The following is a 72,089-nucleotide window of genomic DNA, read 5'->3' as shown; positions in this document are numbered from 1 at the left end:
CACAACTCCAAAACTCAATGAAAATAAAGTTATACAGAGTATTAAAAAAGTGTCGCATACGCTCAGTGCCATTCGATAGAGAATGAGAATCTAAGAAAAAATGTCTAATACTATTTTTCGATTCGATGAATAATTTCGCCGCAATTAATTATTGCAACATATGTAGGATAGACAAAGAGACACTTAGGATCGGTTTTTCAATAATATTAAACTAAAGTTTAATAAAACGATCCTGGATCCTTAAACATAATTTTACTAAAGTTTAATGAAACGATTCTTGATCCTTAAACTTAGTTTTATATATACTATTCGTTTTTCCATTGTACAATGAGGATAGATTAATTAAATCTTAGTTAAATTTCTGTTAGCAACTGATCACATGCGCGAACTCGATGTGCAGTCAATATAACCTCAAAATAAGTCTATACTATGCGTATCAGTGCTTCAACCTCTACATTTATTAATTAATTTTTTCATTTCTCTTGCAAACTGTTGATTTGTTTGTCACAACTGATTTATAATTAACAAATATGGCAACGATAGTAGTGCTTCATCAAAACGTGCTTCCAATTTTACAAAAACCGAAGAAGAAATTTTGGTAAGCAACCTGATTTGATAAATAATTACCACTGAATTGTCTATAATACAAAATTATTGTTATATTAGAATTATTTCTATTGTGTAAATACATTTTTATGTTTTATACTATAACGGTCCTCCGTTAGTTGAACGGTATCTGGATAGTTCGCCAGGATCAGGGTTCGTGCAAAAAGGGAGAGAGACAGTAGTCGGTTATGCTGAAATGTAGTGTCGTTTATTTTAAATTGGATGAAAGTATTTACAGAATGTATTGTATGCGTGTGTGGTGAATGAAAGCGTGTGTACAATGTGTGTATGTGTGTGTGTTGTGCAAGTGCACCGGGCGGGAGATCGCACGCATATTCTAAATCTCGAATCAATCGAACCGCGTTCGACATTGAGCGCGACAGTTTCGATATGCGCGCGGGCGCACGTGTGTTGACGGTTGTTTTTGTACGACCGCTGTGACGGATTGAGTTCAACGGCTCGGGCGTGTTTATGTTGGTGCGCCGTGGCCCTTTAAATTCGCGTATAGTAGGATATCGCTTATTCTGTCAATGGCTAGGAGAGGATTCGCGGAGAATGGTCGGTTGAATACGAGAACCCTCGTCGGAAGCGGCTCACTCTCCATCCCGAGACTAGAATGTCTTCCATTTCTGGACGGTCGGAAAAAGAATGATTTTATTCGGTGCAGGTTTGACTGTTGAGAACGCTCGATCGAAGCGGAGTACTCTCCACTCGCAAATCGTTTCTGCCTCGATATCAGTGAGGATAATCGAGTAAGTGCCGAGAACTCTCGGCAGTGGTGGAGTACACTCCACCGCTGTTGCTTTCTAGATTTTTTTCGGGATCGGGAATGCTCTCTAAGGCGAAACCCATCTTGGATAGCCGGATGCGGAGATCTGGTCCTGATTTCGGCGTGTTTGCTTATTTTATACGGCTCGAATTTCTCCTTCCTCTAAGACAATAGCGCCTAATGGTTTTGACAGTTTTACTTTAGAAATTCGCCTTGATCGGGCGTCTCCGCGCTCGGTCGTCGGAGTTCGATTTCTCGGCGTGCTTCGAGACTTACACCGTTCAAATTGTATTCATGGAGGGAGCACTTCCAATCTCTTGCAGAGAAGCAGATCGATGCTGATTTGGTAAATTAAAATCTTCAATTAATATACAATGTGTGATCTTTTTAACAAATTATATAAATAATTCGTGAAATATATTTGAATATTTGTAGATACATGCCGAATTTTGCAAAGTACAAGCAGAGGCATCTAGAATGCATGCGGTTGCAATGACTGAAATTGCATGCTATACAGAAGTTAGCAGATACTGCTGCTGTACAGGCCGTTAATGACAGTGAACGGATACGAGTATTTGAAAAACTTACAAAAATTGTAGAAAACATATTGCCCACTTATTTGCATGAATAATTTTTGTAATATCATAGTTCATTATTTGATATAATTCCTAATCTTATCTTGTAACTATTATTAAATTTTAATATACTATACTTTTTCAGAGACCAAACAGTTCCTGGAAAATTCAAGACTGAGTACCTGCCAAATGTGAGTTATCCTACATGTGATTTATTGGTACCTTGTAATAACTATAATCTAATCTCTTATTTATAAAAATTATAACTTTTATTTTATTTTATTCTAAATTTTATTTTTGTTTTTTCATTTTAAATTTTATTTTGGTTTTTGTGGGAATTTGCGTACTCGTTATTAGGTAGAGGTACGATTATTTTCTTTGCATGCTCCCGCGCTCTTTCTTAGTTTATGATATCATGCATTGTACTCACGCTAGCGACATCTCTACTATTTTTAAGGGAGTTAGTTTAGTATGCGGAGGCATTTTGTCACACGCATTTGTGTATACCATAAAGTAGTAAAGACAGAGTATTAAAGGAATCCATATATTTTTGATATACCCAACATTAACGGTAGAAGAACGTGGTTGCCGAAACGGAAAAAGAAGCTGCCGAGAGAGCGTAAAGCCGAGAGGAAACAAATTCTGAGCAGTGATCGAAGTAAGAAGAAACCACCGGACAGGAGAGAGCAAAAAAAAGTGGACAAGATACCGATGAATTCTGTTCCGCTACTTACAGCTACAAACTACTATGTGTGGGCTATGAAATTAAGGAGTGTTAGGTCTGAAAAAGGTAAAATATGTTCTCACAACTAATCGACCGGAGACGGATAAAGAAAGAGAAAAATGGAATAGCGATAACGAAGACGTCGTATCCATTATAAAGTTAACCTTATCAGATGACCAGCTATGCAATTTGCCGACGAAACAAACGCAAGGAACCAATGAACAAAAATCAAAGAAACTTACGTAAGACGCTTTGAAGATTCTAAAATTGATGCAACTGTTGAAATACGTAGCATAAGAATGAATGATAAGGAAAAGGCTGCCGATTACGTTGGACGTGCACGAGATTTAGCGTCAAAATGTAAAGGTCTTGGTATTAATATCACAGATCGTGAACTTGTATACTATGTTGTGAGAGGTTTGAATGGTAAATTCAACAGAATAAAAGGTACACTTAAAACACAATGGGACAAAAAACTCGACGACGTATTAGAAGACTTAAGAAAAGAAGAAAGAGAGTTGAATAATCAAAAGAAACGTAACGATGCAGCCTACACAGTAAGAGATGGAAAACGCAGCACCGGAAAGAAATGTTATGTCTGTAAAAAGCCTGGACATCTAGCAAAAATGTATTGGCACAGAAAATCCAACAACGACAACGACGGCGAGAACAAAGATCGACAACAAAACAAGGGGTACGGAAGCCAGCGCCGCAACACACAGCAACAGGATCGTTTACACCAAAATTGTCAGGACGGACGCAACGATCGAAACGAAAAAGCCAATGAAGCCACGGGAATATCCCGTTTGGACACGGAACGATTAAATACCAAAACACCAAACGATTAGACACGTAGTATTGGACACGTTCAGATTGGACACCGCACGATTGGACACACATTCTGCACGATTGGACACCTCGTTTCGCATGTACATTGCAAGACAAAGTAAAGTTCACATGGATTTGCAACTTTCCACGCGAAGCGAAATGGACGGGGTGGGTGCGGAAGGGGGAGGGCCGGAGGCCCCCCTTGCACCCCCCCCCCGTGCGTGTGTGTATATTATGAAAATATTGAAAATATATATCAAGATAAAGTTTCCATATACGGTGTCCAATCATGCGGTGTTCAATCGTGCAATGTCCAATAGTGTAAAATGTGTGTCCAATCGTGCGGTGTCCAATCTGAATGTATCCAATACTATGTGTCCAATCGTTCCGTGTCCAAACGGGTGTCACCCGAAGCCACTGATGACTATGCATTCGAAGCATGCAATGAAGACTTTGTAAACGATAATTATAGAATAATTTGGATATTAGATAGCGGTTATAGTAGTCATATGATGAAAGAGAAATTTGTATTTAATGAGTTTAATCAGATAAGCGATGACGTTTTTCTAGCAGGTTAAAGATACAAAAGTCAAAGGTACTATGACAAAATTAAAAGGGATCGGTACGATTAATAGTAAATTTGAAATAGATAACAAATACGGTACTAACGTATGTTTTAAAGATACTCTATTTGTACTTGAATTGAGAAATAACTTGCTTTCCATACGAAAATTAGATGAAATGGGTTATAAAGTAATATTTGGTAACGACCGAGGGGTGTCTCACTGTCGCAATACGTGTACATTTCTTCTGGAATTACTTACGCATTACTTCGCATTACTTACGCGTTACTTCGCATTACTTCGAATTACTTACGCATTACTTTGTATTACTTCGAATTACTTACGCATTACTTCGAATTACTTCGAATTACGTTGCATATGTATATTACTTCGCATTACATATTGCTTCGTATTGATTTATAACAATTTTTCTGAGAGTTAAATTTATGATTATTTATTAATATTTCAGAATAAGAATAATAATAAGCTAAATAAGAATAATAATCGCAGGAGATAATTTTTTAAATTTAATAAAATAAGTTTTGTGTGTGTCTAAAATTAAAGTTTATTCCGAGGTTTATTCTTTTAAACTGCGTAAATATGCACTCATTGCTTCGGTAGTAGTGTACATGTACGCGTTCTCGCTTGTTTCATTCGTCATTTCTTCCACCAGGCTTGCGCATAATCGAGAAAGAGAGATAGACAGAAGATATGTCTGTCTTCTGCGCGAGTGTAGACACAGCACCGCGTAATTCGTCAGGTTTGTGCGTATACATACGCGTATTCCTTTGCGCATTTATGCTTAATTTGGTAACTAGTGACGACAGTTTCCTTACTTCATGATAATCGAGTGAAGTGTGAAATAAAATTGATCAAAATTCAATTTTTTAATTACTGAAGACCGATAAGAAGTTTATTATTAACTAAAGCTGATTCTAAAAGATAAGTTCTAATATTATGTGTTTATTCTATAGTCATATGTAATTTACATTTTTAATAAGACTTAAAACAGTTTTTACACAATAACAAGTATTTTTTTTTAAGTTAAACACACTAGTATAAGTATGTACACAGATTGTGTGTGTGTGCGTCATGCATATTCTAAAGGTAGATGTTGCATTTTATATATAATTTTATCTTAATATATAATTTTTATTTTTGAATTTGAAAAATCTCTACAATAAGTTTTATAGGTTTTACCTAAAAAACTTTTTAAAAATTATACTCAAATAAAAATTTAATTTACAAATTAACTACATTACATAATATAATATTATATAATATATAAAATTAATTATATTATAATTAATTTTTAAACTAATGTTTTATTTGAGTATAATTTTTAAAAAGTTTTTTAGGTAAAAACTATAAAACTTGTTGCAGAGATTTTTCAAATTTAAAAATAACAAAAATTATATATTAAGGTAAAATTATATATAAAACATCTATTAAATTAATTATAAAATCAACATCTATTAAATTAATTATAAAATTATTTATATTCAGAACAAAATTGAAAAAAATATTTATTAAATTAGGTAATGATTAAAAATAAAATTCTATTTTTCTTTTTAACAATTTCATATTTATTTTTTATTTGAAAAGAAGTAATAATAACATTACTAAATTTAGAAAAAATTAATAAACTTATAGAAAAGCTCAATTTTCAAGATATTGAGATTCCTGATTACTTAAAACAACTTTTTCTTTTCACTGGATATGATAATATCATATCAGTATCTAGAATTAATAATAAAAGTATAAATAACATGGAAATTTTTGCTAGACAAAAATTACCTTTATTATTAACTCCTGAACAAAAATAAGATTTTTTTGGAATATATGCAACAAAAAAGCAACATTTTGAAATTTCATTCGGCCATAAAGAATTATTATATGCATTAATGGAAAAAAGTAAAAAAATTATTGAATGTACAGATCAGGCTCAAGAGAAAACTGTAGAATGTTTAAGTGATGTTTCACAACATCAAAGTACATCTAATATTAAACGCAAATATGCAACTAAAGACACAAATAAAGATACAAAACGTAATAAAAATAATTTTGAAGACACCACCAGCACAATTACACCTAGAAACGAATCTTCCTTTTTAAGTGAGGATGAGAAATCTAAAGCTATTAATCATATTAAAAAGGTGATTTTAAACTATATCATTAAACTTTCAGAAAATATTGATTACAAGAAATCTAAAAAATCAAAAATTCTTTCTAACTTAAATAATATTTGCGTGGAAATTAAAAATCAGACCGCTTATATAAGTTGCACAGAGTGCAACTTTATTTCAAAAACATTTATACAAATTGAAAATAATAAACATAAATGGGTTCTTTCAAATTTTAATAAGCATTTTAAAACACATTTAAAAAATAAAAAGCCTCAAAATATGACAAAAAATTCTAGCATTCTAAATTTTGTTCAAGTAAATCCAAAATCTAATATAATAGAAGAAAATATTAATGAACCACCTGATTGTATAGCTAATAATGTCATCATAATACCGTATGACGATGTATTCGACACCACTCAAAATAATGTATCTCCAGAATCTGAAGATATACATGCAGAAATTGGGGTATCAAATCTCTCATTAAGTCCTTTGTTAAATATTGATAATTTGTTTCAAGAAAAAATTTATTTTATGGATAACATGCTAGAAAAAGTTCTATTTCTGTATGTACTTAACTTCATACGGACGATCAACTATCACAAAATACAAGTTTTTCCTTGGATCTTTCTTCAAATTTGTTTAAAGATAAAGGAATTACTGAGCAGATAATACAAAGCGATAATAATTCTGATGCAATTGTCCAGCTTCCACATGAAAAAAAATTTCTCAAACAGATTAGATCGAACAAAGACAAAAAGAAATCTTGCTCTGGATATGAATCAAAAGAAAATCACAGACTTTTTTGAAATTTGTGAACGTATCGAGCAACATATAAGTGAATGTGAAATAATTTCTAAAGAATTCATTTCTAATTTAAGATTTCTGGATGAAGAACCTTCAACTTTAATCGAAACTAAAAATCCATTAAGCTTTTTTGAAATGCTAAAAAATGCGGCTGTACAAAATTCTAACATTAAATATCAATGTAATCGTTTTTCGGACGAGTTGAAAAAACTATCTCTTTACATCTTTCTCACTGCAGGACGTCTTGCATACGAAACGTTAATGGCAAACATGAACAATTCTTTACCATCAATAACAATATTTTATAGAAAAAAGATTTTCCAAAAACAATAGAAGGAGATTTAAAATGTTCTGAATTAAAAACATTCCTGCAATCAAGAAACTATCCAATGAAAATATTAATATCTGAAGATCAAACTGCAATAATGAAACGAATAAGATATAATTCAACTAATCTAATAAAATGGTCGGCTTTGTTTGTCAAACTTCAAAAACATCAGGATTTCCATTGCAAAATCAGTATGAAGTTAATTCAGTTCAACATATTGAACACGTTTTTCAAAAATAAAGAAATTTCTCAAAATGCATATGTTTTTATGGCCTAACCATTAGTTAACGGAGCACCTGCATTTTGTTTGGCCATTTTTGGTTCAAATAACAAATTTTTTGCAGAAAATGTTTTAACACGATGGAATTATTTAAAAAATAAATTAAAAAATTACGGAATATCTGTAATGGGTTTTTCATCAGATGGAGATACAAGATGCTTAAAAGCAATGAAATTGAAAACAAATTTCCCAAACATGTCACAAGATATACCTTATGCGCCGTATTTTAAAGTAAGTTTATTAATATATATGTTTAACAAATTTTATTCTTTAAATAAAGTTATAAAAAGGCAAGTTTCTTATGGTTTCAAAAACATAATTAAAAAAAATAATGTTTAATCTTTAGAAATTTTGTCTCAAAAATGCCATATATATATTACTTATTTATATTTATTTTTATATTTACAATTTATATTTATTCAGTAATTTCTATTTACAATATTTTATATTTACTTATATTTTTTATAGATACTATTTTCGACAGAAGATTCAATTATGGTCCAGGATACAATACATATTTCCACAAAAATTAAAACAAGATTGTTAAAAAATAATATAATGCCAATGGGAGAATATTTTGTTTCGAAAGAACACTTAAAAGAATTAATAGAAAAATATCCGAAAACGTCTCATTTTTTAACTTTGTATCATTTAGACGGTGAGTAACTAATCTTTTTTTTAGCATCATTATTCTTTTTTAACATTATAATAATTTTTTTTATCGCTTTATTTTCAGAAACTGATAAAATAAATTTTGATACTATTAATAAAATGTGTGATCCAAAAGTATTAGAATTATTAAACAATATTGATAATGCAAATGCAACTAAACACCTGCTTTTAATAACGCATTATATTATGGATTTTTATATTGATAAATCTATAAGCATTGAATTAAGAATTTATTATATTTGGTATGCAACTTTCTTTTTGCGATTATGGAGAGCATGGCTTAAAAAACAAGATTCTTTTACCTTGTCCAAAAACTGGTTGACTTTAAATATATATACATGCATAGAGTTAAATTCTCATGCTATGCTATTGATATTAGAACTGTGTAGAAAAGACAATTGTCCAGAATTATTTTTATCTTGGTTATTTAGCAGCTAACATGTGAAAAATTTTTTCGTCAAACTAGAGCCATGTCATCAACTTATTCCACAGTTACAAACTTTGACATGTTAGACTTGCTGAACAGAAATGCAATTCAATGTTTGAATAATATTTCAGCTGATTCAGGTTAGTACTTTGTCATATGCATATTTTTAAGTTATAAAATATTAAGTGTCTATTCAAAATTAATAATATTAATTTTTTCAAGTAATCATTTCACATTTCCTAGAGAAGAAAATGTAAAGGTGGGAAAAAACAATTCAGAAACTAAAATTCCTTGTCACATTCCAAGAATTGAAAAAATTAAAGCCCAACTCGATAAAGCAAAATACCAAGCATTAATTGACGCAGTAAAATTAAAAATTAGTTTAGATGATCCAAACCATGTAATGGAAAATATTGATTTATCTGCGATACTGAAACCATCGACAGCAGTGAAAACTTTAACGACGACTTACAAGAAATAGAAATGCATCCAGAAGACTCGCAGGATATAGAAAAAGTTTTAAATATATTAACAGAAGTAACAGAGTCGGAAATCAAAAATAATACATTTGCGAAGGAAAATAATAAGTTTAAAGATAAGTTATTTTTAAAAGTTTATATTAAAAATAAAATAGCATTAGTACGGAAATCGACACTATGTTGGTTTTTTTCTACAAAATGTGGTCGATTGTCTTCAGATAGATTGTTACGAGTAAGAGGCATGCTCGGAGAAATTAAAACCAAAAAAAAATTAAATAAAAAGTGTGCTCACTTAAGAGTTAATAAACAAAAGAAAAAAACTGAAAATAATGACCTGTTATGCCGCGGGACGGCACTGAGTTCGGGATCCGCGGAGGAGAGCAGGATTCAGGGCGCGGGAAGGCTTCGTTCTTTTTAATAACGTAGAATCCTTGTAATAGTTATCGAAATATATATTTACTCCAGTACAGCAGTGTAGCGCAGTTTTATTGCCTATGAAGGCGAGGTCGGTTCCCTTCCTGGTGTTGCGTCGTAGGCAAGATGGGCCCTTCGCGTCGGTCGTCGGGAGGGTTGGAGGTTCCCACTTGGTTTCACTCGCGCACTTTGATTATTCTTTATGACTGCTTTTTTGACTGCCCCCCTGTCCGAACGCAGGTGGGTTTTTTATACCGTTGAGCGACCGTCCTAAAATTCGGTCGGATTGCTCAACTCGCGCTGAGTGCAAGCTCAGCGAGTCCAAGAGTCGGACTTCCTGGCTTGCACTCTTTTGCAATCCTCGCCGTGATATTCCGACTTCGTCTTGGGTTTCGCGCGTGGTTCGCTATGTCAGCGGTACGCGCGGTCAACGCTCCGATCGCGGTATGCGGATATCGTTTATTCCGCAAGGCTTATTTCGTTAGTATTCCGCAATTATACTTTTATTATATTTTCTTAATTATTAATTGATTATTATTTCATATATATTATTTAATGTAATTAGTTATAGTTTTGGGCTATAACAGACCCTTTATTTGAAAGTACAGTTGAACTCGAATGTGAATTTGAAGACATTGATGAAGCAAACAAAGAATATGAAGTTAACTCGAAGAATATAGAAGCAGAAAAATACTATACTGTCTACTATGATAACACATTCTACATTGGAAGAGTTATTGAAGTATTTGAAAATTCTGCAAAAATAAAATTTTTTAAATCCGAATTAGACATTTATAAGTGGCCCAAAGAAACAGACATTCAAATAGTACAAAATGAATACTTATTCTTTGGACCAGTTACTCTAATTGGAACCGAACCGTTTCATTTAAGTAGACATGAAAAAACATTAATTGAAAAAAAATACAAAGAATTAAAGAGAATATATATTGATGGTTTCAATATCGCTTATATATATAAACGATACTGAAACCATCATTATATCCATTATATTATCCATTATATAATGACTAACTTATATGTAACACATAGTATATACAATATAATAAAATTTAATATAATATAATATTTAATAATATAAATATATATAATATATATAGTATATATAATAATATATTTAGTATATACAATAATATATATAGTATATATAATAAAATTTAATAATATAAAAAAATTTAATAATAAAAAGGAATATTTAGTTAAAATATCCAAACTGTGTACATTTGTTTTGAATTATATTATACTTTAGAATTACATAGAATTACTTTAGAATTACATAGAATTACATGGAATTACTTTAGAATTATATAGAATTACATGGAATTACTTTATATTGTTTAACATTACACGTATTTCCATCGCATTACTTATAATTGTACGTCGCATTACAAGGAATTACTTAGAATTCCCGGTAATTCGCAATACATGTACAAATTTTTGATGAGTGAGACACCCCTCGGTAACGACTTAGTATTAATATACGATAATAATAGAACACTAATAGCTAAAGAAATCAAAAACGGTCCTAAATGTATTATAGACAGCGAAATTACAGTCAATACTTGTTTTATGGGTACAAAAAATATAAGAAAAATGAGTAATGAAATGTTATGGCGTAAACGTCTAACACATTGAGTCCTAAGTATATTGACAAACTAATCAAAGAATCTCTTGTTGAAAATGCCAGTAAAATTTGCAAAGATGAAATTGATTGCGAATCGTGTAGTGCATCAAAGTTAACTAAAAAACCTCATAAAATAGTAGAATACAAAATTACTAGTATACCATTAGAACTGATATATATTGATTTATGTGGTCCGATGCCAACGGATTCAATTAAAGGATCTAAGTATATGATGGTAATAGTAGATGATTACACTGGTATGTACTTTGTCTATTTCCTTAAATATAAAAGTGAAGCATTAAATTACTTCATTGAATTTCAAAATAAATTCGAAAACAGGCTAGAAACTAAAATTAAAAGCATTAGAACTGATAATGGTCGAGAATTTATTAACGAAAATTTTTATAAACATTTAATTAGATCGGGTATTAGTCCTCAAAAAACCGTGCTATATAATCCACAAAGCAATGGAAAAGTAGAAAGAGCAAATCATGTATTATTAGATAGGGCTCGAACCATACTCTATGATAGTAAATTGCCTCATGAATTTTGGGCAGAAACACTGGCAACGGCATGTCATGTTTCAAACTTAACTCCTAGAAAAGGTAAAACAAATACTCCATTTAAATTATTTTTTGGTCGTAAACCCTCACTGGAGCATTTAAGAGTATTTGGTTGTGTCGCATTCTTTTATGTACCAAAACAAAACCGTGACAAATTAGAACCTAGAGGTGAAATTAGCATAATGGTAGGCTATGCTAGGAGTCGTAACAGATCCTCCTCGATGGTGCGCCACCTTGACGTGGTGGGGAGGTTCTATCCCGAAGCCCCGAGAAACCGGAGTAGAAGGATAGCTAAGAACGCACCTTTAGCCGGATTTCCTCTTGGACTCCGGCTCGGGCAGGATGCATATCTGGGTGTCGGACGCATACAAATCGGTCTCTGCTACAGGCGCGACGGTCGCGGCGGAAATGATGATGAACACCACATAGTACGCCGGGGGCAGAAGCCCTTAAGCCGAAGCGTGGCTGGGCGAGGGTCGAGAAGTAACGAAGACACTACGCGAGGGCCTTAGCGTGCCCGCCTGAAGAGCGTCCTCCCTTCCGGAGGAGTTTTCTTCAAAAGAGCCGATCGGATGATGAGGGAATTATGGCTTAAGGCTCGATGAGTCTCGATCCTGAAGTGAGGTTTACGCGTCGCAAATCCCAAAACGGGAAGCGAGCGATTCGGGGTACGGCTTCTTGAGGGGAGGCGGACCTACGGGTGCCGACGAGTTTCCTGGGACGGTCGTTGCTTCCGGGCCACCTCGGTGTCAAGGGATCCGTCGACTCTTCGGGGGCGACGGGTTTCACCGGCATCGCGTGGTTGTAGTAGGGTAGATATTCACCCTACGATGCAGGGTTCGGGTAGGACCTCGATCTGTTGACTTGACAGCAGGGTGAGGCATCAGGGGATCGCTCTCCCCTGATTCGGGTTCTGGTGGTGGGTGATGGAGAGATCTTCGGCTGGATTCTCGAGTCCAAAGTCACCAAACACCGCAACAGAGGTCCTCTTTCCTCTGTATAGGAATGCCGAAAGGATAGATTGGTTAGCAGGATGCCCGATGTAGGTTGAAGGACCGCAGTCTCGATGCTATACACGGTACGCACAGGGGTCCGCTTTCCCCCTTGTATAAAAACGCGGAGGCGGGGACACGGGTTAGAAAGCCCGATGTGGGTTAAAGGACATTACCGTCCCGATGCTACACACGGTTCGAACAGGGGTGCGCCTACCCCCTGTACAAAACACGGAGGCGTTCGGGGCAGGATGTTTATCGACAATGCGATAACACCCTGTGAAATGACTGGTGTCTGACCGGAAGAAACCGGTGCGTACTGAATTGGGGCGTCGTTGCACAAAAGACTCCTTCGGGCCAACTGCCGTTGGGGCTAGTACGTGTCTCGATTCTTTCACTGGGAACTCGCCACTCTGCTAGATCAAGGACTGGAAGCGGGAACCTGTTAGTAGTAGAACCCAGGAGAGGTTCTGCGAAACCAGGGCCCTGTGAAAAGTCCTCGTCAAGGTGAAGACCCATAAAGATTGCGGCCGGACTGCCAATACAGGAGTCCGCCTAGTGGTAGTTCGTTTCGCCCACTCTAAAAACTGAAAAACGCACGCGAAATAGAAACCTTCTGAGGGTGGACACCGGAGGCAAAGGCGTGGGCCAGGGGTGTCACCCGGGGGACGCCAAAAAGGATGGTGGGCCCGGGCGAGTTTAGGGCCAAAGAGGATATCGCCCCGGTTCGGTCAAACGGCACCACCATGTACGCACACCACTATGGGGCTATCTATCGGCCCTTTGTTTTATAGGAGGTGCACCCCATCGTGGCGTACCACCTTGACGTGGTGAGGGGGCTCTGGTCTTTGGTCGTCCCGGGTAGTACCCCTGGTCCAACTGTGGAGAGAGCTGGGGCGGGCGGGAACTAGCTAAGAGTACACCGTACCCTGCAGTCTGTGAGGTACACCTAGAGCACGGCGACTCCGTTAGAGGCTTGTCTTCATTCATCGGTAGGGGTTGGCGGCCCTGACTTCAATCGCCCGATGGTACGGCACCGATAGGGGAGGCTTGTTCCCCACCCGTGACACGGCTGGGTGCTCCCGGCACACGAGGGTTTCCGCGTAGTGGGTGCTCCCGCTGCGCGGCGTCCCTCGGGAGGGATGTGGGTGCCGGCTTCGGCTGGCGTTCCACGGTCGGGGACTCCTCTCTCGCGGACAGGCGGCTTAGTGGGCTTGCCCCTAAGCGCGCGGCCACGAAGAGTAGTGGAACGGGCCGATGATGTTCCGGAACTCCCGGGTCCATCGGCCTGGGCCGTTCTCGAGCCGCACGGACGTATTTCGAAGTCGGGGTCGGGACGGCGCAGGAGACCGGCGCGGGTCGTAGCGGGCACAGCCTGGCGACTCCGAGTCGGTCCGGGGTCGCTCGGACGTATTCCGAGGTCAGGGCTCGGCAGCGAGTGTGAGCGCCTCCGGCAGTGCACCGTGACCGTTTCCCCTTCTGAAACGGTGCAACGCCGGATCCCCTCCGAGATCTCTCTTGGGAGGGACGTTAACACGGTACGCTGGCTGCTATGGCGAGTAAGGCTGGGCCGAGGAGCGGCGACTCAGGCCCAACTGTCCATGGGACCTCCCGGGTGGCGCCACCTGCTGCGGTATCCTGGAGGTCGAAGGTCAGGAATCCCCGAAAGCCCATGGAGCTGTAAAAATCTCCATGGGTGAGTAAGGGGCTGGGGACCAGTGCCGGGGATGTAACATTCCCTCGGCCCGAGTTGTATGTCACCCCTCCTGAGGGAACTCGGAGGCCCGGTCGTGGAGTGCTTCCGGGCTTGTTCCGGGACACTGCGGCCGGTGAGGGTACACTCTGGGTGACGGAGCCGCAGTGATGCGTGGGATTCTTTTACAATGAATTGCACGCCTTTTAACACTAACCAGGATGAGGAGAAGGAGGAGACGACGACATCAAGGAGACCGGGACCATGGTGTTCCAAGGTGAAGGTCGTGGAAAGTAAGTCGGTGCAAATTCGCTTACGCAGGGAGGACCCTGCAGTTTTTAAGTTCGGCTCGACACCATCACCGAGCACGAGCAAGAAAACTGAGGAGGAGCATACCCCGGAGTCGGAGGAGATGCCGCTTCCCAAAAAGAGGAAGCAAGGGCGCCCCGTCACCACCGGGGATTATGAGCGGAAAAAGGCAAGAAAAGCTGAGGAGGAAGACAGAAGGGCGGAAGAGGAGTAGCGAGACTTGCTCGCCACCCCCCTCTCTGAATCCCAGGCTTGGGAAAGGTACGAGGACGGCGTTAAGGATCTCCTTGAGGATATGAAAGAGTCCTCTCTCAATGAGATATCCTCGCGATGCATTGACAGTGCAACAGTCCTCAAAAAAGTTGCGTGCCGCTACAAAAGCATGAAGGGCACGGTCAAAAAAGAGGTTGGCCAAGCTGCCTGCAACAAGCAGGCAGCGATATATACCCTTGTGATGAGGGTACTCATCACGGGGAAAACAGAAGCCTGTTCGGAGAACAGGTTGAAGGGGATGGAGGACCAAATTAAAGAGCTGAGGGAAGAAAACATCCGCCTTAACTCGAAAATCATGGCCCTCACCGAACAAGGCAATAAGAAGGGGAAGAAGAAACCGGATTCCCCTCGCCCTACTACCAATAGAGGACCCGGTGAAAAGAAGGAAGTGCAGAAGATTTCCGCCGCCGCTCAAGAAGTCGAGTCAGACAAGGCCGACTTAATGGAGGTCGACCCCGTTATGACGGCTGAAGGCCTGCCCACCCAGCAGCCCCTTCTGCTACCCTCGATAAAAAGGAAAAAGGAAAGAGCTGGAGAAGAGGTACCCGCCCGGAGTCAAAACCCAAGAGGCCCATCGAAAATTTGATATTCTTTCGGCGAGCATCGATTAACTCTTGAAGAGGAGGGCAAAATTGTGTGGGGAGAGAAAATCTCCCCAAAACAACACCCCCTCCCCGGGCAAGATCCCCCCTCTGGGGGCCCGCAGTACGCCGAGGCCTCGACAAAGGTCAAGGCCGTGGTCCTTACGGCCCCCGAAGGAAAGGGAAGAAAAGAAGAGGTCCAAGCTTGGATCCAAGGGAGACCAGGCTAAGAACTCCCCCCTGCCCGCTCCTCAAAACCCTCCGCCACCTTCCCTAGACCAGAGAACATCCTGGTCGAAGGTGGTAGGGAGGAAGGCGTGGAGTCAAGAGGCGGCGAAAAACACCGCGCCCCTCAAACCCGCCGTTGCTGGTGGTAAAAAGGCCTCTCCCCCTCCTGGCTTTAGGAAGAAGGAAAAAGCGGCAGAGCCCACTAAAAAACCAGGGGGGAACAAAAACCAAAGAGTCCCGAGAATGGCAGCCATCTTAATCACGTGCCCAGGAGGGCAATACGCTGAGACACTAAAGCTGGCCCAACAAAATGTCAATATCGAGCAGCTAGGCATCCAAAGCCTAAAGGTAAAAAGAGCTGCAACAGGAACTATCATCTATGAAATCCCTAGGGTTGAGAAGGCCGAAAAGGCCGACAGATTTGCGAAGGAGCTTCGCAAGGCCCTCCAGAATAAGGAAGGTGTCTGGATCGCGCAACCCTGCAAGAAGGGTGAGGTTAGGGTCCGTGGCTTGGACTACGCCGCCACTAAGGAAAAGATAGTGGCGGAGGTGGTGAGGATAGGTGGTTGCCTGGCTTCAGATGTCAAAACGAGGGAGATCAGATTCTCTCCCAAGATAATGGGTACCCTCTGGGTACAATGCCCGCTGGCCGATGTAAATAAAATAATAGCGGCCGGTAAAATCAAAATAGGATGGGTGGCAGCAACGGTGGAGCCCTTAAAAGCCTGGTCCCTGCAATGCCACAGGTGCCTAGAGCGGGGCCACGTCCGGGAGTGTTGTAACAACGCTACGGACAGAAGTGGCCTGTGCTACAACTGTGGCACTGCGGGACACAAGGCAGCCAACTGCTCCGTACGGACCAGATGTGTCCTATGTGCGGAAAGTGGGCTGCCTAACAACCACAATGTTGGCAGCGAAAGCTGCCACCCAAAAAAGAAGATGAAGGGCAGCAACAACAAGGCTGCCCCCAAGGCTGGGGCGAAACAGGAGAGTGATAAAACCCCCTCTCCCCCAGTCGCTGCCCCTAGCAAGGGACAAAAGGAGAGCGTAGCCCCCAAACTCCAGAAGAAGGCGATAGGGACTACGCTGAATAAGAAGGAGGTGGCAACAGCCACGGCTACAAAGGAGATTCCCGTTGAGAATCTCATTGTTTTAGAAGAGGTGGTCATGGAGAAGACCTAAGTCTTATGACATCATGAGCAGAATAGCCCTCCTCCAAACAAACCTGAACACTGCGCCAGAGTCCAAGATCTTTTCCTGCACACTCTAGCGCAGTGGAAATGCGGAATCGGGATAGCGGCAGAGTTATATAGAATTTCGCCCAGCCATCCCTGCTGGGCGGGAGACGACCTGGGCTCTGTCTCTATCACTTGGAGAAAAGAAACTGTCCCCCTGTCACAAGATTTGAGCGGGGAAACATGTCGCGGTGGAGTGGGGCCCAATATGGGTGGTGAGGTGCTATATTCCCCGCAGCGTAAGAGACCCTGCCCGGTTCGGAGATGTCCTCGACGAACTTACACCAATCGTCCTTGGGAAGCTCCCCGAACCCATCATTGTGGCCGGGGACTTCAATAGCCTGGAATAGACTATGGGGTTCCCGGCATAGCAACAGTAAGGGCAAGGTCATGGAGGATTGGGCGGCGGTGCTCGGTCTCGTTCTACTCAACCAGGGATCGAGCAGCACCCTGGTCAGACCGCAGGGGGAGTCCATTGTTGACCTAACATGAGCGTCTCCCTCTGCGGCTGACAAAGTGCGCGATTGGCGGGTGATGCCAGAGGAGACCCTCTCGGATCATCTATACATCCGTATGAAGGTGGACATCACCCGCCGAAAGGTGCACAACTGCTGCCCTGCAAAAGAAGGGGGGACTCACCATCTTTCAGTGGTCCGAACAAGACAAGAAGCAAAAGTTTGCCTTGATCTATCGACATTGTAAATGTCATCGCTTTGCCATAAGCATAAGGTTTCGAAGAAAAACTGGAAAAAACATGTAACACATCGGTCAAAAAGTCCCGAGGCTAACATATAGGTGGTGCTGTTAGGGACAAATCCTTATGATTTTCAAAGAGTGCCTACCTTTACATAATACATGTCAAAATTTCATCATATTTCGACCATTAGTTTACAAGTTACAGTTGTTTTAGTGACGCTACTTTTGATATTCCGAAAACAATGGAAAAAAAAGAATTTCGTGTGTTGATTAAACATTGCTTTTTGATGGGAAAAAATACCGTTCAAGCAAAAGTTTGGCTTGATAAGTGTTATGGGGATTCTGCCCCATCGAAAGCAATGGTCGAACGTTGGTTTGCTGATTTTAAACGCGGTCGTACAGACACCGAAGATGCTGAACGCTCTGGACGTCCAAATGAGGCTGTTATTCCAGAAAACATAAAAAAGTGCACAAAATCGTTTTGGAAAACCGTAAAGTGAAGTTGCAGGAGATAGCTGACATCCTAAAGATATCAAAAGGCAGTGTATTCACCATCGTGCATGAATATTTGTCTATGAAAAAGCTATGCTCAAAGTGGATGCCGCGCTTGCTCATAGTGGATCAAAAACAGCAACGCGTCGATGATTCAGAGCGAAGTTTGAAGTTGTTTAAGCAGAATAAAAAGGATTTTTGCATCGATATGTGACAATGGATGAAACATGGATCCATCACTACACTCCGGAATCAAATCGGCAATCAGCTGAGTGGACAGCAACCGGTGAAAACCGTCCGAAGCGACCAAAAACGCAAATGTCGGCCGGTAAGGTTTTGGCCTCAGTGTTTTGGGATGCGCAAGGAATATTGTTCATCGACTACGCTGAGAAGGAAAAACCATCAACAGCAAATATTACATAGCGTTGTTGCAGCGATTGAACGACGAAATAAAAAAAAATCGGCCTCAAATGCAAAAGAAAAAAGTGATCTTTCATCAAGATAATGCACCGTGTCACAAGTCAATGGTTACAATGGCCAAATTGCACGAATTGAAGTTCGAATTGCTTCCACAACCACCGTATTCTCCAGATCTGGCCCCCAACGACTATTATCTGTTCGCAGACCTCAAAAAGATGCTCCAGGGAAAAAGATTTGCGTCAAATGCTGAAGTCATAGCCGAAACAAATGCTTATTTTGAGGGTAAAGACAAATCGTTTTATAAAAAAGGGATCAAAATGTTAGAGCGGCGCTGGAATGATTGTATCACTCTAAAAGGAGACTATGTTGACGAATAAAATCGAATTTTGCCAAAAAAATGTGTTTTTCTTAGTTAGCCTCGGGACTTTTTGACCGATGTGTTATGCATAATTTTTTTTCTCTTAACTAGTAGGTCATTTTCATGTGATTTGACTGCATATTAGTGTGTGTACACTGGTCTCCTAGCGATGGGCTCTGTAAAATTCACGCATAGGTAGCCAATTTAGCCTACTTTGGCGGCCCAAGAATCCGATAATAGGCGTTACATTAGTAAATGGCTTTCATATATTACTTTTTGAAGGATGCTTTATTAGATGAGCACAAAATCATCACCTAACTTTTGTATCATTGTATGACGGTCCCTTGTCAGCTGAGCCGGAAAATCAATATATCGATCGGTCTGAGATCGTCGACAACAATGTGGATGACAATCGAAGGAGCGGTCGATGACAATCGAAAGAGCGTCGCGGCGCCGTCGCGGAGACGGTTATTTCTCTTTCTCTCTCTCTCTTTCTCTCTCTCTCTCTCTCTCACTTTGTCCCTTTCTTTTACACACACACTCAGCCATACACACATCGCGTGTAGCAATCAGCTGATCGCAGCGTCCGACGTTATTTTAAGGAACACTTATTCCTGACGTAATTATACGATATTTTCTTCTTTATCAAAATTTTATTTAAAGCATAATTTTATGTTATAAGATAAAATAGTTAGCGATTTTGACTCATGCGGCGGTAATCACTCGTTGGACAGTCAGCTGCGCCCGCGCTCGCGGTGCGGCGCGCCGCTGTTGCCTGCCTTCTGTACTCGACGTGTGATTTGCTAACTATTTTTGCTTATAACTCAAAAACTACGCTTCAAATCAAATTTTGGTAAAGGAAAAATGAGCTTAGAATTGTGTCAGGAATACGCCATTTTACGGACGGAAGGTTGTTCTGGGACCCTGTATACATAGATGTAATATTTTATATTATTTTAAAATAATTATATACATAAAAAAAATATATGTATGTCAAGTGTATGTCAAGTGTATTATAATGTGTGTGTGTGTGTGTATGAGATCGTTTTGAAATATTTCTCATATTCTAATTGAAATTTTATAACAAAGTAATAATTAGTGTATGTTTCTATTTTTATATTATTATTATTATTTCCAATGGATATAATTGGATAATTTACATGTAAATGTGAATTGCAAATAACAGTAATATACACACCAATTTAAACACACACCAGTTATTATTACTTCATCATAAAATTTCTTTAATTAAAATATGAGAATTATTTCAAAAAAATTGACACACACGCACGCACGCACGCACGCACGCACGCACGCACGCACGCACGCACGCACGCACACACACACACACTGTAATACACAGCAAATGAAAAAATGAGAAGAAATATACACATTATAATCAAATAAAAAATATATTTTTCTCATTTTTACTTTTTATTTACAAAATAAAAGCTAACCTTATTTTTCTGCACTCTTGAATATACGCTCGCAGGGTGGCGAGGGTGCGCCGTCGCCGTGGATCTTGTGTCCATGGTAAGCGGCGTCGTCGCCGTCGTTTTCCGCGGTTGTCCTGGCGGCAAAGTACTGCCTTCACTTTTCGCTACAAATAAAATAAATATTAATATATATACTTTTTATTTATTTATTTATTTATTTATTTAGCGAGAGAGAGAGAGAGAGAGAGAGAGAGAGAGAAGAAGAAAGAAAGAAGATTGTATATTTTATAATGACATTATCAGTATATTATAATTTATGCAATAAGTAAGATTCATAAATTATAATACATCCACTAAAAATGTTACTTTATAAATATTCTATATAAAAAAATGTTATTCTATAATACTCTATGTATAGAATATAAAAGTACTTACATCTCGCCATTGTCGCTGCTTCGATCACAATAATATAGCAAAACAGCACTGACTACTGACAACTCTATACGATACGATGTATACTGAAGAACTGAAAAATCAGGATTTTCTGGCCGCAGCACGTGCGCTCACTTGAAAACGAGAACGAATAAGGAACAAGTGAGATGGCAAACATTAAAGAAAATCGAAATCTCACTCGCGAGGCTCGCTTAGCTATATCTTTCATGTATACATATCATCGTACTAAATAAAATAAAAGTTTCTTATTTCGCAATTTATCAATATGAAAATAATTTTAATGAATTAATGACATATCCCCAATTAAAATGACACCAAATATGATATAAAATGAATGATTTTTAATTAACCAATTGTCATAATTACGATTATCTTTCTAATTAAAATCATCCGATTTATGTCGTGTTTAGTGTCATTTTAATCGCAAAAATCTCATTAATCCATTAAAATTATTTTTAAACCAATAAAATGCGAAATAAAAAAATTTATTTTCTGTAGTGAGATGATATATGATACGAAAAACAATACACAAAGGAATCCTCGCGAGCGAGACTTCGGAGCCCTCTAATGTTAACTATTTCGCTTGTTCCTTATACGTTCTCGCCCTCTCTTTCGGCGACTCGCCGGCATCAGGAATCTTTTCCTTATTCTAATAAATCGATTTTTAAATAAAAAGATAATCCTAATTTTGACAATTGGTTAATTAAAAATCATCCGATTTATGTCATGTTTGGTGTCATTTTAATTGGGAAAATATCATTAATTCATTAAAATTATTTTCAAACCGATAAAATGCAAAATAAAAGTTTTAGATTTTATTCAATAAAATGTTTATATTTGTAGAATAAGGAAAGATTCCCGATGCCGGCGACTCGCCGAAAGAGAGAGCGAGAACGTATAAGGAACAAGCGAGATAGTTAACATTAGAGGGTCTATCCGAAGTCTCGCCCGCGAGAATCCTCCGATTTTTACTTCGTATTTTATCGATTCGAAAGTAATTGGATGAGATTTTTCTAATTAAAAGATACGAAGCACGATATTAATCGGGTAATTTTTAATTAGGTAAATAATCATAATTTTAATTATGTGATCGTAATGATATTAGGATATAATTTTTATTTTTATTTAATAATTTTAATTCATATAACTTTTATTGCATTTTAAAAATTAGTCCATTTATATCGTGTTTTGTGTCATTTTTAATTAAAAAAGTTTCATTAATCCATTTTTGTGGAAACTTTTTATGTTGTATGGAATATTTTTTATGCTATAAGATTAAACGACGTGCTTTATATATAACATATACTGATGTTTGTGTAACTTATTGTTAGAGACGTGTATAGATAACATAAATAATAGTATCGACATATTAAAGATTGTGGGTACGATCTGTAGTGGCGCAGGCTAAGTGCGGGCTTCTCACCACGCGGACTTAGGCTCAAATCCACGTGGCAGCGACTTTTCGGCGACGGTCACCGCTCCTTACGGACATGATATTGACGACGATATGTTGACGCCGCTAGCCAAGGACACGAGATCAAGAACATTTGTTCTTCCACTGTACTATCAGAGTACCAAGATATACATGTCCACACTTGCCTGTGTACGCCAGGCGATCGTACATTTTGCATTTTTTAAATTATGAAAATTTTTTTAAATTATGCAAATAAAAAAATTTAATACAAATTGTATATCAAAAATTTTAGTAGTAATAATATACTAATAACGTCTGTAGAAATTTCCATCTTTATATACAAATTATAACTTATTATTTATATTCATATACATATATTTATATTCATATTTATATTCATATACATATATACAGTCTCACCTGGAAGTAATCACCCCCTTTTATCTTTTAAACTGAAAGAGATAGACCATAACAAATATATATGACTTGAACTGAACTTTATTGTGAGTAAAGTAATTGATTACAAAATAATTTATCTGTATTGAAGAACGGAGAAGTATGTATAATTTTTTATAATAATGTAGATATTTTCTGACTCGTGCAAGTTGACGTATGTCATATTGTCATTTAATTATGATATTCAGTGTACGAAAAATATAAATAGAAAGCTTATGAATCAATATAATTATGGGACATTTAATAAATTATATGACACATTGGCATAAACCACATAAACGTACACTTTTTAAATAACAAAGTTTAATTTTTAAATTTGTGAAATACTTTTTACTAAACATAAAATTTTGATAAATCATAAAATAAATAATTTTTAAAAATTGTGTGACTAACATACTTTCTATTAAATAGTTTAATTAAATTATTAAGATTAATAAACGCGTATATATATTTATTTATTTTAGACATAATATAATATTTTAGATATAACATTTTATAGAACACACTTAACGTTTTTATAATAATTATGTACACACACAACATTAAAATTATTAATAACAGAAAGTATGTTAAAGTCATACAATTTTTAAAAATTTTTTGTTTTATGATTTATCAAAATTTTATGTTTGATAAAAAGTATTTCACAAATTTAAAAATTAAACTTTGTTATTTATAAGGTGTACGTTAGTGTGGTTTATGCCAATATGTCATATAACTTATTAAATGTCCCATAATTGTATTGATTCATAAGCTTTCTATTTATATTTTTTGTACTGAGTATCATGATTAAATGACAACACGACATACGTCAACTTCTAATGCACGAGTCAGAAAATATCTACATTATTATAAAAAAATTATGCATACTTCTCTGTTCTTCAATATAGATAAATTTTGTAATCAATTACTATACTCACAATAAAGTTCAATTCAAGGCATATATATTTGTTATGGTCTATCTCTTTTAGAGAGAGAAACGCGCGATATCAGTACATGTGTATCGCGATTAAGCCGAGTCATGCGCATATGTGTATATCCTTACGCGATCATCTGATATCTGATCTAGTACGCGGTGCGCGGACAATCACTCTTGCATGTACTAAAAGTGCAGAGTCGTGATATCACTGGTTATAACGAGCTGACAGAAACATTAATGTGTTTGTGTAATTACGTGTGTTACATAATAGTATTATTTAGTGTAGTGATTTGTGATTAAAAACATGAGTCGTGTGCATAATAAAAACATTTATATCCCAGCGAGCGTAGAGTTTCCTTCAGGAAAGGCTGGATGAAAAAGGTTAGTGTATTTCTATTTATATTTAAAAGGAATTGTTTTAATGCTAATTTCCCACTCGGCATGTAGTATTTCTGAAATATTGCTGTCATTGTTTCAGTATCTCGGCAATGTTACATGCCGAGTGGGTTATGTTATTAGATGTCATATCGTTTTCGAATGAAACAGATTTCATTACTCAGAGAACGATTTCCCTATTTTCCAATAAATTGACATTTTCGAGCGAAAGTGAATTTTGATTCATGAGATATATAAATAATATAAATAACACAAAAAATATATATAGATAGTACTATCAGGATTGGTCAAAAATATGTTTTTTTCTTTTTTAACTAAACATTCTGTTTCTTTTGTTTAAAACATGTTTATAATGTTCTAAACATGTTTTAAACAATGTTAAAAAAAATCATGTTTAAAACAAGAAAAACGTATTTTAAAACATATACATAAAATGATTAACTTTTTAAAGAAACTTTATAAAGAAATAAAATTAAATTTAAAGATACATCTTAAAATTTAAGATAAAAATAAATGTTTCACACATAATTTTCTTAAGATTATATTTACAGATTTTTGAAATTTAATTTTGAAACTTAAACTATTAAATTAATCATTTTAATTTGCATATGTGAATTTACTTTATATTTGACATACACACAACATTTAAGTATGTATTAAATGCATAAATAAATGTAAACTAAAATTAATATAATATAAACTATAATTAAACTATAATTTATGTAACCTGACAAAAATAAAAAAATCAATTTTATAATAAGCGTAAAAAGAAATATTATTTCTAATTATCTTTAATTGAATTGTTTGAATTTAAAGTTCGCATAATAGATACTAGCTTGGACGCTTTTTCCGTTCCTAGCCTATTACGTATTTTAGTGTGAACTAAACCAAAAGTAGAAAATAATCTTTCAATTTCTGCAGAGGATGCAACAGTAGTATGCAGTTGCATAGATAGATCAAACATAGCATCATCATTTACGCTGCTTCGAAGAGCACACCACCATGATATCGGATTGACATTACTTATGTTTTGAATTGAAAATAAATATTTTCTATATGGTGAGCTTTGTGCTTGATATAAGATTATAAATGACATTGCTTCTGGATGATATGCAGCTGCATATTCTAATGCTTCCTGTATTTGATTCTGATTTAGTTTTTGGCCTTTGTAACGATGATCTAATAAGTTCGCTAAGTAATGAAATGGTGTCATTGCCATTTAAAGCGAGTTTTAAAACAATCTAATTCCAAATTACTAAAGTTTTCTTTTTCGACATTTTGCAATAAATCTATCCATATTTCAGTAGCCTCTCCAATAGAACACGTTTCTTTTTGAATTTTATCCAACGCATTTGAAATTTTTTGCAACTTAAATAAATATTTTTCTACATTACTTTTATGTAGGCGACAAAATGCAATTTGGCAACATTTTATTAAAGTGCAAGAGGACGACAAATCGATAAGAGCCAAATGCAAACACTGTAAAATAGAAATGTGCTCTTTAGTAGCACGTATGAAGGTGCATATACAGGAGAAATGTAATCCTATAAATAAAAACGCAGAAGACGATGAATTTGAAGCGACCGATAATCATAATGATGAATCGGAAGGACAAAGTTGTAAAGTATATACATATATCAACATTGCATTACAAAATAAAATAGTAATACTATATATTATTGTCATTAAAAGTATCATAAAATTATCATAGAAAAATTAAATTATATAAAAGTAAATTACATACACATTATAAAAATAAATTACATATATTTTCTAATGACTGACTAAATTGACTGAAAAATATAAAAGTGTTTGTAATACAATTTCCAATGTATTTTCTAATTTAATTATAGATTCACAGAACAAACGAAGTAAAGTTTCTGATTCTATTGGAAATATTACTGTATCATCTTCAGCGTCATCAAGCTTTCCAACTTCTTCAGGAATATCAAGCTCTACTAAATTGGATTCTTTCGTAAGAAGAACTACAAAAATTGAAAGTAAAAATATTGATCTCCAAATTGCAAAATTTATATATAGTACAAACTCATCGTTTCGGCATGTGGAACACAAAGAATTTAAAAAAATGATTAATCTTTTACGTCCGGGTTACAAGCCACCAACTCGTCATGAAATTGCAAACGAGTTATTAGATGAGGTTTATATTTCCATAAAACAAAATATTGAAAAGTAAAGTAGTATGTATGGCTATGAATGGCTAGAGTAATATTCATGTTGAACCAATTGTTTGCATCTCAGTAACTGACATATCAGAAGGAAATATTCATTTAATTGATACAATTGACACAGAAAAAAATAGACATACTGCAAATTATTTATTAGAGTTAGCGGTAACAGGAATCAAAAATTGCCAAAAATTTGGTTGCTCTATTAAAAGTTTTGTAACTGATAATGCAACATGAGTAAAATGCGAAATCAACTCTCAGAGTGCAAAGATTTAGGCATGCCAGACATAATAACATACGGTTGTTCTGCACATATTTTAAATTTATTGGCAAAAGACAAAGATATAGATGTGCCAGGTCTAAAGGTTGAGATAAAAAAAATTATAAAATATTTTAAATGTACTCATTTTCCAGCGGCTAAATGTAAACAAGCGGGCGGCATTTCTCTTAATTTACTTATAGATGTACGTTGGAATTCTTTGTCCGATTGTTTTGAATCGTATTTAAAAAATTGGCATATTCTTGTAAAAGTATGTACAGAAAACCGTGTTGCAATTGATACAGACATATATGCCAAAGTTCACAATCTTGATTTGAAAAATAATGTAGAAAAATATTTATTTAAGTTGCAAAAAATTTCAAATGCGTTGGATAAAATTCAAAAAGAAACGTGTTCTATTGGAGAGGCTACTGAAATATGAATAGATTTATTGCAAAATGTCGAAAAAGAAAACTTTAGTAATTTGGAATTAGATTGTTTTAAAACTCGCTTTAAATGGCAATGACACCATTTCATTACTTAGCGAACTTATTAGATCATCGTTACAAAGGCCAAAAACTAAATCAGAATCAAATACAGGAAGCATTAGAATATGCAGCTGCATATCATCCAGAAGCAATGTCATTTATAATCTTATATCAAGCACAAAGCTCACCATATAGAAAATATTTATTTTCAATTCAAAACATAAGTAATGTCAATCCGATATCATGGTGGTGTGCTCTTCGAAGCAGCGTAAATGATGATGCTATGTTTGATCTATCTATGCAACTGCATACTACTGTTGCATCCTCTGCAGGAATTGAAAGATTATTTTCTACTTTTGGTTTAGTTCACACTAAAATACGTAATAGGCTAGGAACGGAAAAAGCGTCCAAGCTAGTATCTATTATGCGAACTTTAAATTCAAACAGTTTAATTAAAGATGATTAGAAATAATATTTCTTTTTACGTTTATTATAAAATTGATTTCTCTATTTTTGTCAGGTTACATAAATTATAGTTTAATTAATTTATATTATATTAATTTTAGTTTACATTTATTTATGCATTTAATATATACTTAGATGTGTGTGTATGTCATATATAAAATAAATTCACATATGCAAATTAAAATGATTAATTTAATAGTTTAAGTTTCAAAATTAAATTTCAAAAATTTGTAAATATAGTTTTAATAAACACATTTAAAAAAATTATGTTTTAAACATTTGTTTTATACATGTTTAAAACAAAACTGTGTTTAATTTGAGATGTTAAAAACATATTTTAAACATTTGTTTTAAACTTAAATGTTTAAAACATAACAACCCTGAGTACTATGTCCCATTTGACACTCTTACTTTTATAAAGTGCAAAATTCTTTATTCTAAATTAAAAATTGTCAAATTAATAATATAATCAAATAATGCTGCAGTGTTCTTAAAATATTTGGTTTGATTTAAAAATCCAAATACCTACTTCTATTACATAAGACAGATTTTTAACTTTTGAGTGATGACTTGTATCATTTGAAAACGATAATATTTTGTAATTTGACTTCCATAAAATCCATAAAACATTACTAGTGAGAGTCACTATGAAAATTGTTGTATATTTTTTTTTTATAAATTATATCTTTAAAACAATTCCTAAAAAAAATATTAATAAAATATTAAGTATATTATGAAAATATTAAAATATTTATAAATATATTATAAAATTTTTGTTATATGTTACTATAAAATCTCGAATTTCAGCTAAACCTAAAATTTACTGGTAAAAAATCAAACCAGCTTTAAAAAAAGTCAAAAAATATTCAAAACAGTTTTTAAAGTTTTATAAATGTTGATAGTTGTTAGTATTTACTTAGAATTAATAAAAGTCGAGATTATTTTCTTGTGTTTAAATGTTCTAAATATGTTTTTTCTATTTCTTATACAAAATTGAATAAATATCACAGTAGGAGATCATATGTCGCAATATAAAATTATTCAAAAAATAAATAATATTTATATTAATACAATAATTTTTTTTACAATTATAACATGTATTATACCAATATGTAATAAACATGTAAGACGTATAAACATACAACATATAATAAACTTACTTTTATAAAAAGTTAATAATTGACACAAATAAAATATTCTATGCATAAGATCTGATTAATTTTGGTTTACGAAATAAATTCTACAATTTAATCAATTAATTATTTTTATTTTGATTACATATTATATTATTATTATTATAGTTTTTTTATTAAAAATAATAATTATTAATTATGGGGCGGCCCCTCGGCCCACCCCGACTGTCTCGGTCGCTTCCTCGGCCACCTCGGCTGTCCCTCACATCCGCATATTTTAAAGCTGGGATTCGTCCCCGTTGGACATACCAACGGGCGTGAGAGTTTCCGCACCCACATCCTCATTTTGTAACAAATAAACATATATATAAGTAAATCATAAATAAATTAAAATATTATAATAATAAATATTTCATAATGAACATACTTTCTTTATTCTTTTCCGCTTCTTGCGGCTGCTCCATTATTTCCTGCTCCAATTTTTGGAGCTCCGGTTGTTGCGGCTGCTGTTGCAACAAATGCAACTGTTCTTGCAATTGTTGTTGTTGTTGCAGTTTTTGTTGTTGCAACAATTGTTGCATCAACAGCTCCATCGGTGAAAGATTGCAAGGACATATCTTTTAAATTTTGTAGAACTTCTATAAAAAAATGTATTTATTATTTATTTATATGTATTTGCATTTTTATATATATTTTTATAATTGTCTGGTAGTCTACACATACAATTTTTCGTAAAAAATATAAAAAATAATTTAATGTATTACTTACATGATAGTTCCAGATCCGCCATTTAAAACTTTATTGCCATCTATGCGTCCTCTAATTTGATAATGTATTTACTTTTTATCCTTTTTATTCACTGCGCGCCATCTGACTGCGTTATAATATAACGTATCATGACATCTTAATTTCTTAGAATTGACTAAACCTCCCGTTTGAAAATTTGTGGCGTATTTGTTCTATGATGTTTCTAATGTAATAATTCACTGAATTACCGATAAAAAATTTATGATGCATTTGTTTTATCACGCAATTGTAATATCCTTTGCTTTGTCACTTTATTTAGTGCAAGTAAAGTAGTAATACGTGTACTTGTGTTAAATATCTGTTCAAAAATTTTTATCTTTTATCTCTTTCATTCTTATAGTCTTAGCTTTTACCAATCTTTACGTTCTGTAAAAATGTGTGATATAATTAAAAAGAAGCGAACTAACCGAAACTTTTCAGAAGCTTGGCTTAGTGTTGACTGATTTAAATCTTGGATTCGTAAAGTATCATTAAATGAAAGCCTTTTCCATTGTATTGTGTGCAATAGAAATTTTTCGTGTAGTACATCACACGTTTTAAGACATGCGGATTCTGCGTGTCATAAAAATAATATTAAAGAAAACACATCGGTATTATCGAATAATGATAATAAAAATTTAAATAAAACAATATCCAAAAAACGTTTTCAACAACAATGGTTAGACATCGAATTGTTTAAACCATGGCTACGCGAAGTATCGGATGACATAAATTCATCTTTTTGCACATTTTGTAATACGTCTATTGCCGGTGCAGTGTGTCAGCTCTATCGTCACGTAGAATCCAAAAAACATCAAATAATGTGTAAAAAAAATGAAACAAATATGCAATAAAGATATAAATATGAATGAATCTCTTTTGTCATTTGAAGAGCGGAAGAAAATAGCAGAAATTCGCTTTGCTGCATTAATCTCGAACAAAAATATATCGTATCAAACGGCAAATGAAATTCTGACTCTTTTTCAAGAAATAGTAAAAGATTATAATGTTTTGAAAAATATGAGTATGGGACGAACAAAATGTACTAACATAATTTTAAATGTGATATGTCCAGTTGAGACGGATCGTGTTGTTAACAGCATTCAAAATACTAAATTTTCAATTTTTATAGACGAAACGTCTGATATTTCTAATGAAAAATGGATGACGTTTCTTGTTCGGTATGTTGATCAGGAAACATTAAACATTCACTCGCAATTAGTAAAATTAATAAATAATGATGCCAAAGATTGCAGCGCAGAGAAATTATTTAAAGCATTTAAATATGAAATGGAAATTAAATATTCCTTTTTAAAATATTGTTGCCTTGTGTCATGCGACAATGCGTCCGTAATGACAGGTAAACATCTTTCGTTTAAAAAAATTAGAAGAAATTTGTACAAATTTAATAACACTTGCATGTCCATGCCATTCGGCTGCATTTGTTGCACATGCCACATTTGCTAAAATACCCGATTATTGCGAGGAATTTATAAAAAAAACTTACAAATTTTATTAATTCTAGTCCGAAACGTTCGGCTATTTATCAAGAATTCAGCGAATGTTTTCAAGAAACAAACCGAAAAATTTTAAAATTGTCTGATACACGGTGGCTTTCTCACCACTCATGTGTTGAAAGACTTATTGAGTCTTGGAATACTGTCAAGCTATTTCTGAATGAAAATACCGTAAGCGAAAAGACAAAGATCGGAACATATTTATTGTCTATAATGCAAAATATAGATACAAAAGCTTATTTATTGTTTTTAAAATATATATTGAATTTTTTAAATTCATTTAATGCATTTTTCCAAGCTGTAGAAACTAGAATATATTTATTGCAGCCAAAATCATTACAATTTTTAACCACAGTTTGTAAAAACTTTTAAAAACTAAAGCTTTTGGATTGTTTATGCAATTATAGTAAATTTGATGAAAAAGAAAATCAAAAATTTTTAGAAGAAATTTATTTAGGATTTGATTGCGAAGATACCTAAATGAATTAATTAAAGAAGGACACACAGATACAGTTATAAACGTTAGACAGAATTGTTTACAATTTTATGTAACTGCCGCTGAAGAAATTAGTAAAAGATTGCCAATTAATAATAAATTTTTGTCAAAATTAAAAGTTTTTCAGCCTGACATAGTTATATTAAGTATTGATAGAGAAATCAATTCAATGATATTTCTTTTATAGCTGACATCATTAGTAGTGTTATAGTGGGGATTCTAAACCATGGAGCGCCGAGGGGGTTGCGGGGGCGGGGGTATCTGGGAGGCGCGAGGGGTCTGGTGTTACGGAAAGGGGGGTGGGGTGGGGGAGTGAAAGGTCCTACACACGTTCGAAAGTAGATGTTTATCTTTGCGGTTGATTTTATAGCCGGGGGCATTTTAGAAGTCAAAAACTGTTTTTTTCTAATTTTATGATCATTTTATGGTCATTATATCATTAGGATTTTAAGCGCCGACGTTCGGCAGCTTTGCACCCTCGCGGAAAATCTCCCATAAAACTAGAGCGAAACATCTTCCATAATTTTAAGGAAAGAATGCACCGCATCAGCGCCATTATGGAAAAAAAGATTTTAATCGCCGGCGTTCGGCAGCTTTGCACCCTCGCGGAAAATCTCCCATAAAACTGGAGCGAAACATCTTCCATAATTTTTAAGGAAAGAATGCAACGCATCAGCGCCAACATTCGGCTGCTCGAATTTGAGAATCTGTCTCCGCGTTAAAACGTATTCAACAGTCGTCGAGTGTCTTTCGATTTAGTGCTAAAATGAATATAGAAGATGTGATTGTCATCGAAGACAATGAAGACAATGAAGATGTGGTTATCATCGACGACAGCGATGAAGAAGTGGAAATAGTGGTTGACTCTGATTATGAGAGTGATCCGGAAGACTATTTAAATGAGCAAGTAGTGCCATTAGTGCGTGAAGATTTACGAAATATAACCGAGCGGCAGGAAATGTGTAATATCATATTTTATTATGAAGTGAAAAAGTACGATGACGACGAGGAAAATAGTGAAAAATTTTGTTCTGGGTGTTTCATTGAAGTTCAAGATTCATATACACAAGGTAAAATTGTGTATAAACATGAAACTGGACAATATATTTATCACGGTTGGAACTCGTGCAATAACTGTGGACACACTGTGCCAAGTAATAGCATGTAGTGTGTGCCGTTTTTGTGCGCAGCAATAAACTTTTGTAGACACTTGCTAGGACTAAGTGCTGTGAAAAATGGTGACCGAAAAACTATTGAATGCGGTGGTGAAGTTTCAACGAAATCGCGAACTTAGCATAAAAAATTCCTCAACAGTGATCTTCAAACTACAAAGTTATATATGGACGAATGAAAACAACAGACTAAGGGGAAAGCCTTGCGAGAATTGCTGTTTACCAGGCGGAAATCGGCAAGCATGTCCTGAACAGTTACAAGAAATCCATCGGGAAATAAGTCAACTTATCGATGACATGTTGTATCTACAACATGTCATCGACAATGATCCAGATTCTGATACTGATTCTGATCAGTAATTGTAAGTAATCCTTGATGTGTAAGTATTCTTTTTCAAATTATGAAAATATTAATAAATTTTTTTTTTCTGTTATGCAGGAGCCCTACCTGGACGCCACCACCACCGCCATCATCCCCTCCAGTGCCTCGCAGCAGCAGTCGCCGTCGTGCCGTACCGCTCGACCATCGTCATGCAATCTTTTATATATTTTTTTATATCTTTTTTTTTATTTTTAAATTCACACACACACACACGCACGCACGCACGCACGCACGTACGACGCACGCACGCACGCACAGATTTTTGTAAATAAACACACATACACTTTTTAAATAAAAAAAATTATGTTAAATACATATAATTGCTTGCTTGCGCTTCCTTCATCTATCCCATCCTTCTTCCTTCATATACTAGATATAATTAGATATAATAACTTAATATTTAATATAAAAAAAATATAAAAAGAAAAAAAAGAAAAAAATAATAAAAAGAAAAAAATAATAAAAAAAAAAAAAGAAGAAAGTTATAAAAAGAAAAAAAGAAAAAAATTATAAAAAGAAAAAAAGAAAAGAAAAAAGAAAAAAAATTTCTGTTTGCGTTCTCGCTCTCCTTCGCCTCGCGCTATTTCTTTCTTTCTTTCCTAGCACTTACTCTCTCGCTCTCCTTCGCCTCGCGTTATCTCTTTCTTTCCTAGCGTTTATTCTCTCGCTCTCCTTCGCCTCGCTCTCTCACGATCCCTAAACCTTACGTTATTTCTAATGTAGCGCTATCTCTTTCTTTCCTATCGCTCTCCTTCGCCTCGCACTATCTAACTTTTAGGTGTTGGCTCTCTCTCTCTCTTTCACGGTCCCTTCGCTGGAGCAGGCATAAAGTTTAGAATAGAAATTTTTGGTTGACACTGCGACGAACAGGTCAGGCCGTTTTTAAAGGTGCAAAAACGCATGACTGATTTATAGCCGGGGACTCCATAAAATTCACGTTAGCTTTTATTTTTTTTATTAGTTGTGAAGAGTAGGCATTCGTACTAGCTTTTATGCCATGCTCACCCCCTACCCTTTTTACCGAGACGTTACTCAGCTCTCGCTGGAGCTGGCATAAAGTATCTGACTGTTGACGAGTGAGCGTATTTTGTCCAAACAAAGAAAATGTCGCAAATTATTGCGTTCATGCATGCGACGTTTGAGACGGGATTCCGTCACCTACGGCTTCCGGAATGGATCGACCATCGCCGGTACCATCGCCGCTGCTCACTTCGAAGAGCGCGAAATCTAGCCCGCGCCCTATTCCAGGCGCTACTGGAGGTCCTGTTTGGAAATGTAAGTAGTTTTTATTATTATTTTTATACGCTTTTTTATTTATAATATATTTATAATATATTTATAAATATATTATATAAAATATATTTATAAAATATTTATATATTTTTTTATAGATTTTCGAAATAGGTGCTAATCCGATCCCTGGATATATAAGCGTAGCGCACATGGAGTATGTGCGCTGGGTGCGGGCTAATCGAAGGAAGGCCGAAGAATGGCAGGATTTATGGCATGATTGCTTCCGTGGCCGAGAAATAGTGCACATAAAGGGGGACATATTTGACCTCCGCAGACTATTCGGAAAGAAGCCCTATTTGTAAGTATCTCTATATATAATATGGTCAAATTTTAAATATATTTTAAAATACTAATAAAAATGTTTCTTTTTCTGTTTCAGAGATCCCTGCTTCCCCTGATTTTAACTTTATTTTATTTTTATTCACACGCACACACACACACACACACACACACACACACGCACACACACACACACACACGCACAGATTTTTGTAAATAAACACACACATGCTTTTTAAATAAAAAAAATTATGTTAAAACACATATAATTGCTTGCTTGCGTTTCCTTCATCTATCCCATCCTTCTTCCTTCATATATTAGATATAATTAGATATAATAACTTAATATTTAATATAAAAAAAATTCTGTTTACGTTCTCGCACTCCTTCGTCTTGCGCTATCTCTTTCTTTCCTAGCGTTTACTCTCTCGCTCTCCTTCGCCTCGCGCTATCTCTTTCTTCCCTAGCGCTTACTCTCTCGCGGTCCCTAGCTTCGCATTCTCCCTTCCCAGCATGACGTCATCCCCCGTAACGAGCTACGTATGAGAACTGGGACTGTTTACGGGTGCGAGGAAGCACGGATGGGAAATGCGTGCGAATAATATATGTATATCATGATTTAAATTTAAAAAAAAACTTTATTCTTCTCTTTTATATTTTTTTTTATTATTACATATTGTGACTAAAAACTAAAGCTACCAGTTCGCAATCGACGAGTTGATGTTTATTGAAGGCGTCGCTGGCGCGTATTACATTTGATACTTCTTTATTATCCCTTATAGTGGACGCGATATTGGAGAATTGTGTAAACTTAGTATCGACTGTCTCGGTGATTCTAACCAATCGATCAAAGGTTACATCGATGCATTGATCGAGATCAAACATACGGTGTAACGTCGGTTCAATCATCATCATGCGTGCGTTTAAAGATTCGAGACTTATAAGTTTAGTATCGTTAATCGTATGAACTCGCACTGTTAGTGGTCCAACGCTTATAAAATTATAGGTATCTTTAGAGTCCTTTCGCAGTAAATCGTGAATATTGCGACGTTGCTCGTAGAGTCCCTTCCACGTTTCGAGAGATAATACCAGTTCCTTTCCTTGTTGATCTCCTATGACAATTTCCACATAACTCGGTGTACCCACGTTGATACCAATTTCAAGGAATTTGAATTCCGTGGTTGTCAATGCGTATCGTCTACTTAATATACGAATCGCACGACGCTTCAACGAAATGCTGTAGAAAAATAAAATAAAAAAAAATTAGTTTAAAAACAATTTGTGAAAAAATAAAAAAAAGTTAAACAAAAACTTACTTGTCACATTTGTTCTCAAACGAAGGAGTTTCATAACGACTCGGTACGTAATTATTCACGCTTCTGCTGGGGCCGCCACTGCTTCTTTGACGTAGTACATATTTCCAGATTTCAAAAGGGGACCACTTTCACGAACGGTTAACGCAACACTGACCGTATGAAGAATCGAATATGAAGAATCAAATATACGTGACACCCCGTTTTTTCAAAGTAGTGGGGGGAGATTAAATGTGGTGGGAGATTCTAGAATACTTTAGTGCTCTGAAATTTTTAGGAGAAAGGAGAGACGATACTCGGATAAAAAGAATTCTTAAATGACTCGTAAGGCAAGGAAGGAATGAGGAGGGGAAATAAGAAATAAAACATATTAGTGTTTAAATACTTTATTTTTCCAAATCTTGCAATTCTTTCTTGCGTTGCGACCACCAGTTAAATATTTTGAATACATTTTGTAATGCGCAATTCTTAACATGTTTTCCACATCGTATAGTATTTTTAACATCTAGATTATTTAGAGATTCGATATCGTCGTAATCAGCATCCAAGGTCTCAATGATTAAATTTTCTCTCGCATCGTCGTCCAGCATATTAGCAAGCCATTCTCGTTTCTGGCATCCTTTAACGTATACGATACACTGCATTTTATCATCTTCTTCTTCAACTACAGCTGTTGTAATCAATCGTTTCGCCATGCTGTACGCAACGATTCCATCCTCCTATTGTAGTCCATGATGATTCGCCATCAACCATGAAGCTTGACACTTTTCGGATTTTGTAAGGAGATGCCATAGTATAGGACTCCGAAAAATGTAATGTGCGAGAATAGTTCCTCTTCTCAGCACCGCCACCTCCTTTGCGATGAATTTATTCGAAACGATAAATCCTTGCAAATCGACAAACGTTGGTACAGACATGATGAGATCTCTTTTCGTCCGTTAAGAAGAATGACAACCATCTCGTAACACTCGGCTTTATATCCTGCTTCCCCTCTCTCTAAATTATTGTCGCAAACACTTAGGTAATTTTGCGCACAACGGGTTGTACTGGATCACGCGATCGTGTATGATGAGACAGTACGCAGTCGTATTATTAGACACATTCTCCTTACACTCAAATTCTAATCGCACATCCACGGTTGCACTCTTGACCGATTCGTTTTGTCGAGAACAATCGATGATCACAAACGGACCGTACTGTAGAAACAGTGAGACGGTGAGACTCGGTTCGAGGTACTCGTATCCGTAATAGTTTTTGCAGAAACGCGCGTACGTGTCGTACAGAATCGACCATCTGTTTTTATCGAAATCCAGATTCATGTCATCGTACGGATAACATTCCGAGTTCAGATAAAGTTTCACGTTTGTTAATTTACAGTCGTCGAATTTACTCGCATCCTCGGACATAACATTCTTCCGGCCTGTCTGCAGAGCAAAGATAACGTATCGTGGTTTCTCCAGCTGAGTCGCGGTCTTAATGGTCACGAATGTTTGGTTTTACGCTGCAAGAGCGGAAATTCGTACAGATCACACGAACGAAAACCCATGCTGAGGTAGCGTCCGCTTTCCAGAGCGCGCAGCATAGACAGCTTTTTAATTTCACTCAACAACACATGTGGCATTCGCCATTGTATCTTGAATATGTTGATCACAGGCTCCAGCGTCAAAGCTCCAAGCAGACAATTGTTGTCATTGCGCGATCGTATTAAGATCAACTCGTGACGAGCGTTAATTACTATGCATCTGTAATCCTCGCAAAATCCCAATAACATGTAGAGCGGTACGCAAAAATTAAAGTGTCCATCCACAATAGTTGGCTCACTCCAGCCAGCATTTCTCATAATCACGCTTCTATCGGATGATATTGTTACATAGTTTTTGAGCATACTTGTTATTCCCACGTTTCTATTCCGATCAATCTCCACACCATCGAGTTCGTATCGAATCTCGTCAAACATGAATGCAACGCAATTATTTTGCAGTACCACATTGGATCCGCCAGCTGGTTTTTTTATCTTTAATTCTCCCTCGATGTATAAGAAACTCTCGTACGGCAATGTATACAGATCCTGTCGTTGTATGGGTATTCTTATCTCATCACTGTGTCCGAACGTTGTGTTGGCGGATGGGTTATAGGAGTGAGTCTCAATCTTGACGATGCGATCGTCAAAGATTGGCTCGTCCGCGATGTTGAGAATGTAGTCATCGTTCAAATGTTTCGCACCACGAATCCCAAAGATTGTAAAAACGCAACGTTTGATGCGTTCAATTTCTTTTTCTTAGTGCCGGATGATTGGAGGATATTAGCAAATGTCGATGTTGTTGTCGCTGGCGTCGTAAAGATTGTGTTGTCTCTCACGTCTTTCGATCCGTTCAACACGAGCATCACACGCTAATTTTGCCGCCGCCGTACATGCAATCTAATGCTGATCTCTTCTCCTCGAAAATCGAGTAATCGTCCTTCCTGGTCGACAATACGTAACGTTAAATCCGTAATGCACCGCACGATGATCGGTAGGTAAATGATGTGCGCCGGTGTTTCCGATATCTTATATCCTGGTGGTACCCTCGGTGAAAATTCGTGTATCGTATGAACAAGTTTGCCGTTATTGTACGCACCCGCGGTCACATTACATTCGACGCGGATAATGTTCACGTTGATAATGTTAATCGGCACGTCCGACTCGTACCATTTTCGCGGCTGCAGTATACGGTTCGAGAATCCTAGCAGCGATCCAATATTGTTAGGCTTGCTAGAATTTAATTTGCAGGCGCATTTGATCTCGCTCCTCATCGTATTGTAATTAGCGCGGAGCACTATAGGCCATTCTCCAGCCTCAAAGTCATCGTCGTCGACAGTGTGTTTTTTATCACCATCACGAACTGTGTGTTGCGAACGTTTTTGTGAAATTGTATGTTTCAAAAATTCATGTATCGCTTGCAGCTCGTACGATCCCTCGTAATTTCCGCATCATCTTTGCCAAAGTAAAATTTATTATTCGAGGAATTCACGTTCGATATCGTGTGATAACTTTCAAAATCCGCTAGACCAAGCTCGTATTCACCGTTGCTTAAATCTACGTTGGGAAAGTAGTTTGCCGCAAGAACGCTGCTTTTTCCAGTCAGCGTGAATGTCATAGACATGTTGACCAAACTGTTTAACGAATAATAAGTTAAATAGCGCAATGTATGTCTTTAAATTCGCGTGCATCGACCGTTCGGAGAAACTGCAAGCACAATTGTCCGCAGATGTTTTGATTATAAGTTTGATAGGATGTGTGATTATAATCTATTTTTGCCACATTTAAATATCGCACCAATTCATTCGGCGGTCGAAGATTGCCAAAACTTTCAAAATATATAGCTCGATTCCCCCTCTTTGCATACGCTACCCAGTGAGTACCCGAGCCTTTAGCGTTATCCAAATTTATGATGCTGCTCTCGTTTCGATATACCACCGATCGGTAATGAGTTACGCATAAAAACACCTCTAAACTATGGAATGTGCATACGTTTTGCTAGTTGCAGCAATTGTATGTTGGTAGTTACGCTCTCTGGCATTTTTAGCGTCTCTTTGACGTTTTTTTTTCTTCTTTCTCATTGAGACTCCTCGTCCGTATTTGTATGGCGCGAGATACAATCCGCGACCTTCCATGGCGCGATTGTAACGTAGCAGCTCTTGAAACTGACGTTGTGTAGCATCGTTCACCATCTTTGCTACACCAGCCGCTCCACCAATCAGAGACCTGAGAGCGCCCAACACTGATAGAATCGGTAATACACCCCCGGGTTTCGCTACCGGAAATATTCGTTTTTTCACCGTCTTTTTCTTCGTTTTCGACTTTAGACCCATACCGAACTTCGTTTTGGTTTTCATTGCTGTTCAGACACCTGTGGCTGCGGCTCTCTCACCGAGAGACGAATCTTTCGGAGTGATGCGAGTTTGCGCCTTTTTGGCGAGCATCCTATCCGCCGCGTGTCTTTCGGCAAGATCGTTTCTCTGAAAGTACGCTATATCGTGTTCACAACACGCTGCGTCCAATGGGTTGATACCTCGATCACCTCTATCCAATCGTTTTTCTAGCCGCGTGTCCGGACTGCAAAACTGGTATCCAGGAATATGCAATTCGATAGGAAGAGCGTTTATCGCACGATTTAATAGACCTCTGCCTATTTGCTGTGACATTCACAACAAGTTTATCGCACGATTTAATAGACTTTTACTTATTTGCGTTGACAATCACGACAATCTTTTATCATTGGCGCTGGACCGTAAATGTGCGTTTGTTGCCACGGTTGATTGTAATGTTCGAAACAGCGACGATAGGTCTGAACCTCCGAATCCGCCTTTATGTATTCCGGAAGTTTGTCCCACACGTAGTGAACGTGATTGCCACACATTCGCAATAAAACTGCTTTAGATACAAACTGTAGCTGTTCAGCACTCAAATCGAGAATATCGTAAGAACTTGATAGCAGGACAAACATTTTTTCGTTACTGAACACTTTGTAGTTCCGCGCAGCTATAAATAGACAGGCGTGCGATCCGAATCGGAAGTGGGAAAATAAAATTCGTGCGACAACCTTCCGCGATACGCGTGACAAATTACGACGCCAGATTACGCTCGATGGGGGACAACACGGAGATGCGTAGACACGGTACGATGCTGCCGAATACTATACGCGCAATCGTTTGCGGCCCCTCGAATTGCGGTAAAACTAACGTGTTGATTAGTTTGATAGAAAGCCCGCACGGCGTCCGCTTTGAAAATGTGTACGTGTATTCAAAGTCACTGCAACAGCCAAAATATCGATATCTGGAGAATTTATTAACGTCGATCGATGAAATCGGCTATTTTACATTCTCCAATAACAGTGACGTCATTCCACCGAGCGAAGCACGTCCAAACTCGATTTTCGTTTTCGATGACGTGGCGTGCGACAAACAAAATACAATAAGAGAATATTTCTCAATGGGACGCCACTCGAACGTCGATTGCTTCTATCTCTGCCAGACATACGCGAGAATACCGAAACATCTTTTACGCGACAACGCGAACCTGCTAATCTTGTTTAAACAGGATGGCACCAACTTGAAACACGTGTACAACGATCACGTGAATACCGACATGTCATACGAGGATTTCAGTGAGTTATGTCGTACTTGTTGGCAGCAAAAGTATGGATTTCTCGTGATAGATAAGGATAGTTTGCTTATAAACGAGCGATACAGAAACGGGTTTAACATGTTTGCGATACCACAAAATGATTAGTCGTTGCCTACATTCTGTCGTGAGGGGTGAAACGCGAGCTTTCAACACTCTCTATCGATATGGCTGGGAGCGATAATATTCGCGAGCGTGAAAAGATGGCGAAGGAGATTGCGAAAACGAGGGAATCGATCCGCAAGAAACATCGCGCTTTGAAGACCGGTAACATCGATGACGATATCGCGGTCAAGACCCATTTTAAACCTATTATCGAGCCGTTGCAAAAGATTGTCGACAACTCGTTCGCGGTGAAAAATAAGTCGGAGAGTAGCGCAAAGATTAAAATCTTACCCATCAAGCGATACAAGGAGGATTAGAAGGAAGAGGCTAAAGATGAGGAGGTAGAGGAAGAGGAAGAGGAAGATGCGACACCGAAAAAAAGGAAACGATCGGACGTTTTACTGTATGAACCGTCGATAGCTTCTACGCCGTTAGCCGCACCAACAAGCGTAAACGAAGATGTTTTCGAAACCTCGGGCAACATGCTCGAATCATCGTTTGTTCGAAACAAGTTATAAACGTCAGAAGGTCAAGAAACGTTGCGGGAGTACTTTGGACCACTTGGGCAAAAGTACATAGGCGCTTTGCTCAATGGCGACAAAAATCACGAGATTGATCATGTGTATGGAGTCTATTTTGACAGAAAGAATGAAATGCGACTCGGCAACAAATGATTCAACATCAACAAAGATGACTCTATTATCATAGATGACGTGCGGTACATTGGAACCCCAGGATTGTACGAGTTGATCTTCAAGAGAATTCCCGATGATGAACTTTACACGAGGGGGGACGATTTGGAAAAATACAAGAGCATATTATTGGTGACGAACGCGCATAGACGCGATTATGATGCGCAGGGCCATTTGAAGGGTAACAGGGGGTACAAGTACAAACATATAATTGCACCGTTGATGTCGCTCGAATCGAAAAATACAAAATCTGGAGGGGAGATATCTATGCTTCGCGCTATGACGCTAACCAACAATATGATTGATTACGTGCACTGGGACGATCCCAACGAACTAGTAGATCGGCTACGATTGCTCAACGCTTCGCGCTTAGCTGGTCACGACGCTCACGATAACGAGATCCAGTCGATCATCGAGGAACTTCGTGAAGCAGGAATTATTATAAATTAAATGGTGTCTCGACAAAACTAATCAGTCGATCAGCGTTGCGTGACACTTTACGAAACTTCAGAAAAAAAATGCCTATCAACAAATTTGGATTATTCGATTCAAGAAATGCAACCGGTACAAACGGCTCTTGGGATAGATTGGTAAAAAGTTATGTGCACGAAAACGCTTTGTGTCGCGTCGTTACAGACTTCGATACGAGGTCGCGTAAGATTTGCCGTGTAGCGCAACCTGAGGCTGACACCGATGCCGTCAACAAATTGTACGTGCAATCCTGCGTTAAAAGATTAATGAATCGACAGAAAAAATCAGGCGAGAAGCTTACTTCGCTTGAGAAGAACGTGCGAGCAATACAGATTGTGCTAAACGAACTTCAACGCCCGGTTAATGCTAACTCAGAAACAGCTATCAACCTAAATGAGTATCAGTGAACGGGTTAGGAGCGGCTATCAAACGGTTATCGAACAGCTACGAAGGATTATCGAACTGCTATCTAACTACAATGAGTGGCAGTGGCAGTAGCAGTGACCGACCTAGCAGCTGCAACAGCTTCGAACGAGGCTATCAGCATTTCAAGCAGGGCTGCGAACGAGGCTACGAACACGTTCTTAACGGTTACACTCAAGGTTACAAACAACTCAAGAACTCCTACAATCGGTCAAAAGACGTCTGTGAACGAGGCTACGAACGGGTCAGAAGCGGCTACGAACGAGTCAAAAACGACTGCGGAAAAGGCTGCGAACGGGTCAAGAACGATTTTCGAATGGGTGAAGGACGGCGGTGAACAACGCAGGTCCAGAATGGCTACAAACAGGTCAAGAACAGGTTAGAACAGGTCAAGAACAGGTCAAGAACAGGTCAGAACAGGTCAAAACAGGTCAGAACAGGTCAAGAACATGTCAGAATAGGTCAAGAACAGGTCAGAACAGATCAGGAACAGGTTAGAACAAGTCAAGAACAGGTTAGAACAGGTCAAGAACAGGTCAGAACAGGTCAGAACAGGTCAAGAACGGCTATTAAAGGCGATAAACGAAAATGAGTGAAAAAAAGCGAACAACAAACGGGCATCGAGGAAAACTGACAAAGCAAAGAATCAACATAGTTTGGAGAGACGACAGTTGGTGAACGAACTGCACGCGCCGGCGAGAAAAAATTTTCCCCGAAGACACATCATAGTGCGGGGATACGATGATCTGTGGCAAGCCGACATCGTCGAGATGCGTCCGTATTCTCGTTTCAACAAAGGTTATCACTACATACTCACCGTCATCGATGTGTTGAGCAAGTATGCATGGGCTGTACCACTCAAGAGTAAAGGTGGAAGGGAGACGGCTGATGCAATCGCCAAAATAATTCGAGATAGCAAGAGATGCCCGAAAAACATACAAACTGATAACGGAAAGGTATTTTACAATACCGATGTGCAACGGCTTATACGGAAACATAACATTAATCACTATTCCACATATTCGGTATTGAAGGCGTCTGTCGTCGAGCGATTCAATCGCACGCTGAAGAACGACATGTGGAAGATGTTTACGCTGAACGGAACTTACAAGTGGATCAACGCGCTATCCCGACTCGTTGCAGAATATAACGCGCGAAAACATCGCATTATCAATATGAGACCTATCGATGTTACTCCCACGATCGCTGATAGACTTTTAAATACGGTATACAACAGTATAAAAATTGCTGCTCCTGCAAAGTTTAAAGTAGGTGACCTGGTACGCGTTAGCAAATACAAAAAACTTTTCGAAAAGGGTTACACACCAAATTGGACAACCGAGGTGTTTAAAATTGTTAAAGTGCAACATACTAATCCCGTAACGTATCTACTCGAGGATTATCGCAAAAAATCTATCGCTGGAGCGTTTTACGAGCACGAGTTGCATCACGCGAATTATCCAGATGTGTATCTCATGGAGAAAGTACTGCGCAGGAGGGGTGACGAGGTTTACGTGAAATGGCTGGGATTTGATAGCTCGCACAATTCTTGGGTACATAAGGATCATGTAATTTAATTTTATATGAAACACAATGTATTCAATATAAAAATATATGAAATATTTGAAATATACAAAATCTTTATTAATACATCCTTTCCAATAGTCATTATAATATATAAAATATGAAATATACATACAAGAAAAAAAATCACACACACATTATATTTTATAAAGATATCTTATAATGTCGCCACGGTAACGTATCAGTAGTTGTAGGTACGATATACCGCTTGTCGTCGTACGGACTTAGAGCAATTTTTGTTTCGCGAATGGTGTATACCTTGTGTAATTTTGATCTTATACACGATTGACTACGCATTATTTCAATCTCTTCGTTCAAACACCGCGTGTAATCGTCAAACGTTATCGTTCTCGCAACAATGTTAATCTTGACGCCTTTTACCTTTTTCGTATCCTTCTTACCATCCACGCGCAACGCATACATTTTTGCTCTAAGTCCGACAAATTCGGTCATTATGGTACCGTTGTTTTCATCCTTCATTAGACCCGGTACCTTTTTATTCACGAGCGGTATACACCGTACGCATTGTCTATCGCATAGTACTAGTCGCTCGTATCAAATCTGCTGATGTCGCGTTTCAGATTCTCGTACACATCGTCGCACTCAATGTGATATATAAGACTATCCGTATCAGTGTACATGACTTTGCATCTCTCCCGATACATTGGTACCATATAATCGTGGTGAAATTCGTACAAACATGTCTTGGATATATCGAGAATACACATAAATTGGTACGTAAATTGGTTTGTAGAATTTCACCTCGAGTTTACGTAATTCTACAGCGATTAGATTTTCCGAAAAAATGCTTCTGCTATGAAAATTTGGTTTTGCAATCAATGTCTCTGCGCCGTACCTTTTGTCCCATTTTGTTAAAAATTTAACATCTACGCGATTGCGCACATTTTCCATCGTTTTGCCAAACACTACATTATTCATTAGTTTGTACAAATTTTTTTCAAAGTCATTTTTTGCCAGTGTTCTAAATTTTGTATTGAGTTCTATATAAGTACGGAGCCACGGAGATTGAGTGAATTGTAATATACGATGAATTTTTGTAACGCGAAGACCGTGACATGAACATTGCTGCAGGTTGCGGTAGTGTAAGTAACGCTTTTTATCGTATACGGTTGCGAGAAGCTTGTCCTCGCCCTTGCCAGGTGGTTTGTCGCGTGTCGGACAAAACGATAGGTCAGTGTGCGAATCGTGAAGATGCTGCGGATAGTCGAGATCGGCTTCGAGGATGTAGCCTGTAGACGAGTCGAGCGCGATCGATGATACATCAAAATTGGAAACATTATCGACCCACTGAAAATCGGCGTAGGGCAATGGTTGACACATTGCCCATCCGTATAAATTATTAACATCGAAATACATCAAGTACGTTGATGGTTTTGATGAGTCATACGACTGCATGTACTTGTTATTAGCACGCGCGTACCTGTTGGAACATTGACTCAGACCACCGCGTATACCTCGTTCGATAAACATAACCATGTCAATGTCTGTGAGTAATTCAAATATAATTTTCGTATACTTTAACATGGCGTCCCACGTGTAACCGGGAAGAGTAATACGCGGGGTCGAGCCCATAACTCTTAATACATCTCTCTCGGAAATTTTCAAAAATGTCTGCTAATAACAAAACATCGATTTTTAAATACAGATCGCTATATTCGCCTAGCGTTCGAATGGAGAATCGCTTCCACACAGTCTCAGCGTGCGCGTAATCGCTCTCAGATACTGTGTTACCTGTCAAGGAACTGTAAAATGATTCTCGTGATGGTAAACACGCATCTTGCAATTTATCTACGCAGTCAATGTACTCGTACGTGAAGACACCTTTTCATGTTAATAAATTGAAATCTTCGGCGAATAAATTTTTATATTCCGATTGTAAAATTTTGAGTTTATTCTTGCTCAGAAAAGATGCCAATTTATCGAGACTTGTGAAAAATTTATATGAATTTATGAAACGTAATTTAATGTGATTTCCCGGTTTGTCTTTCGTACCTTTAACATGTTTTGTAAATGAAATATATTTTTCTTTTGTTATCGGAAGTAAATCGATTCCCCCTTTGAACGCTGTGGCTATTTCCTCGATTATAAAGTAAGAATCATAACCAGATAAATTGTGAAATACTATTGGAATGCAAAAAGATTCTTTGTAATTTAGATTGCAATTTGAATGCGCGGGACCTCTGTACCGCCCGGTCAAATGACAATAATCGCGTACGCGCGTATCATCTTCTACGAATGGTTTCTCATATATATGACACTGAGTCGCACTTCGAAATTTTTTCCATTCATTTTGCGTTAAATTTACCATGGGGACATTGGTTGTTAAAATATTTTCTACACGTTGCGCCAAATTTTTAAGTTCGTCGGTGAACTATGCAACGCAATTGGCTTCACGACGAGAATGATACGCGGATAACGAATTATCGTACAAGCAATGTACATAAGCCATACTAAATACTTGGTGATGTTGATAAAAATTTTCTTCTTTTTTCACCAAAACTCACTCCAGATCGGCGTACACGACGAAAGGTAGTCGCTCCTTCCTGTTGTAGTTGGTGAATGCGAGCCACTTATCCTTATCGCTCGGTAATCGGATAGCACAGTCGTTCATCTTTCCACAGTCTACTGTATGTGATTGCAATTTCTCGACCGAGTGAAAATAGTGCATGCATCTGTAAAATAAAAGTTAAAATTTTTATATCCTTGTTTTAAATATTTTTAGACAGTTTTATTAAATATACATACCGATCGCAGATATATTTTTTAGTCTTGTGTTTGCTAAGTTGCATACTAATAAGTCTAGATAGATTCTTGATCCATGCAAAATGTCTGATATCTTGCGCATCTTGCACGTAGAGCAAGTTGACGTGCTTGTCTCTCTTTTGCTCCGTAAGGTGAATAGGGACAATGTTTTCGTTTTCAAAACTGTACACGTTGATTGAAATGTCATTATAAATTTCAAATTTTTTAATTTAATTAAGAGTGACTGGAAACTCAATATCCTGGAGATTCATTACTGTTGTATAATGCGGGTGATGATGATTGTCGGTGTGTGCATCTTTCAGCTGGATACAGAGCAGCCACTATCACCCACGCAAAACATGCATTGTCTTTAGATTGCACGTTAACCACTGCTCGTTTCATTATTATCTTTCGCAATAATTGCACGTAACATCCGGCGCGCATAGGATTATATTTATTTATATTTACAGTCAAATTTAGTATACGCGATAATGCCCATCCGCTATCGCGTTCCTGAAATTCTTCGAGCGATGCAAGGATTGGCTCGACGACTCGCCGCTCATACCACTCGCGTAAATCGGATGTATGTAAGAGTTCACAGTTTCTCGTATTGATTGATTTATTGACATGCTTATCGCCCGCCAACAACTCGCCACAAACTCGCCGTTAAACACTGTATTCACTTTCACACTGTTATGTTTTTGCATAACGTCTCGCACGTGCTCGAGCACAATGTCACTCGCATCTTCCAAAAATTGACGAGGTTCGATGTGATTATAATTTATAACCGCACCAGTCAAGATGCGTCTCTCAAACGCCGTATCAATCTCTCGCCATATGAGTCTCTCCGCGTTATTTTCACTACTATAATCACCACCACTGGGTATAAACTGTCTCTGCAATCGAGTTTTTGCACCCTCGAGTCACGCAATTCTTGTCACCAAAGATTGTCTATTTCCGATTGAGAGTCGCGGACGCTTGACACGGCTGCGTTCTTCAAGCTCTTCGATAAACTGCTCGCAATGCTGCAGCCATCCAAAATATTCACCCAATGTGGTGACTTGGTGGGAACGCTCCAACAAGTCACGTTCTTTCTGTTGCACATTTTCCATTTTTTCTCTCTATTTTTGTGTGCAAACATAACACATATTACGCGACATTATTATATGTAATAAAATTTGACAGCTGCTGCACCATTGCATATCCACCTCATCGGGCGATGTAACTTTATGTCTCCGTATTTCGTATATTAATCCGATGTCATCTCGAAAGATGTCCATACACGAAGCACAGAGAGCTAGAGCACCACCCGTTGAATAATAAAAGTGTATGGCGCAAATCTTACGTTGATTTTGCGCACGGAGTTGTTCATTTTCTACTACGTTGTCGTTAAAATCGGTATTACTGCAATCACTAATATAATTACTATCGTCCGACAACGCATACTCTTTGTCTGACGACTCGTCTATTATCGCTTCGAAATTAATATTTTCCATTTATTCACTATTGTGTCACTAACAATTCTAATTAAATCTGGCGCTTGACAGCATTTCAAATAGATGGCAATTTTTAAGCAATAACTGTGACTTTACCGAAGCAGAGTTTTTAAATGGGATTAGGATGATCTTAAACTGTACGTATTTTACATTTAATAAAGTCACATATAGACAAACATTCGGAACTCCCATGGGCTCACCATTATCACCCATTATAGCTGACATAGTTATGCAAGACTTAGAGACGAAAGCTTTGAACACGTTATATTTCAATCCCCAGTTTTATTTTAGATTTGTGGATGACATAATCATGGCTGTACCCTCTGACTCTATACATTACACACTTAATAGTTTTAATTCTCAACATGACAGATTACAATTCACTATAGAAATAGAGAAGGATAATAGAATTAATTTCCTTGACTTAACATTCATGATTGAAAACAATATTTTAATATTTGACTGGTATCACAAACCCACATATTCAAGAAGATATCTAAACTATTTCTCACACCACCCACTACAACAAAAAAAGGGTACAATTATTAGTTTAGTGGACAGAACAGTCTTTCTCTCAAATCCTAAATATCACAGCAAAAATTTCGATTTGATCATCAGAATCCTGTTAAACAACAATTATCCATTAAAACTAATTTTTAATGTCATCCAGTCACGTTTAAATTCTATTATTAACAATAAGATTCTTATTAGTGACATACCAAATGCTGTGAACCGGTTTATTTCACGATTCCATATATACAAGGAATAATAGATAAATTCAGGGGTATAACTAAAAATTCGAGAGTGAAACTCGCATATTATAGCATAAATAAATTAAATAAAATAATTAGAACTCACAAAGACACCATTCCATCTGAATTAAAAACGAACGTCGTATACAAAATTAATTGCAACCAATATGAGGTCTCATATGTTGGTCAAACATCCCGAAAGTTAAAAACTAGAATCACAGAGCATAAAAGACATATACACCACAATACTAACACAAACTCTGTAATTACTAATCATAGAAGGGAGCTTAACCATGATTTTGACTGGGATAACGTTAAAATACTTGATGAGGCTCCATATTATACTAAAAGGCTAATCTCTGAGATGCTATTTATCAAAAGACAAAAGAAAGGTCTAAATTTACAAATTGATACGGATAATTTACCAGTTGTCTATCACGATATTGTTGGCGCTCTTCCTAAAATTTAGTGATGGGAAAACATTACATATACATATAACTTGTAGTATACCTTGACATTTACGATCGAACTCCACAGTACACGAGTCAACAATTTGTTCACCAACCGTCACTAATATTGTTAAAGAGTGAGTGAGCTTCATAACAGTTTTTGAACAGTGATTATCAATACATAATTTAATTAATTATATTAAAAACATCACCCATTCTTACAGATATCAACGAACATTGATATTCACACACAATATTATCAGGTCAATGGTTTCTTTTATTGTTGACTATGTTCGTCTGTAATAAACATCTATCGGAGTAGGTTCACACAACTAAGACAATAGCGTTTTACATTTATACTCATAACACGTTATTAAATATTCTCGTTTTAATTTATAAATTTTTATATTTGTGACTTAATTTTTGCACTGATGAAGACTCAAAGATTGAGCTCGAAACGTACGCATCCAAATAATTATATTATTATTGAATTGTAATTTCTTGTTAACATTTGTCGGTTTAATATCTTCGTATGAGTAGAGTTACGTAAATGCGATATAAAGATTCTCTTAACATTTGTAATTTTTGATATGAGGATTGATTTGCGTTATGATAATGCGATATAGAACACCGCTATTAGTAATTTTATTATTGAAGATTATGCGACATATGTAATAATTATTGTCATTTCTGATATTATCTATAATATACCTTATTATTGTGTTTTAATTATTATATGATAGTTTAATTAAGACCTAACTCGTTTAACACGACTTAATTTTTGCTCTCTATGGCCGTTTTTAACTTATTTAATAATTTATATTTAAGAGAGCACTGTGTGACTTTATTATTTATTGCTTTATTATTATATTATATTATATTTTATTATATTTATAATATTATATGAATAACAGACATTGTTATTTATATAATATAATAAATATAATAAATAGTAGGATTTTTCATTTATCTCAGATAAATGTCTGTAATAGACACCATGTCTGCAAAAGACACCATGTCTGTAATAGACACCATGTCTGCAAAAGACACCATGTCTGTAATAGACACCATGTCTGCAAAAGACACACCTCATAAATAAAAATATAGAAATGTAAAATATATGTGTAAAAATAAAATGTGGTACAATAGGGCTCCAGGCGAAGGTCCACATTACAAAAACCTAACGCGCCAATAGTGAAATCTCATAGATGGTGAGGAAGTCCACTATAACATTTTAATTAAAAACTTGCATGGTTAAATTTTTTGGTTAAAATAATTATAATATTTGCATTAAATGTTCGACACAATGTTGTGTAAATTAATTTAATATATTTCTATATTATAAAATTGTGCAAATTTATATTTCCATTAATTAAAATGTAAAGTTATAAAAAAATTGCAAAAATAATAATACAATAATACAAAAATTAAACGTATTTTTAAAAGTAACTATACTAATTTAATTATACTATTAATTAATTATATTAATTAATTGATTCAATTGTAGAATTTATTTCGTAAACCAAAATTAATCAGATCATATGCATAGAATATTTTATTTGTGTCAATTATTAACTTTTTATAAAAGTAAGTTTATTATATGTTATATGTTTATACGTCTTACATGTTTATTATATATTGGTATCATACATGTTATAATTGTAAACAAATTATTGTATTAATATAAATATTATTTACTTGAATAATTTTATATTGCGACATATTGTTTAACATTTTAAAATATGTATGACAATATATATGATTACCAAATACATAATAAACATGTAATAAAGCTTATAAATATGTAACATATAATAAACTTACTTAAAAAGTTAACATAAATAAAATGTTGTACACATATGATTTGCTGAATCTTAACTTACGAAGTAAATTCTATAATAATAATAATAAATAATTATATATAATTCTATAATAATTCTATATTTTTTTTGCGACAGGGGGTAAATGCATTTACGCATACCCCACCGGCCGGTCCGATAGGGTTATGTTGGACTCACCACCCTAGATCCCGCGTGGAATACTAACTAAAAACCCCCTGTTCATAATATATATATATATATATATATATATATATAGTCGGACCTCTTACCCTACGACATTTTCGATCCGAAATCTTCTCCTTAAACCTCTGATTCTACGACAAAAATTTGAGAGTGGGGGTATAATTCCCCTTTAGCGGTCATAGCATGAGAGGATTTTTTGTCGTAGAATAAGAGGTTTCGTAGCATAAGAGAGTCGTAGGATAAGAGGTCCGACTGTATATGTATATACTGTTACGTGCTGAACGCGACATAATGAATAAAAAGGTACAGTTATCTAGTTACAAGACTTTATATGGCGCAATGCTACAAGTCGAAGATGTTTTCTCAGAGAGAGACGACTTAGAACTGACTACTTTTATATCGCTGGACCTTCATTCTCGGAGGTCCAGCGATATAAAAGTAGTCAGTCCCCACATGCAGATAAAGTCGTGTGGCATCTCAAAGTGATGCGCTTATCGCTTAACCGAAAGAGATATCTCGCGAAGAGATATTAAGAGTGTCCTGTGGCTTATCCACATCTAGCGTGAGAAACTGCTGTCTCTTAATAAGATATCTATTCGTGAAATATTTGCGTGGGAAAGTTGCGGTACGTAACATCTTCCCCCTTAAATTACAGATCATCCTGGATCTGAGATTAATTCGAATATTTTTATAGTTATAAGTTTAACAAAATTACAAGTGACTATATAGTAACTTAATCTAATGTTACAATGTAAAATACATATATAAAGAAAATAAGAAAAAGCGGTTGCATTGTAAAAGATCTTATGTACTATGATCGCATATTTTCGCAAATGTATTTATATCAAATTTACAATGCATAGATGGGATATATGTATTAATTTAGATTTGATAATCGGTAATTTGAGAGCGGGGACGCTGTCTTCTCGCGCCCTGATCATTGTTCTCGCTACACTGAAGTGTTTCATTATCTTTGACGGGTATCGATGCAAGAGTAATTTCCTGTGGTGTGGTTGTTACACGTAGTTGTGCGTTACTGTTGGTTACATTATTATTAAAACAGTTATTGAAATAATGAGTACAGCCTTCTCTAGGTATACAACATAGTTAATGCATTTACTAAAAATGTTAATGCATTTACTTATTAGTGAACATTTTATGAAGATATATATGGTGACTAATATCAAAATGCCATACATTATATAATAGAACCAACTCATAGTACTTCCATATAGATTTATTGTTCGATGATGCTTACTTATTTCGTCTGCTTCCTTATATAGTTCATTCAGGCTAGAGCTTGCTGCTTTTAATAAATTAATGTCCAAATGAGGTACTTTACCGATATTTAATAATTGAAGTTCCAAAACATGTTCTTCTTTTTGATGTCCTCGCATAATTTTTTTGTGCTTAGATTAACGTTTGGGATAAAATCTTTTTCGATAGTGTCTATTATATTAATGGTTCGACTATGTAATAAAATATTATCTGAAATAGCATCGCATTTTTGAGATAATATAATTATTCCATTCGAATGCAACTGTGTCCGACGTGGTTTGTCATCTGGACATAAAATGTGAAGAATTTCCTCATGTTGTGCTGAATGAATCCAAGAATTCGCGGATTTCAATTGGTACCAAACAGTATTATGAAGTTTCATTAAACATATATCACATTCTTTTAATATGTTATCTAATTTGGCTGATCTTAACAGTTCTGACGCAATTATGAATACCAGTAATCTGCAATAATAAATTTGTTTGTTTACAGATCATCGCGTTGTTAACCTTTTTGCATTTCGCTATGTCTTGATCTGTTAAATGTGTGTATTGCAGTTTATCGGTTCTAAGTCCCATATATGTGTATGTTGGATTAATAAATGCGTAAACATTTTCTTCATTTTGTTTGATAGGTAGTGGAATTGCATTATATAAGGTAAAGTCAGTTTTGTCAAGTAATGGAATTTCGATGATATAAACTAACCTATGGTTTTTATAAAATACATTTAAGTTGCTAGAATCAATTAGATTATTAAATTGATTAGGTACTAGTGTTACAGGTAATCTTCTGTTGTTTATCATATGATGCGAATCTTTTAAATTATTAACAGTTCTTTGGGAGATAGGAATTTAGGATGGAGTAATCCTCGGCGTGCTAATAATATAGCGTCGGTAAGTATTTCTAGTTCCAATTCATATTCGAGCATCATTTCAGCACATTCTAGTAAATATGAATTTATTTTTATATTTATTTCCGTTTCCGTTAGTTTATTAGAGTTTTGTAACATGTGTGCCTTTAATGTGTTTAAATTAAAATCGATTTCTTTAAATTTTTGATTATTTGCTATAAAAACATTACTAAAGTTATTAATAGTTGATTGTATAATATTGATTTGTTTTTATATAGATTTCTTAATTGTTTTGAATTATTATAAACAATATCTATCTATTCGTTATAATAATCAGCATTATAAGAATCTAATGTGCCGAATAAAATCTTCGAAATTTGTCCTATCATATCATTAAGAATTTCTCTGTCTGCTTTTATTGCTGTTTATTTTCGTTCAATGCGTTGTAATTCTTGTAAACCTGAACATGATATGTTGTTTCCGTAGAGATTGTAGCATAAAATCTTGATCTTATGTACGTAAAATTCCAATAGTCTCTAAAAATAAGAAGATTACCGACACTTTCAAAGTAGATTCCGGGTAGGTGTGCTAATGGTTGATTGGTAAAGGCCTCGAAAGAGTTTGAACTAATTGGCATCATCATTCTGTAATAGGAAATATGCGCGTTTCAGTTAATTAACATGTAAAATTTGATTTTTGTTACCTCTCTTATATTCATAATTAACGTCATTTATTTTGCGTATAACTTGAAATGGTCCATTATATTGATCTGTCAATTTTCTACTACCAGTGTAGGGATTTGAATCTTTCCGTTGTCTCCGGCGAGATAGACCGTGTAACAATATTATTGATCGCGTAGGACTAACGTGCGAGCAAGGAGAAAAGGAGACTGAGTGCGAATCAGTCGAGACAAAGCCGCTCCAAAAACAAGACCGTTTACTCTCGATATCAGGTCGCGATTTTTGTCAGTCCGATAAATTACCTGTTGTACTTTTTTGTAATACATTTTAATACTGCATTTTATTTAAAATAAAGACAGTCTATCTTATTATACCACATAATTTGGGGGCTCAGCCGGGATCAGTGAGCGGTTGATAACGGAAGACCGGTAAGAGACGAGGTGGAGACAAAATATCAGCGAAGAGGTGAAGGTTCGTGGGTGCACGGCGATCGTTGGGAGTGATTCACGAGGTGCATAGCGAGTCGCTAGACGGGTGACGTACGCACGCGGGTGACGGAAGACCTCGGTGGATCAGGCGTTGACGAGTGCAATCGTGGGTGTGGGTGCGGACCAGGAAACGTGCAGCGTGGTGATTGGCTGAACAATACTTTGCCGGAAAGCTTTGAAATGTCCGATCCCAACGGTTTTAAAGTGACTGAACTGAAGGAAAAATTGAGCGCGCATGGTTTGTCGACGGGAACTAAGATCGAGCTTATTACTTGCCTAATGGAAAATGATCCGTCGGGATCGTGGGTAGCCGGAGGAGGTGAGGGTGACGTGGAGGACCACATTGACGACGGGGAAGAGCGGACCGACGGATGTAAGAGTGAATTGCGACGACGAGAAATGGACTATATCAGACGAGAAAAGGAGCTCATTGAACGAGAGCTCGAGCTAGTCCGTCGTGAAATTGCGATGCTGCGTGGGACGCGGCGGGAGGATTTTGCGAATCGCGGCAGCGGAGCGAGGATGGCGGTCCTCGGCAATGACCGAAGAGATGAGATAGCTGAGGTGCCACGATTGCAAACACGCATGAATCTGACGACGATAGCAGATCTTCTGAGCGAGTGCGACGGCGTCAGCGGCAATTTTAACACATGAGAAAAACAGTTACGTTATCTTGACGATGTAATGGAGCAATAAGGAGCGACGACAAGGAAAGAAACGCCCGTGACAGACGCTGTTTTAATTGCGGTGCGCGTGAACACATAAGTGCGAACTGCCCCGTAAGGGTGTTAAATGTTTTGAGAGCCGCGGGTATGGACACATCGCATCAAAATGTCCAAAAAAAAATATTGAGTCATAAAAACAACGGTTGCGTCTATCTCACGTACGGCTAGTAAAAAATATATAAAAGAAGTAACCATCGGCAATCGGGCTATCGCGGCACTGATAGATACCGGTAGTGATATCTCTATGATGCGTGCGAATGAATACGCATTGTGCGGATCACCCGGATTGCGAGCATCCGGAATAGAATTTCGCGGATTCAGGGATTATTGTGTGACGACGTTGGGATGTTTCGAGACGCGGGTAGTAATAGACGGAAATCTGTATGCAATATGTGTGCACGTTGTTCCCGACGCGGTAGTGCAATATAATTTGTTAATTGGCGCCGATTTTCTAGATTCGGTAGAGATCAATGCGAGGCGAGGCGTAATCTCCATAAAACCGATATGCGAACAGACGACCGACTGTGAAGAGCGACCGGAAATTGTAGCGATAGATGCAATACAATGTGCGACTGAAATAGATATTGCGTATGTACAAGATGCAAACCATAGACGAAAGATAGCGAATCTGATTGAAAATTATAAACTGAATAAATCGCGGGAATTTGATGTTAAAATGACGTTAGTCTTAAAAGACGATGAACCGACATATCAAAAAGCAAGACAGTTGTCCCAGGCAGAGAGAGACATTGTAAATGTGCAGATCGAGGAATGGGAAGGGCGAGGTATTGTGAAACCTTCGGCTTCTGAGTTCGCGAGCCCTATTGTTCTCGTAAAAAAAACGACTCGTATAGATTGTGCGTTGATTATAGACTGTTAAATAACAAAATCGTAAAGAACCGATATCCTCTTCCTTTAATAGAAGATTAACTGGATCGGTTGCAGGGCGCAAAGATTTTCAGCATGCTCGATTTGCACAACGGTTTTTTTCACGTTCGCATGGACGAAGCAAGTGTAAAATATACTTCGTTTGTCGTGCCTGATGGCCAATTCGAGTTTCTGCAGGTGCCATTCGGGTTGTGTAATTCTCCTTCCGTTTTTCAAAGATTTGTTGCCACGGTTTTTCGAGACTTGACCAGAGAAAAAATCATGTTGATATATATGGACGATCTGATTGTGATTTCGGACAACGAAAGTAACGGGGTGAAAAATCTTAAAATTGTTTTGAATATCGCAAGTCGTGCCGGGTTAATAATAAATTGGGAAAAATGTTGTTTCTTGCAGAGGAAGGTAGAATTTTTAGGTCACGTTATCAAAAACGGAACGGTTCGTCCATCCGAGCAGAAAACCAGAGCGGTTATGTGTTTTTCCGAACCGCGGAGCGTGCGCCAGATTCAAGCGTTCTTGGGCTTGAGCGGATATTTTCATAAGTTCGTCCCAGGTTACAGTACGATGGCCCAACCTCTATCAGATTTGTTAAGAGCGGGAATGCCGTTTCGGTTTGGTGCGGCCGAGAACGAAGCGTTTAAGCGATTAAAAACTGTGTTGAGTGAGCGACCAGTGCTAGGCTTGTATCGCGTAGGTGCGGAGACCGAGCTTCATACCGACGCGTCAAAATACGGCTACGGAGCAATATTGTTGCAAAAAAATAACGAAGATCAAATGTTACACCCAGTATACTACGCGAGCGGCAAAACAACCCCGATAGAAGAAAAATATACAAGCTATGAATTGGAAGTTCTAGCGATTGTAAGAGCGCTCAAACGGTTCCGCATATACTTGTTGAACACGCCATTTAAGATTGTCACTGATTGTCAGTCGTTTGCTTTAACGATAGCAAAGAAGGATTTATGCGTCTGAGTGGCTCGATGGGCATTGCTCCTGGAGGAGTTCCAGTACACGGTGGAACATCGCCCTGGGAAGAGTATGAGACATGTCGACGCCCTGAGCCGAAATCCATTACCACATTGTCTGACTGTGAGCGAGTGCGAGGAAGGATTAATTGCGCGTTTAAGAAAAGCACAGAGAGAGGACGACGGTTTGAGGCGAATTCTTTAGGCGAGTTAGCGAGAGGAGACGAACGGCTACATGATTCGAGGGGGAATCTTATACAAAGAAGTGAACGATGATATACGGCTGGTAGTTCCTAGAGAGACGCCGATAATAAGGAATATGCACGAACAAGGCCATTTTGGAATCAATAAGACGGAAATATTAACAAAAGGCGACTATTGGATTTCTGATTTGCGCGCCAAGATCGAGAACGTGGTAGCGAATTGTGTCGTATGCATTCTGGCGGAGCGAAAGCAAGGAAAACAAGAATACTTCCTGAATCCTATCGAAAAGGGAAGCGTGCCGCTTGATACGTACCACATCGATCATCTGGGTCCGTTGCCGTCTACAAGGAAAAATTATGTGCATATCCTAGTGGTCATCGATGCGTTCTCCAAATTCACTTGATTATATGCGACCAAATCAATGAGCGCGGCCGAAGTGATTAATCGCTTAGGGAAGCAATCAGCTGTTTTCGATAATCTCAGACGAATCGTGTCAGATAGAGGTTCAGCATTTACTTCGCGGGAGTTCAAGGATTACTGTCAATCGGAAGGCATAAAGCATTATCTAACAACCACAAGAGTACCACGATCTAACGGTCAAGTCGAACGAGTAAATCGCACATTGATATCGTTACTAACCAAACTAGCTGCGCCAAAACACGACGAATAGTATAAACACCTCGATATTGCTCAATCATATTTGAATATGACGCCACACAGAAGTGTTAAGACAACACCTTTCCGTATCTTATTTGGAGTTGATCCACGCACTCGTGACAAGTTCGACGTCAAAGAGTTGCTAGAGAGCGAACACATTGCTTTATTTGATAGCGATCGAGAGGAGTTAAGGCTGCAAACAAGAGAGAACATCATTCAGATTTAGAAAGAAAATAAAAGAAACTTCGACAGAAGGAGAAAGGCGCCTCTTAAATATCGAGAGGGAAACCTGGTGGCTATTCGACGTACGCAATACAGCCCTAGACTCAAGCTGGCTTCTAAATATCTCGGGCCATATGAGATCGTGAAGGTCCTGCGTAATAACCGCTACACGTTGCGCAAAATTGGCGAGCATGAGGGACCCCTTCAAAGATCATCGGCGGCGGACTTCATGAAGCCATGGATTGATGGTAGCGACGACGAAGAGATTTTTGAAATAGCTATCGAAGAAGAAGGATGTGAGCATTCGGGGCGAATGCTAGAACAGGACGGCCGAGTGTAAGGATTTGAATCTTTCCGTTGTTTCCGACGAGATCGACCATGTAACAATATTATTGGTCGCGTAGGCCTAACGTGCGAGCAAGGAGAAAAGGAGACTGCGTACGAGTCAGTCGAGACAAAGCCGCTCCAAAAACAAGACCGTTTACTCTCGATATTAGGTCGCGATTTTTGTCAGTCCGATAAATTACCTGTTGTACTCTTTTGTAATACATTTTAATACTGCGTTTTATTTAAAATAAAGATAGTCTCTCTTATTATACCACACCAGTTCTGATTGTTTCGTGAAGTACATAAACGTATTCTCCCGGATCTAATATAAATAATTTCACGCGTCTATCATAATATTGTTTCGCGGATTCTTTTGCTTTCTGGAGATTTTCCTCCGCGCACTTTTTTAAATAGGATAATCTATCAACTAAATCTGCAAGAAATTCTCTATGTGTAATTCCCTGTCGTGGTTCGCTGAGTTTAATCGTGGTTTACGACCAAAAATTAATTCGTAAGGAGATATCTTTGTCTTTTCATGATACGAGGTGTTATATGAAAACATCGCAGCATCTAGAGATGAATCCCAGTTATTTTGTTGTTGATTAATATAAGGCTTTAAATATTCGGCTAACACGTGATGTGAGCGTTCCAACGATCCGTTTGATTGCGGATGATAAACGCTAGTTTTAACCTGTTTCATTTTAAAAATTCTTGCAATTTCCATCATTATTTCACCTGAGATATTACTACCTTGATCAAACAATAATTCCTTTGGCGAGCCAAAGGTATAGATATATTTATTAATAATTATATTAGCTATGGTTGTGCTGTTTGTGTGAGGTAACGGATACGCTGTGCAGAATTTCGTCAATTGATCTTGTGTAGTTAATATATATTTATTACCATTTTCTGTTTCTGGTAAGAGCCCTACAATATCTATTGCGACTTTTTGAAATGCTTCATGTGGCGTGTCAGTAATAAACATAGGAGCTCTTGTTTTTACACGGACTAATTTTCGTTTTTGGCAATTTTGACATGCTTTTACATAGTTTTTAACATCTTGTTTTATACCATCCCATGAATAATATTGCTGTATTCGTTTTAAAGTTTTAGTGACACCTTTATGGCCGCCGATTCTTGAGTTGTATAATTCTTTGAGTGTGTCTTGTTTCAAGTGTGGATCCGTAATCTTTTCAGTTAAAGATTCGAGTAAAAATACTTCTATTAGTGTGTCTTTGAATAAGTATTTAATCATTTGAGTTATTTTTATTCTATTAGTAGTGTCTCCTATGGGTGCTATTGATATTATTTTTTGATTGTTTTCTATAGTATATTCTTTTAATTTGACTAAACAATTAAAAATAGTTTCTGGATGATTTGTGGATGCTTGTTTATTTTCCCGCGTAATTAGATTTATTTCGATTAAATGTTTCTTTTTTATTATATCGATGTTTCCTGATGTAAGTGTTAAGTCCTCGGCTTTATTATCATTGGTTTTAGACAACGTAATTTTTATTTTAGGAGAAGGGATTGCTTCCGTTACTAATAATCCTTTTATTTTACCCGAAGTTTGTGGGGTGACATTATCTGTTTTCCATAGTGAATCATTTAATGCGTGTTGTAAGAATAAACTATAAGTAGGATTTTTATTACTGCTCGAAGCTTTAGCTTGTAAAACTGATATTTGAGGTATTCTAGAAAGAGCATCTGCATTAGTATTTCGTTCTTTATATAGACCTTCATAATCGTATTCTTTCAGTTTTAATCGCCAACGCATTAAACGAGATGACGGATCTTTAACATTAAAAAGCCAAACTAATGGTTTATGGTCAGTAATTATTTTAAATCTTTTACCATATAAGTATGGTCGAAAATGCTTTGTTGCCCATACGATGGCTAAGAGTTCTTTTTCCGTAGTGTCGTAATTACGTTCTGCTTTATTGAGCGTTCTAGAAGCATAGGCGGTTGGAAGATCATTTCCTATCTTTTCTTGTGATAAAATTGCACCGATTCCTTCATCGCTAGCATTCGTAGTTAATATTAATTCTTTATTAAGATCTGGATATTGCAAAATAGGCTCACTTGATAATAATTGTTTAATTTTTTCAAAATTTATTTGCTGTCGCATTTCCCATTTAAACGGTATATTTTTCCTAAGAAGTGATGAAAATGGATGAGTAAGCGAACTAAAATTTTTGATAAAACGTCGATAATAACCAACGAGGCTTAAGAATTGTCTAAGTTTTTTATGATTTCTTGGAACGGAATATTGTTTTACTGCTTGCACTTTTTTTGGATTAAGTTTTACTCCTTTGTCTGAAATTATATGGCCTAAATAAATCAATTCTTTTTTGAAAAATTCGCATTTATCTGGTTGCAAGCTAAGACCAGCTTCTCTAAATCGTTCAAAAAGCTGATTGAATTTTTGTTTATGTTCTTCTAAAGATTCCGCATAAATGACAATATCGTCTAAATAAACAAAACAAACATTTCCTTGTAAACCTGCTAAAACATTATCTATTAAACGTTGGAATGTTGCAAGGGCATTTTTTAATCCGAAGGGCATCTTTTTATATTCATTATGACCGTTAGGTGTGCTAAAAAGCTGTTTTTATTGAATCTTGTGGACTCATCGGAATTTGATGAAAACCCGACGCTAGATCGAAACACGAAAAATATCTGGCTTTTCCCAATTGATCTAAAATGTCTGTTATATTAGGCAAGAGATAAGCATCGCCAATAGTTTTATCATTTAATTTACAAAAATCTATCACTAATCTCCATCTTTTGTTACCATTGACATCCGCTTTCTTTGGTACCACCCATAATAGTGAATTAAATAATGAAAGAGATGGTTGAATAATATCTTGTTCAAGTAATTTGTTAATTTGTTGTTTAATCTCCTCTTTGTGGATAGGTGGGTATCTATATTGTTTAACGGCTATAGGAGCGTTATCCGTAGTAGGGATAGAATGTGTGATTCGATTTGTTCCTTTTAATTTGTCCCCGGTAAATGAAATATGTCGTTATAATTTTCTATCATAGGTAATATAGAAAGTTGTTCTTCTTCATTTAAGTGATTTAATCTTAGATTTCCTTCAATAGTCTTAATCTATCTGTTAGATTATTTGAGATCACCGAATTAATTACGCACGCAGGGCTGTCCCTCGAGCTCGTGTTGATTAACACTGGCTCTACGTCGATTATGGGTGTCTTGATATTCAATTCTTTTTCTGTCGTATTAATTACATATGTATGTATATTACCGTTAATTACTTTTACGATGCTATCTATAAGAAATACGCCGTTTGATATTTCTTGTCGATTTATTAATCCGTCATTAATATTATTTTGTTTAGCTTTAATTATACATGGGCATATGGTTCTAGGCGGTAATGTTGACATATTACTATATTGTAATAAATATACTTTATTATTTTGTATAGTAACCGTTTGTTTTTCAAAGTCTATTTTTGCATTTTCGAGACGTAAAAAGGTTGATCCGATAATTCCTTGTTCTCTTAATGGAAATTTACTCGGTACTACGTGAAATTCATGATTGCCGTTTTCTGAATTTAGATATACAGTTCCGAGAGTTTGCTGTTTTTCTTCCGTTATGCTTTGTATTTCGACTTTTCTATCTTGATATACTAATGTGTCTCGGAGCAAGGCATTCGCTTTAATAATATTTATGTTAGCACCCGTATCTAATAAGAATTTGTCCGTTGGATTTCTGAGCTGGCTGAAAGGGATTGAGATGACATTTCGGGAATTTGTTCGGATTGTGTATGTTCCAGCTCTGTTTCGATCAGGTGGATCGAATTTGCACGGCTCGATGATTGGCCCTGGCGTTGCACGCCTGTCGCTTGGCCTTGATAGTTTAAATTATTGTTAGGTTGAGTATTACTATTATTATAGCGATAATTATTTGAATTACCTGATCTATCCGATTATCGTTATTTTGCCCGTTATTTATTTGGTGTCTATTGGTTTGTACATTAAATCTATTTCCAGAATTATTGTCGAAATTTTGCACAGGATTAAATTCACGTCTATTATAATTATATTGAAAATTTGGATTTGAATTTCCGTTTTGATTCTGTGTATGGAAAATTTTTACTCCTGCATTCATTTTCAGAATGCCCGATTTTTTTACAATAATTACAAGTTATAGTTTGAACATTAGATTTATTAACTTTAAATCTTTCTGCGTGATATTGTGATTTTCGTATGAATCTAACTGCACTTTCTATTGCTTCTTCTAATGTATTAAATTTCTGTGCTAAGAGATGTTGTCCGATATATTTGTGTAATCCGCCCAAAAAGTTATCTATTAATTTATTAGTGGCAAAAACTCTTAATCCTGTTCTTGCTGTTGGATCAGGATAATTAGAAATTGCAATAATCATTTCAGAATTTAATTTTCTTACTTTGGTAATATAATTTTCAATGGATTCATCTCTATTTTGCCTGAGATTATTTATTTCGAGTTCCTAATGATCAAAAGTTTTGCTATTGCTGAATTCTTTTTCCAACGCGCTACATAATTCGTCGAGATTCGTGATCGTATATAAGGATCTAACTAGTGCGGCTTCGCCTGTTAATTTTGTTTGGAGGATTACTCTGAAAAAGAAGGTTCTTTCGACCGGTTCGACTATTTCGAGAATTCCTTTACAGTCGGACATAAATTGATGTGTTGGGATATTTTTGCCGTTAAAAACTGATGAAAGTGTTAAACTATTCCGAACAGAAAAATAACTATTATTTGACGAAACAGAGGATCTACGACTGTGGCTCGTCTCGTCTTGGTTTTGCGTAATATCTGCCGCTTGATCGTTCATGATTATCGATTTTACTTTAATGTAAATTTAAATTCTAATCTGCTGTTTCTTAAACTACTATTTTCTAAACTACCTTCTTCAGAACTATCTGTATTAGAATGTGTTTTAGGATTTTTTGTAGTTCATTAGCTTACAGTAATACGGCGTATAACATTATTGCTGGGAGCTGGGGAATGTTTGATGCTGCTCCAAGATGCTGTTGACTCGAAGTCCGATGAAGTAGTCCTTTTACGTGTCGGCCGTCCACGGAGTTTCGTTGTTGTCGTTCTCTCGGAAAGGTTCCGGGATGCTTCGCCTTCTTCTTCGCTCGTTGTATTTCCGCAGCATCTGCCTGACCTTTTACCTTGTATATTGAGCAGTGATTTGCCAAGATTTTATCGGTGGGTAGACCACGAAATTATTGCACCTATTACTGCACTTGTTAAACAGGAACAGTTAGTCTTCGGTCTTCTACCTCAATGTTGCGCTGTACGGCTTGTAAGGTTTTCTCGAATTCAGACTTCTCCGCTCGTATTCTTCTTTCATGCTTTATTTCGACTTCGTACTTTACGTAAATAACGAAGTAAAAATGGTAACAATTTGTCTTCTGGATAACTAAGTACCGCTGCCACCAATTGTTACGTGCTGAACGCGACGTAATGAATAAAAAGGTACAGTTATCTAGTTACAAGACTTTATTTGGCGCAATGCTACAAGTCGAAGGTGTTTTCTCAGAGAGAGACGACTTAGAACTGACTACTTTTATATCGCTGGACCTTCATTCTCGGAGATCCCCACATGCAGATAAAGTCGTGTGGCATCTCGAAGTGATGCGTTTAACCGAAAGAGATATCTCGCGAAGAGATATTAAGAGTGTCCTGTGGCTTATGCACATCTAGCGTGAAAAACTGCTGTCTCTTAACAAGATATCTATTCGTGAAATATTTACGTGGGAAAGTTGCGGTACATAACAATACACGCAGCAATCAAAAGAATTTTTTATTTTTTTATTTAATTTTTATTTCTTTATTAACTTTATTTTTTTTAACAATATATGTATGTATATATATATATATATATACATATATAAAATGTAGATATATATATTATATATATATATATATACATACATACAGGGTGTCCCATAAAGATTGAATCAACGTTCGTGAGCAGGTAGAGCGCATTAAACTGAACAGAAAAGTCCTGTACCATTTTGCGATTTTCGGAATAATTATTGAGAAATTAATTTACGAAGATCGGCAGATCCGGCGCGAGTATCAGTCCGCCGCAGGAAAGATTGCGAGAAGGACGGCCCTAAGGACGGTCGCTAAGCGCGCGCGGCGTAAATAGGCGCCATTGCCTCGTGGTTACCTATATATATATATATATATATATATATATATATATATATAGAGAGAGAGAGAGAGAGAGAGAGAGAGAAGATTCTGACTATATAATTCACATATACGATAGAAATATTTGCATTGTCTCCAAAACATGCGTTAAAACTTAAAGTCTTTCTTATAGTAACCGCATACTTTGAGGACTATTATATGTATATAATAAACGAATATTTAGGGGACAGTTCTTAAAATATACAATTAAATATACAATTCACATATATGTATATATACATATATGTACGTACAGGATGTCCGGTAATCGCCTCAACAATTAAGGGCAGATTCTCTGATCGATTAAAAGATGATTTCTCCTTAACAAAAATCTTAAAACATTAATAATTTTCAACAAGTTATAAGATAGAATAAAAGGAGTTTTTCGTAAACTAGATTTTGTGGAATTAAAAAGCTAACATAATTATATTCTTTATTTAATTTCAGATAGAGTTTATTTTAATAAAAGTTGAAATCGAGGCTTAGTTACAAATTATGTAATAACAAAAATTGGAATCTTGTAGAAAGTGATGACATTTTTTATGACATTTTTGCTGAGGAAAAGTCGTCTCCAAATTAACCAGAGAATTCGTTTTAGTTGTTGGCGATTATTACCGGACTATGTATATATATATATATATATATATATATATATATATATATACATAGTTTTAATAAAGAACATGTTTCAAGTGTCTTTTATTTAAATAAATAAAATTTTTGCAAGAATAAGTAATAAAAGTTAATAGCCTTTACTCCATATTGTTTCCTTAAAAATTTTAATAGAAAGTAAAAAACTTGCTTTAGTTAGATTAAACGTCTAATTTTTTTTCAACATATAGATAAAATGTATAATTCATTATATGTATAACTCTTTCCAAATGTATTTAACGAATACTTCGAGAAAAGATTCTGACTACATAATTCACATATACGATAGAAATATTTGCATTGTCTCCAAAACATGCGTTAAAATTTAAAGTTTCTCTTATAGTAACCGCATACTTTGAGGACTATTATATATAATAAACGAATATTTCGGGGACAGTTCTTAAATTATGCAATTTACATATATGTATATAGTATACAAATATGTATGTACAGGGTGTCCGATAATCGTCTCAACAATTAAGAACAGATTCTCTGACCAATTTAGAGATTATTTTTCCTTAGCAAAAATCTTGAAACATTAATTAATAATTTTCAACAAGTTATAAGATAGAATAAAAGGAGTTTTTCGTAAACTAGATTCTGTGGAATTAAAAAACTAACATAATTATATTTTTTATTTAATTTCAGATGGAGTTTATTTTAGTAAAAGTTGAAATCGAGGATTAATTACAAATTATGTAATAACAAAAATTGGAATTTTGCAAAAAGTGATGACATTTTCGCTGAGGAAAAATCGTCTCCAAATTAGCCAGAGAATTCGTTTTTAGTTGTTGGCGATTATTACCAGACTATATATATATATATATTTGCTTGGGGCAATTAAAATGAAACACCCTGCATATATATATATATATATATATATATATGTGCAGGGTGTTTCATTTTAATTGCCCCAAGCAAATATCTCGAAAAATATAAAAATTATGAAAAAATGTTTCAGACAAAAGTTATATGGTTTCAAGGGGGCCATAAGATAGTATCATTGGTTTGATCTTGAACGGTCATTTGAAAATCACATAAAGGTCACCTTAAATTTCTTAAATGGAACACCCTATATATTATTGCATATTCTTGTAGCTTATCTCGAGAGCTTTTCAAAACACTTATGATAAAGTATTTTTCATTAAATATTTTTCGAGTTATGAGAAAGTTATAGTCTTTTGATATAAAATACAAAATATCTCGTAAAATATTCATTTTTCGATAATTTCATCTAATACTTTTGTGTGCAGAATAATGAGAAAAATCAATTAGTGTAAAGAAAACACAGTTGTCTTAAATAAAAAATATAAATTTGCAACGAGCAATTACATATTTTTTATTTAAAACAACTGTGTGTTTTTTTTACACTAATTGATTCTTAACATTATTCTGCACATAAAAGTATTAAGATAAGATTATCGAGAAATAAATATTTTACGAAATATTTTGTATTTTATATCAAAATACTACAACTTTCAAGTCTCATAACTCAAAAAATACTTAATAAAAAATACTTTATCATAAGTGTTTTGGAAAGCTCTCGAGATAAGCTACAAGAATATGCAATAATATATAGGTTGCTTCATTTAAAAAATGTAAGGTGACCTTTATGTGACCTTCAAGTGACTGTTCAAGGTCAAACCAATGTTACTATCTTATGGCCTCCTCAGAACCATACAACTTATGTCCGAAACATTTTTTCATAATTTCCATATTTTTCGAGATGTTTGCCTGGGGCGATTAAAATAAAACACCCTGTACATATTCTATCTTATAACTTGTTGAAAATTATTAATGTTTCAAGATTTTTGCTAAGGAAAAATCATCTCTAAATCGGTCAGAGAATCTATCCTTAATTGTTGAGACGATTATCGGACATCCTGTACATACATATATGTATACTATATACATATATGTAAATTGCATAATTTAAGAACTGTCCCCGAAATATTCGTTTATTATATATAATAGTCCTCAAAGTATGCGGTTACTACATATAAAAGAGACTTTAAATTTTAACGCATGTTTTGGAGACAATGCAAATATTTCTATCGTATATGTGAATTATGTAGTCAGAATCTTTTCTCGAAGTATTCGTTAATTACATTTGGAAAGAGTTATACATATAATGAATTATACATTTTATCTATATGTTGAAAAAAAATTAGACGTTTAATCTTAATTAATGTTTCAAGATTTTTGCTAAAAAGCAATCATCTCTAAATCGGTCAGAGAATCTGTCCTTAATTGTTGAGGCGATTACCGGACATCCTGTACATACATATATGTATATACACATATATGTGAATTGTATAATTTAGGAACTGTCCCCGAAGTATTCGTTTATTATATATAATGGTCATCAAAGTATGCGATTACTATAAGAGTAAAACTATTAATTTTTATTACTTATTTTTGCAAAAATTTTATTTATTTAAATAATCTAAAAAGACACTTGAAACATGTGCTTTATTAAAATACAACACATATAATAATTATTTGTTATTTGCAATATAATATCAAATTAATACACAAACAACATGTAAACAATTTTATTAGTATAAAGAAAAATCGTCAAAGTGGTGATAAGGAAAATCAATTAAAACTACAATATGTTTTCGGAACAAGGTGACTTAGTGATACACGCAAGTCATCTGTAGTAAGCCAATACTGCAAAATTATTTATATTTATAAATCTTTAAAGTAACAATATCGTTAATTATACGTAAGGTAAAGATTTATAAATTTCATTATGTAAATTTTATAAAAAGTTTTTATTTTATATTATTATTTTTTATGTTTTAATATTATACACATACATGTCTTATTATATTAAACATCATTTACTATATTATCAATTATTATATATATCATAACATTATGCACATATATTATTCTTATATTTATATAAGATTATACTTTTATTTCTATATATATTATTTTATTTTAACTTTTACTAAATTACTTTATTATGTTACGGTTGTGTAGTTTTATAAGTAAGAAATTAAAATATCTTCTTAAAAAACGAGAAATAAAATATAACTTTCTAATGTAATGCATTATGAAACTATGTATGGTATAAATAAAATATTGAGCATTAAAAAAAGTTGTACAAAGCATTGCATAAATTATTATGAAAATAAAGAAAATTTTTAAAAGATGTAAAAGGAAAAGAAAAAAAAACAAAAGTAAAACAAAAGAAATGTTAATATGTGCACGTATAAAAATAGAAAAAAAAACTAATTTTGAAAACAAAAATTAAAAATAAATTTTATTTTACATATATTTTAAAGACGGCCATAAGAAAAAGCGAAATACAATGCAATTATAAAGTAACACAATAACGTCTAAAATCTTATCTAAATAAATTCTTTTATTAATAGTTTTGTCATTCTTTCTTAATATTGTAAGTAATAATGTGTAAGTAGATATATATAGAGAGTTCTAATCCAGGGATCTGAGGGGGTTGAGGTAAGCGAAGGAACTGATTACCTTACCTCACAGTACTGATATGTCCGAGGGAGGGGAGGTACCAAATGTCCACCCAGATTGAGGGAGAAGGGGGAGGTACCTAAACGTCCCCCAGATTGAGAGGGAAGGAGGGGTACATATGCCTCCGCAGGTGGAGGGAGTGTCCTCTCCGACTGATTGCGGAGGTCTGATGGTGAGAGAGAGGAATGTCAACTGTTATAGATAAAATATTCACCCCATTATTTATCCATAATGTATATTTGCAATAAATAATTAGATTAATATTAATAAATTTTTAATATTCCCATAGTAACGACGCGATAGGCGTTCGCAACGCGGTAGAGAGAGACGGTGTTATAGGCGTTCGCAACGCGGTAGAGGGAGAAGGTGCTATAGGCGTTCGCAACGTGGTAGAGGGAGACGGTGCTATAGGCGTTCGCAACGCGGTAGAGGGAAAAGGTGCTATAGGCGTTAGAGAGAGACGGTGCTTTAGGCATTCTATATAGTGTAGGACAAGGAGAGTATGACGTGGTGTGAGAAGGAAGGCGCTGTATGTGTATGACAAGGAGTGCATGATGATGGGAAAAGGAGAGCTTGATAGTAGGAAAAGGAGATAAGGGTGCGAGAGAAAGAATAAAAAGGAAGGAAGAGAGCGAGAAGGATAGCGTGTTATGGGGTGCGAGAGAAAGAATAGAGAGAAAGGAGCTTAGCGAGAAGGAGAGCGTGTTATGGGGTGCGAGAGAAAGAATAGAGAGGAAGGAAGAGAGCGAGAAGGATAGCGTGTTATGGGGTGCGAGAGAAAGAATAGAGAGAATGGAAGATAGCGAGAAGGAGAGCGTGTTATGGGGTGCGAGAGAAAGAATAGAGAGGAAGGAGGATAGCGAGAAAGAGAGCGTGTTATGGGGAGCGAGAGAAAGAATAGAGAGGAAGGAGGATAGCGGAGGCTAAGGCGTACGCGAGAAAAAAGATAATTTTTGTATGTTAAGTTTTTTTTATAATGTTAAATGTTATCTTATTATATATCTTATTATCTAATTTTATCTAATACAGAGGAAGAAGGATGGGATAGATGATGAAGGTGGAAATAAGTAATAAATATATATAAATTTAACATAAATTTTTATTTAAAAAGTGTGTATGTGTATATATATATAAAATGTGTGTGTGTGTTTTAAAATTAAAAATTTAAAAAGATATAAAAATTTTAAAATATAAAAGATATAAAAATTTTAAAAAACTAAAAATCTGTTGGGGCGCCATAGGAACTCGTCATAGCTGCGTCTGTAACAGAAATAAACATTTTTATTAGTACTTTAAAAATATTTAAAATTTGCGCATACTTACATTACGAGGGGCTCCTCTCCGAATAGCCTGCGGAGGCCGAATATATCCACGTACGCACACGGAAAGTATGCGTCGTAATTTCGGCTTCTGGGACTCTCACACCACAAATCGTCACACTCGGCGCGCGCTCTCTCTCTCTCCCGCACCCAGCGTCTCCTATTCTTGTGCGCGATGTTAATATATCCAGGGATCGGATACTTATTTATCCAGAAAATCTATGAAAAATTAATAAATATAAATATATTATGATAAGATATATTCGGCAATGAGAGCCCATGCGCGGATGTTGATGCGTAAAGAAACTGCGTAAAGAAATTAATTCTTTTCACGAAAGAATTTTTAATTAGTCGATGCGTAAAGAAACTGCGTAAAGGAACTGCGTAAAGAAATTAATTCTTTTCACGAAAGAATTTTTAATTAGTGCACAGAGCACATATTTAGATTCTCATTTTTGAGAATTCTAAAAACCCCTCTATACCCCCCTAAAGAGATGTAGACGAGAAAAAAAAACCGGGCCGAAGTCGCTGAATCGGGAATTGAACCCGAGTCTTTCGCTTGCCGGGCGACTGCTCTTACTACTGAGCTATTCAGTCAATTAGACAAATAGACGAGAGAAGTATCGGTGTGGGGCTGAATAGCTCAGTGGTAAGAGCAGTCGCCCGGCAAGCGAAAGACTCGGGTTCAATTCCCGATTCAGCGACTTCGCCCCGATATTTTTTCTCGTCTACATCTCTTTAGGAGGGTATAGAGGGGTTTTTAGAATTCTCAAAAATGAGAATCTAAATATGTGCTCTGTGCACTAATTAAAAATTCTTTCGTGAAAAGAATTAATTTCCTTACGCAGTTTCTTTACGCATCAACATCCGCGTATGGGCTTTCATTGCCGAGTATATCTTATCATGTTTGTAAATATTGGAGCCGTATATATTTTCAAATTATAAATATATTATAAATAAAAAAGCGTATAAAATAATAATAATAAAAACTACTCACATCTCCGAATAAAATGTTTATAAACGCCTGGAACAGGGCGCGGGCCAAATCTTGCGCTCGCCGAAGTAACCGGCGGCGAGTGTACCGGCAAGCAATCCCCTCAGGAACACGATGGTTGCGAAAGCCGTCTCGAACATCGCCTGCATGAACGCGACTACTTGCGACATTTTTTTTGTTTTTTAACAAAATACGCTCACTGCACCACAGTCAGACACGTTATGCCAGCTCCAACGAAGTTAGACAACGTCTGGAGAAAAAAAAGTAGGGGATGTATAGCAGCATCTAG

General features: G+C 36.2%; 2 protein-coding genes and 1 pseudogene across 2 annotated transcripts; 1 reads left to right on the top strand and 2 right to left on the bottom strand.

Moving 5' to 3' along the window:
* Positions 1 to 35,276: 35,276 nt before the first annotated feature.
* Positions 35,277 to 36,023, bottom strand: LOC140675952 (uncharacterized). Its single transcript, XM_072910543.1, has 2 exons — positions 35,983 to 36,023; positions 35,277 to 35,844 (listed from the first exon to the last, which is right to left on the bottom strand). Exons 1-2 carry the CDS (start codon positions 36,021 to 36,023, stop codon positions 35,277 to 35,279), a joined length of 609 nt encoding a protein of 202 aa, XP_072766644.1.
* A 5,625-nt stretch (positions 36,024 to 41,648) lies between these two features.
* LOC140675951 (uncharacterized) lies at positions 41,649 to 44,352 on the top strand. Its single transcript, XM_072910542.1, has 3 exons — positions 41,649 to 41,760; positions 41,898 to 42,062; positions 44,138 to 44,352. The coding sequence occupies exons 1-3, from the start codon at positions 41,649 to 41,651 to the stop codon at positions 44,350 to 44,352; spliced, it is 492 nt and encodes a 163-aa protein (XP_072766643.1).
* A 6,433-nt stretch (positions 44,353 to 50,785) lies between these two features.
* On the bottom strand, positions 50,786 to 54,614 carry LOC140675950 (uncharacterized; annotated as a pseudogene).
* Positions 54,615 to 72,089: the final 17,475 nt, after the last annotated feature.

The sequence above is a fragment of the Anoplolepis gracilipes genome, unplaced genomic scaffold (assembly GCF_047496725.1).
Source record: "Anoplolepis gracilipes unplaced genomic scaffold, ASM4749672v1 Contig22, whole genome shotgun sequence".
Lineage (NCBI taxonomy): Eukaryota > Metazoa > Arthropoda > Insecta > Hymenoptera > Formicidae > Anoplolepis > Anoplolepis gracilipes.
Note: the sequence above shows the minus strand (reverse complement) of the source record. Positions and strands in the feature narration are given on the sequence as shown.

Excerpts from the sequence above, each read along its gene's own strand:
- LOC140675952 (XM_072910543.1), bottom strand. The coding sequence starts at position 36,023 with ATGTACTACGTCAAAGAAGCAGTGGCGGCCCCAGCAGAAGC. Across the intron at positions 35,845-35,982 it reads GTGGCGGCCCCAGCAGAAGC|CATTTCGTTGAAGCGTCGTG; the intron begins GTGAATAATTAC and ends ATTTTTCTACAG.
- LOC140675951 (XM_072910542.1), top strand. The coding sequence starts at position 41,649 with ATGTTTTCGAAACCTCGGGCAACATGCTCGAATCATCGTTTGTTCGAA. Across the intron at positions 41,761-41,897 it reads TTTGGACCACTTGGGCAAAA|ATGACGTGCGGTACATTGGA; the intron begins GTACATAGGCGC and ends CTATTATCATAG. Across the intron at positions 42,063-44,137 it reads TGCGCAGGGCCATTTGAAGG|TGCAACATACTAATCCCGTA; the intron begins GTAACAGGGGGT and ends AAATTGTTAAAG.